The following is a 69,199-nucleotide window of genomic DNA, read 5'->3' as shown; positions in this document are numbered from 1 at the left end:
GGTGGTGCTGTAAGTTGGGGTCCGGCTGCAGAAGAATACCGTAGACAGCGCAGCCCAGGGGGTTCTCCGCTGCGCTTGGCGGGATCGAGTGTTCTGCCAAGGTGGGGGGAGGCTCGGCATGGTGCTGCTGCTGCTGCTGCTGCTGCTGCGGGGGAGGTGGAGGCTGCTGTGGGGGGGCCGGTGGGGGAGGCTGTTGCTGCCAGCTTTCTGACATGCTTGGGAAGAAGAAACAGGGTTTGGACAGTAACGGCTTCAGCTTCCCGCTTGACGTGACTCAACACACAGAAAGAGTTGCCCACGTGTAGTCAGGGGCAGAAGCCTCGGTCCAGAGCTAACTCTCTACGACATCAGAGGCACAGGAGAATGTTCCTTCTTAAGCTAATTCTCAAGTCACTGACCAAATGGTCCAGTGTCCTGTAGTTGACCAGCAAAGACTGCCTAATCTGTGGTGTGCCAGACAGGGTGAGCGAGGAGAGCTTGGCTCCTACGATGAAGAGTTCTGCAGGGAAGAGAGAAAACACAGTCAAATGACAGGAACTTAGAAAAATCTGAATATCACAGGGCAGTCAGCTGCCTATCACTCTACCTCCATCCACCTGATTAAATAAAAAGAAAGTTTACCTAAAGATCACAGCCAGTAGCCGGTACTAGGACAAAACTCATGTCAGGGAGTAGGGACAGGCTTAGGAGGCCATGAGATCCACTCTCCTCAGCGGTTACCAAAGGAGTTCACTCTAAGCTTGAGAGTGGCTGCCTTGACATATGCCCTCATTTCACCATCCTCTAGCCAGAGCACGCTGGCCTTGCCTCCCAGCAGCTTCCTCTGCAGCCCACACAGATTCCCTTTACACTTCTCTCCTGCCTGATTAAATCAGCTGTTTTACAAATGAAGGTCTGGGCTGATTTGGTGACAATCAGAAGTCCTTGCCTCTTTCCTCTTCTCATTCTCTATTAGGGGAGATGGAAAGACTCTGGAGAATATTGGGGCCTTTTAGCTCCATCTCCTAAAGATCTGGGATCCAAATTGCCTTTGCTAGAATAATAGAATTTAAGCTATGGGGCAAAGAAACACCTTCAAAGCCGGCATGCCACCCCAATTTCGGCTCTGCCAAACAAGAGCCTGGATCTTGACTTCACAGACCGTCTCTCCACAGTGAGGGACTTTGGCTGAACTGAGTTGAAAATCCACAGGACCTGAGCCAAGGTGATGCCCCGATTTAAATGAACACGTCTGAAATGCTAATCAGTAAAGCTTGCTCCACTTACTAGGTGAGGCTGCCTGGCCTCCTACAGTATAGACTTGTCCACTGCAAAAGCAGGAGGACAGACTCGATGATCTTCACAATCCCATTCTGCTCTAGACTCTGTGATCCTATGGCCAAGGCTCAAGGTATATCCAATGCCACAATCCTGTTCTCTCTAGAAAATGTCCTAGCCTTTCTAATTAAACCAAGACTGATACCAAACTAGAGTGGCTTCTGGCTTGGTGTGCCTCACTTTGATGTAATAAAGAGGCCAACAGTCTATTAATTTGCCTCTTTGGCATAGGAAGAAAAATGCGACCCAGAGCAAAGGAGGATAACCTTCTCCAGAAACCGGCTCCCTATCCTAACATTAAATTTATACAACTTGATGGAGTCCCCCAAAAGGGACAGGAAATGTCAAGTGAAGACTAATGGTTAACTCATCACTTTGTGGCAGTTTTAAAGTAACAACTGTATGGGAAGAGATTTCAAATGGGGAGACCACCACAATTACAATAAGATGTAAACATTCTCCAATTTCAGGTTTTCTATGGCTTCACATACTACCCATTTTATAGTTCTGGCGTTTTTCCTTCAAAGCCAGTTTGACCTCCTGATGGGGTTATGGGACCTGAACCCCTAAAAGCCCCAGACTTTCCCACACTAGAGTTTCACCTGAGGCATCTGGTCCATCCCAGTCTGCCTAGATACCCAATAATCCTTTTAACTGCCCTTTCACAGTGGCTCTCTGACCACTAAACTCCTCTCACTGTGGCACCTGAGCCCTCCAGGCTATTTGCCACCCCTTAAACCCATCCAGATATTCTCATAGTCTTTTCTTGCAAATAAGTACTACTTACCCCCATTAAGTTCCAAACTCACTAACGGCTTTACCCACTCCTATGGGTGACATAATACTGCAGGTTTACTAGGAACCTTGCTTGCCAAACTGGTGTTAAAATAAATCTCGCTACTTGAAAGAAAACCTGAGTGGTCAAATTCTTTCAAGGCAGATGCCCTGTACCCTTTCATATGGGGGTTCCCAAGACCCCTAACTGCAATACTCTCATTCAGTTCTGAAGGAAAAACACAAATCCCTGACTTCATTCTCATCTCCCTAATATCTGTGGGTGGTGGTGGGGACGGGATTGCAAAAAGAAATCGGCAACTGAACACAACCTTGCCTAGTTTTGGTGCCAGAAGGCAGCAGCAAGTAGGAGGCTGGGGAGTGGGGAGGGAGGAAAAGAATTAAAGTCCAGACGACCACCCACTCAAAATTCCAAACTTCCCAGGAAAGAGAATTAAAGGAAGTACCTAGCACAGGAAAGCCTGAGTTCTGAGAGATCTGCTCCAACACAAACATTCTCCTCTATTCAACATCTTGGCTTTTCAGTCTGTCATAACCTTGAGGTTACACATACCTTTTCTCCCCTATTTAATAAACACACCAGTTCAGAATTTAACCCTGGGAAAGCCTATGGCTAACAGGGGATGCCTCTAAGCGGCTGGACAAGCTTCTATTTGAAGCATTCTGAAAAGGTACAACCCAGCCTCACACACCCACCCCTCCAGAATCCTTTTCTCTTTCCCTTTGAATCCCAGTGAAAGCTGATACTCAGCTCCCCAGCCCCCACGCCCTGCCCTGCCCAGCTGAGCTGCCATTCGGACAGAATCAAAAACAGGGGACAAGGAATTCAATAAACACAGACAACAACCCCTCCACAGAAAGCCTGGGAGAAAGGGGTAGGGTTTTTTGTTTTTTTAAAGGAGGGAGCAAAGCTTTACCACTACCCCATTCACACCACCCCCAAATTATCTGTCACAATTAACAGTACAAAACGGGGGCCTCCACTCCCCCTGGATACAAGCCTGGGGTTTTTCCTGGCTAACTCCTTGGAGGGGGAACCAGATAACAAACCACAGTAGAACCTCCTGCCAGTTTACTCCAGGGAAATGTGGGCTCGGTTTCTCTGCCTTTCCTAAGGACAGTTTCCTTTCTGGCCTTGGGCAGGCAGGAAGTTCCAAAGAGGCAGGAACTGGGCTTGGGAAGGGGCGTAGGCAAGGGATTATTGGGGGGGGGGGGAGTCAAAGGACTCTGGAAAAATGAGGAGGGGGAAAGAAGGAATTAGGTTTGGAGTGATATTAGGAAAGGGGATGTTTGTAGACTGGGTCAAGAGATAAAAAGGATTACAGGAAATGTGAGACAGATGAGTGAGAAAGGGGATGGGGAGAGATGGAACTGGGGAGGGGGAGACATGGGTGAAGGTTATGGGGAGGGAGATGAGTGAAGAAGGCGTTGGGGAGAGAGGATGGGGATATGGAGGAAGGGGCTGGAGAGTAAGGGACAGTAGGTGGGAAGATAGAGGGCTGAAAGATGTTTCTCCAAGAATGGGATCTCCCTGGGGACTGGAGTCTCACTAGAGGCTGGGGTTTCTCTGGGGGATGAGGTCTCTCTGGAGACCAGGATGCTTCCTAGGCTGGGTCTCCATTGAGGCCAGGGTCTCTTCGGAGGCTAGAGTCTCCCTGGGCCTCTCCCCGGAGTCCTGGGTCTCTTCTAGGGCTGGTATCTCTCTCTCTCGAGGGGCCAAGTCTCTCTCAGCGCTAAGGTCTCCGAGCGCTTCTCCCCGGGGTCCGGGGTCTCTCCTGAGGCTGGGGTCTCTCTCAGGGCTAGAGTCTCCCAGGGCCTCTCCCCGGGATCCCGGGTCTCTCCTAGGGCTGGGGTCTCTGTCTGGGGGCAGGGCCTCTCTCCGGGGTCCCGGGTCTCTCCTGGGGCTGGGATCTGTCCGGGGGGCAGGGCCTCTCCCCGTGGTCCCGGGTCTCTCTCTCTCTCTGGGGGGCTGGGACCTCCCCAGGGCGGGGGGCTGCGGCGCAGAGGAGGGGAGGGGGCGCTGGGCCCCGGGGTCCCCTCTTGGGCTCACCTGGGGCCTGCCGGGGGTCCGGGGATCGCTTCCCCCTTCTGCTCCCTCCCTCGCCGCCCTTTACTCCGGCTCCTCCCCCTCCTCGTCCTCCTCCTCCTCCTCCGCGGCCCGGGTCGGAGCCGGGGCTGGGCCGGGCCAGGCCGGGGTCGGGGGCGCGGCCTGCGGGTCCCTCCCGATCCCCGGCCTCGCGTAGTTGTGGAGGCGGCTGCTGCGGCGGCGGGTCCCGGGTGGGGCCTGGGGGTCCGGCCGGCTCCGGACCGGGGGGCGGTGTCGGCGGGAGCGGGGGCGGGGGCGGAGGGCGAGGGCGAGCGTGCGAGGCGAGCGTGAGTGTGAGTGAGTGTGCAAGCCCGGGTGAGTGACGGGCGCGGGGCCGGCCGGGGCCCGGAGGCGGGGCCGCGGAAGGGGAAGGAGGAGGAGCGGGAGGCGAGGAGCGCGGCGAGGGGCCCAGGAGGCGAGGCCGCCCCCTGCCGGGCACCCGGCGGTGACGCAGGCCGCGAGGAGGGGGCGGGGAAACAGCGAGGGCCGCCCTCGGTCCCGCCCAGGTCCCGCCTACTTCGCAGTGCCGACTCCTGGAGAGGGAGGGAGGGAGGGCTTCTCCCCGCCCCCTCCGCGTGCACGTGGCTCGGTCTTGTACGATCTTGGCAGGGGCTTCCCAGCCACTCACTCACCCAAGTAAAACACGTTTTCGTGGCTGCCTCTGCTCTGGACGGGTCAGTTACTGACTTACCCACAGCCTCAAGGTACTTTCCCATAAAAAGGCTCCGCAAAAGCACCTAAATCTCGTTGTCGTCGTCCCGATCGCTGGGAACTCTCCACTTTAGGTGCTACTTTCTATTTTTGTTCTTTGCTGTTTGTGAACAGAAAGTACATGGGTTTGACCTCAGGTCATTCGGAGACAGCATTGTCTTTGCATTTTTCGGATCGCAGATGTAGGGTAGAGAGGGTCCCCAGCAGCCCCTCGTTTAGAGGAGAGGGAGCTGACTCAGAATCATAGGATCCAAAGCCTCGGGCTGGAAGGGACTGAGACCATCTGATCAGCCCCTTCCTCATTTACAGCTAAGCAAACTGAAATCAAGGGAGTCTCGGGAGTGACAGAGCTCGGCGGAATTGGAACGCCAGGCTTTGGACTCCAAATCAAGCTGGGTTTCTGCCATGACACTTTGTTGCCTCTCCTACGGCTTTTTGAGTTTGGCTTTCTTTGGTCTATATCAATTAAACATGTATTAGAGGCAGTTAGGTAGCACAGTAGATAGTCTTTTAACTTGCCTGCCTTAGTTTACCCCACCTATAAAATGAGAATGGTAATTATAGAAACTAAGTCCCAGGGTTGTTGTGAGGATAGAATGAGATGGTACAAATACCGCTCTACAAATAGGGTGCTTTCCAAACTATGAAGCGCTATATAAATGCTAGCTCTTATTCCCGTAATTTTCTGAATTATTTATATCATCATGTTTTAAAGAACAATAATATTCCATTTACCACAACCTTGTTGCCCTATCCCACATGTTGAGGACATAATTTCTTTCTAGCTTTTTGCTAATGATGGGGTGCTTCCAGAGGCACGGTGTTCTGGTTCTACAGGACCCCCGTTATTGAGGATAAATTCGACAGAGACATCACTGGATCGCTTTCACAGAAGGGTTCTACGAAGTCATCACAGCAAAGAAATGATCATGGGATGGTAGGTGGAGAGCTACAGGGAACCAGAGAGGTCATGTGATCCAACCCCCTAATTTCATAATTCAGGAAACTCAATTACTGTACCTGTTTCCCTATACCAATGTTGACTTTTGTCAGTGACCCCCCACTTAGGAACTGCACACCAAGTGAGTAACAAGAAATCAGTCCTGCTAGCTAGGTTACCAGTCCTGACCATTGTATTCCCAGGTTCTAGGGATTCTAACATCACCACCACCCCCAAAAAAAGCTATCACCAAAATTCCTTTAGTTTCTCTTTTAGCCCAGGAGAATGTCTATCTTGATGCTTGCCTCAGTTAAAAACTCTGGAGATACTTTATAGTCAAAAGAAAATTTTTAAAATTAAATTTAGCAAATATTTAATATGTTCGTGCCCTGTGCTAGGCACTGGGGACATAAATACAAAGTAAAACCAGGCAAATACAACACAACACACAAAGAGAAGGAAAATAACCAGGGTTTTAGAATTTAAATTCTAAATTTCTATCCTCTTATCCTGGTATATCTCTGACTTACCCTTCTATTTCCCTAAGCCTCTGATAAGGGTCTGATATCAAGAAGTACAGAAAACTAACAGAAATGCGTAAGACCAAAAGCAACTCCGGACTAGACAAGTGGTCAAATGTTATGTACACAGTTCTCAAAAAAAAAGGAATGCAAATTATAAACAACCATATAAAAGAATGCTCCAAATCACTAATAAAAGGGAAAATGAAAATCAAAACCCTGAGGTTCCATTTCATTCCCAGTAAATTAGTCAAAAATAGATAGAGTCAATATTGGAGAAATAGTGGAGAGATGGAAATATTAATGAATAGTTGGTGAAGCTGTGAATAATTGGTACAACCACTCTGGAATATGTAAAGAAAGCAAGTAGAATATTTATGCCCTTTAATTCAGATATCCCATTGCTACGCATGTATTCTAAGGAAGTCTGACAAAAAGAAAGGCCCTATAAAAACTCAAAAATATCTATAGCAACACTTTTGTGTGTTAGCAAAGAACTGGAAACTGGGGAATAGCTGAACAAGTTTTGGTACATAAATGTAATGGAATATTCCTGTGCCATGGGAAACAGGGAAAGACTCCTATAGGCTGATACAAAATAAAGTAGAAACAAGGCTAATAAGGTCAAAGGATATGAACAGGCAATTTTCAGATGAAATTAAAGCTACCTACAGTCATGAAAAAAATGCTCTAACTCACTACTGATTAGAGAAATGCACATTAAAACAATTCTGAGGAACCACCTGACACCTATCAGATTGGCTAATATGACAGAAAAGGAAAATAATAAATATTGGAGAAGATGTGGGAAAACTGGAACACTAATGCACTGTTGGTGGAGTTGTGAACTGATCCAACCATTCTGGAGAGCAATTTGGAACTATGCCCAAAGGGCTATAAAACTGTGCTAAAAACTTTGATCCAGCAATACCACTGCTAGGTCTGTATCCCAAAGAGATCATAAAAAAATGGAAAAGAACAAGGCTAGGTAACTTACACAAGGACTGTGCAAGATATATGAAAAGAGTAACAAAACAATAGAAACTGCACAGTGCAAAATTATAATGGCCACGGTTGGTCCCATGAAGAGACATTAGAAGATATTTTCCCATTTCTTTGCATAGAGGTGTAATGTTATGCACAACATCAGACTTTTTTGACATATTGATTAGTTTCATGGACATTTTTCCCCTTTCTTCCTCTTTTTTTCTAACACTAGAAGACCAGGTGTGTCAACTGATGCAAAAATTAGTATCATTTTAGTTTGATATAAAAATTTTTATCCTGCAATGTTTATTTTCTTTGCTTTGTAGATAAAAAAAAATGTACTGCATCAACTGATGAAACTTGGTCTTACAAGGTATTCTTAAATTTCTGTACTACCAGTGGTAAATTCTTCATTATAAGAGATATCTCTCTGGAATCAGAAGGTACAATGGGAAATGTGGTTGACATGAAAACAAAAGCTATTAATAATAGCTTTATCTTGGATAAAGCTTTACCAATTTATCTTTGAAAGCCATCTCCTGGCTTGTCTCTTACCTATGAGATGTTCTCAAAACTCACATGCTTATATATTCCAGGCAAAAGTTATAATCCAAGGCATATTACTTGCCATCTTTGGGTCTCCATTTCAGTATGTGTAAAATGAGAGTCTCTCAGGTCCCTTCCGGCTCTAAGACCTAGCATCCTACAAATTAATTCAAAGGCAAAATCTAAATGTCATATCTTCCCTCATGGAGCTCAGGAGAAAGGTTAGGGCTGGATACATCTGAGTATACTCTGTATAGAGATGATCTTTGAATGATGAGATTGCCAGATGGAGTAAATTGGGAGAAGTGGAGAGGACAGAGCTCTGGGGGACATTCATAGTTAGTGGGCACACCCTGGATGAAATTCCAGCAAAAGAGACTGAGAAGGATCAATCAGACAAGTAGAAGAAGCAGGAGAACTATGTCATGAAAACCTAGAGAGTAAGAGAATAACAAAAGGAAGAGGGTGATGTCTAAGACAGAAGGATGAGGATCGAGAAAAGGCCGTCAGATTTGGCAGTTGAGAGATCATGTGTTACTTTGGAGAGAGCAGTTTCAGGTGAATAATGATATCAAAAACTGGATTGTGGAGAGTTAAGAGAGTGGGAGGAAAGAAGTTGGAAGCAACAATTGTCTGAGGCTTGCTCAAGCTAGAAGAATCACAGCACCTTTGCTATTGGGGCTCAACTAACAGAATCATGGGAATTTGAAAAGGACTAAATTCAAGCTTGATATAAAGAAGAACGTCCTAACAATTAGTGCTCCCCAGAAGTGGAACGTGTTGCTGCAGTGCAGACTCACTGGAGTCTTTGGAGGGAAGCTGGATGGACACTTGTCTGGTACATTGCGGAGAGAACTCTTTTGAGGTATGTGTTGGAGATAAAAATTCTGTGATTCTGACCTCATAGATTATTCCACAGATGAGAAAACTGAGATTCAAAACAATTCGTCTGTGGTCACACAGGTGGTCAATTTTGCAGCCAAGATGTGAACCCATGTCCAAGTCTCAAGCTCTTTCTGATTGGACACTAGAGGAAAACGTGAGGGAAGAGAGAAAGATAAACCTAAAACAGGGTGATATGGACAGAAATAGTCAAGTCAGAAAGAGGAGCCAGTCCAAATCAATCAACAGGCATTTACCAGGCACCTATTATGGTGTCAAGCGCTATACTCAGTGCTGGAGGCACAAAGACAAAAACTGAAACATTTCCTGCCCTCCCTGCCCAAAAAAACAGGAACTTACATTCTATTGGGGGAGGAATACGCATATAAGTTGATATATATATATATATATATATATATATATATATATAATATATATATACATATATATATATAATATATATATACATATATATGTATAAATACATATACTTTTTACCAGACCATCTGTATAGGAAACTTCCTCTGCCAATGCAGATTGTTACCTGCTCTGCGACTAATAAAAACTCTGAGTTCTTGAAGAATCGATACCTGAGTTTTTCCAAGCTCCGGTGCCCTCTTTGCCTAACGATTGTATAATTTGGTGTTTATTCGCCAGCTATCTCTGATGTTTGTCTATTTCTATGTCTACTTGTCTGCCTCCATTAGAAAGCAAACTCCTTGAGATTAGGGATTGTTTCGTTCTTTGTGCTTGTATTTCAGTGTCTAGTGGGGAGGAAAATTAGTATTTATTAAAAGCTTGCTCTACACTAGGCACTGTGCTAAGCACTTTACACTCATAACAATCCTGCAAGGTAGTTGTTATTATTCTCATTTTTATAACTGAGAAAACTGAGGCAGGCAGAGTTGAGTGACTTGCCCAGGGTCACTTAAATGTCTGAGGCAGGATTTGAACTCATTCTTCCTGATCCTGGCTCAGTGCTATCACTCCACTCAGCCACCTAGCTGTCTCTAAGCACTTACAATGTAACAGGTTTAAAATGCTTTTTGACTGATTGGGTATTTGTCTGAGGTACTGGGAGGTTGAGACTTGACCGTGGTTACAGAGCTAGTATGGGCCAGGTGCAGGCTTGAACTCAGTACTTCCTGATTCAAAAGCTGCCTCTCACCTGCTGTACCTGTGGATGTCCCACAAGCCTCCGATAAAGGAGAGAGGGACAGAGATGGGGGGGAAGAGAAAGGAGGAGGGAGGAAGAGAGGAAGAAGAGTAAAAGTAAGGAAAAGAGATATGGGCTGGAGAGGGCAGAGGGGGAAGGAAGGAAAGGAGGGGAGAAGAGAGTTGGTGGGAGAGGGGAGGAAAGATGAGGCAGGAAAGAGGGAGTAGGGAAGAAGAGGGAGAGAAGGAAGAGGGGAGAAGGGAGGAGAAAAAAGGAGGAAGAGGAAGGGGGAATAGAAGGAGAGAAGAGAGGAGAGAAGGAAGCGGGAAGAGAGGGAGAGGAAAAGGAGGGGGAGGGGAGAAGACGGGAAAAAGGAAGAGGGGTGAAGAGGAAACGGAGGAAAAGAAGGGGGAAGGGAGAAGGAAGACGGGAGAAGGGGGAGAAGAGGAAAGGGAGGAAAAAAATGGGAAAGGGAGGAGGAAGGGGGGGATGGAGAGGGAAGAGATGGAAGGGGGAGGAGACAAGGAAGAGCGGGAGAGGAGGAGAAGCAGAGGAGCGAAGGAAGGAGGAGGGCAGAGGAGGTGAGAATAGCGAGACTCATAACGGTTTGATCTCCCCCGATAAGTAAGGGAGCGAAGGGGGCGGGGGGGGGGGGCCAAGCGGGCTCTTGGAGGCGGAACTTCCGGGGGGCGGGCCCAGGTTTCCAGGGGGAAGGGAATGAGCGGGGCACTCGTCGTGCCCGGGAGCAAGAAGATCCCATGAGCGCAGCACTCCTGGTGGGCTACAGCAGCAGCAGCAGTAGCAACAACAGCGGCTCAGAAGGCGAGGATGAGGATGGGCCTGGGCCCAGGGCCAGTGCAGAGCCCGAGGAGGGCGGCAGCCGTGGGTGAGGAGCCGCCTGAGTAGGCGCTGAAAGGAAGCCGTTTTTCCGGCCGGGAAGGGAGAAACAAACGGGGGCCCCACCCCCGGAACCGGAAGTAATTTTCTGGCGGGGGGCGGGGGAGCAGGGAGTTGGCGCAGGCGCGCTGTGGAAAGGACGGCCTCTGCGCCCCCCCCCCCTCCCCCCTTGCCGCCGCACCTTGGCGGTTCGCAGCTTCCGAGCTCCTTGGGGAAGGGGGCGCCGAGGCTGGACCCTGAATCCGCTGCGGAGGCGGGAAGGCCGAGCCCAGCTTCGCCCCTATGCCGAGTTCCTCCCCGTCCTTTAAAGACCAACTCAAATGTCGCCTTCTCCATGATGCCCTCCCCTATTCCCCACCCCCACCCCAGACCAGAAGCCCTCTTTTGCCCCCTCTGCTAACACAGATCTTTTAATTTTATGCATTAAAATGACGTGCATTTGAGCCTCATTCCCCAACTAGAGAGTGAGTTCCATGAGGGCAGGGACCTCTTGTCTTGTTCTCTGGCACAGAGGGATGAATGAATGCATGCATACATGCATGCCCCAGCGCTGATGAAGAACTAGAAGAGGCCCGGGGCCACGAGCCCAACCCCCTGGCGATGAGGGGTTACAGCCTTTGGAGCTATTCCGTGTCTGGGGTGAGATTGGAATCCAGGTCTTCCTCACCCTAGGAAGAGTCAGCGTTCTGTTGGCTATGACTCAGTGCCTGTGGAAGAGAGACGGGGAATGGGACCTGTTAGGGTTGGTTTAATCAGGAGTCCATCCTAGGAAGGCAGTTCTCTTTGAAGCCACCCCGACAAGCCCCGCAGCAGAAAGAGGGTCCTTAGGTCCCCTTAAAGGGTCAGTTGGGCCCGATGAGGCTTATGTGCCTCTTTGTACCAGAGATGGTCAGCTCTGCAGAGGAAGGGGCCCAGCACCCCAGGAGTGACCCAGGCTCATAGACTGAATACAGATTATTCAAACCAGATCCTCCACACCTCTTGGATTCCAAGCTTGGATAACAAAATGGAGTAGGAGTGTCTTAAACAGAATATTTGCATCCCCGGGATTGCCTTGGAAACCTTGCCCTTTGCCCAGCCTCAGACATTCTGGATGTTTAAAGCACAGCATTCCCCCATCCCTCAGTACCTTCCCTTTCTCTGGCCTGGCTCCTCATCCCCAACATTGACGGTTGAGCACATGCCCAGGAAGGAAAGTACTTTTTTCTTGTTGACAGAGATATAGGGGATCAATCATGGGTAAAGATCAATGTGTATACTCCATGTTTTTACTTCTGCAGACATCACCGTCCTTCTCCCCCTCCCCCTCCCCGTCGGCTGCCCATTCCAGACAGCGTCTTGAACATGTTTCCAGATCCAGAAGATGGGATTGTGGATGACGTTGAAAAACATGGTGGCAGAATCCGAACCTTCCCCCACGAAAGGGGTATTTGGGCTACCCATGTCTGGGTCCCCTGTAAGTGACAGCAGATCTCCCCAGCCTGGGAGGGGGCAGAGGTCCTGGGAGGAGCCTTTTCAGTATTTGCTGAGTGAGGCAAGCCAGGGCAGTGGATCCTTATAAGGTTGTCATTTTTTGAGCAAATAACTCTGAGATTTCTCCAACATCTGGCCTGGACTCAGACTTGATGCCCTGAAGTCATCTTTGCAGGCCTCCCTGAGTATGCAGCATTTTCCAGCGTCACAGGCAGGCCACCCAATGGGACCTCAGGCTGTCTGGGAGCTGGTTTGGGATAGCATGACAGGGCCACCTCACATAGGTCACTTCCTTTTTTGAGAGGCTGTCTTTTCATCAGTCTTCAGTGACATGCTGTACTTGACACCCTTTGAGTTAAATAAACATGGTTTGCCTTCTAAGTGACTTCTTTGTGAAAAGGGAGAAGAAAAGTAATCTTTCTGGCCTAGGATTGTGTTCATTTGTTCACTGAGGGTCCCACGCTGAGAAAACGGCTCCCTCTGTTTCCTTCCTTTCCAGATGAAGCGAAGGAAGATTTTTTTGACCTGCTTGACCTTCTCATGACCCAGGCCCAGAGGGTCCTGCCCAGACTAGTAAAGATGGAGGAGTTCCACATCAGTCTGTCACAGAGTGTGATCCTGCGGTACCATTGGATCACTCCGTTTGTGCAGTCCCTGAAGAGCCGCATGGCCTCTTTCCACAGGTGCGTTTCTTTCCCCTCGCACCTTCATCTTCTCTCTCTCCTCTCTGTCTTTTCTGTTTGATCCTGGGTCTGGAGTCTTGGGAGTATCCTAGGAATCAGCAAAAAAAAACAAGGACTTTCAGCCCCCTTGGATACTTCCCAGGCCTCTTATTCCCCAGAGCCAAAGGATGTAGACAGAACTTAACATTTTATGGGAACCCACAGGGCTTGATGGAATTACGTTGGCAGGTAGCAGAAAGATGGACAGAAATTGCCTTTGTCACCTCGGCCCCCACCCACCCCCAACACACACCCACACACACACTCACACTCTCACACATGCACTCACACTCACACACTCTCACCCCCTCACCCCACAGATATGTTGGCCAAATCGCAGTGTTTATGTTCTAAATGGGACCTAAAGGTTCCCAAAGCCTAAGGAATGAATCTCTAACAAGCATGTGGGAGCATTGTGTTTCGTTAGACAAAGAAAAGACAGTGAAGCTGAGGCGAGTCAGAAGTCAGAGATCAGAATGCAAGGGATTGTCCCAAAGGTAGTGAGAACCGCTTCATTTGTGAGTTATGCAAAAACCAGTGTGAGAACTTTAGGTTCTGTGTCAGGTCGAGGTCAGTAGATTTGGGGGGGATTGAGGAGTGTTCCTGGCATACCCCAAAATTGTTGCATCTAGGCTTCTCCCTACTTATAAGCAGAGCCCTGTCTGTTGACAAGAGTGGAGGAAGAAGAGGCCTAGAAAAGAATTCTTTATCTACCTGCCGTCCCCTCATATCAGTGTCCCAGTGTGCAGTTGGAGCCCTGGACAAGGATCCCAAGATCTCACTGGACTCAATGAATGACATTGGTTGGGTTCTAGAAACAGCGAATGGTTATCAAGTCAGTGAGAACATCACGTGTCCTACCCCTCCTCCCAATGCGGCTTGCATTCCCCCCCCCACTCGGCCTGGTAATGTCACCACTGACGATGGGGCTTCCCAAGACTCAGAGCCTGGTTTATCACCGAGGGCAAGACTCCGGCCTGTCTCTCTCAGGCTTGTTGCTTTGTACAAGTAGAACAAACAAAGCCTTAAGATGGAATGCCCTACTTTATTTGGCTCTTTCCTGTTTCTGTGTGACTATTGGAGGAGCTGGTAATCCCTGTGGGGTAATCCCCTGTTTTCTGATCTCCAATGCTCACTCCTCCTGACCCTGAGATTCCTTTACTTACTCTGCCTTTTCTTGGTTTATATTGATAATATGTTTTCATGCATAGAAACACATACGTGTGCTTGCGTATGTGTGTGTGTGAAGATGCAAACATGTAATTTCATATAACTTTTGTTACAAGTTAAGACAGATTTGTCCTTATCTCCCTGATAATCCTTTATCCAAATGAAATCTTTAATATCTATTTCTGTTAATCTCCAAGGAACAAATTATTCTTTTATACATTATTATTTGCTAATCGTAGATGAGACATCTTCTGCTTCCATGGATCCACTCATAAAATCCAGCCTTTCACTGTTTATTGAAATCTGATGAGAGAGTTAAGAGGCGGTTCTCCCACAATCCTATTTCTAGGGGTCAGAACAGATATAAATGATACCAGCAGGATTGAGTCCTTCCTGCCTACAGATAAGCTTCCCCATGAATTGCCTTTCTAGGCTTTATTTGACTGTGCATAGAGCAGGACTGGGGATCCTGAGCCGAGCACAGAGGTAGGAAGTCAGGTGCCCGGCTTCCGAGTGACTCCAGAATCCGGTATTATTATGTAATACTAGATTCATTTTCCTGCTTGCTTTTTCCTATTCTAAGAAAATGATTTTTTTTTCTCTTAAATTTCAGGTTCTTGTTCACAGCTAACCAGGTGAAGGTTTACACAAATCAAGAGAAGACAAGGTGTGTGTGGCTGTGGCTATGGGTGTGGCTGTGGGTGTAGGTATTCTGATGCAAGCACCACACCAGGACTGCTCTGGAGATGTAGAATGGGCATTCTGTGTCAGGCCCCTCTTTCTGAATGTTTAGATCAGTTGTTGACCCTGAAGCTTTAAAAAAAAGAGTCACCTGCTTAGTTGAGAGTGCCTTGAACCAGCATGGGACAATAGGGATGTCCCGAGACTAGAAGGGGGAGGAAGTGGCCCCTGGCCTCCTTCTCCCAGTAACTGGGCATTCTTGGGGAGGTTCATCAGCCTCTTGATGCTGTCCAGTGGGGTGTGGGATGACATCCACCTTGCTTATTTCACAAGGTAGTTGTGTTTCTGACACTTGGGAAAAGTTGAAGGTGCTAAACAAATGTGATAGATTAGTATTATCCAAGCTTTAAACCAAGCTGCCCACGCCACTGGGTGCCAACAAGCAGAAACAGTCAGTTTTGTCAAAGCAGAGACTAGATTTTTGTGTGTTGGGGGTAAGGGGTTCTTTCTTTGTATCTCCAGCACTTAGTATATTGCCTGGTATTAGTAGGCACTTTACAAATGCTAGTTGACTGACTGAGTCATTCGTGCACCAGTTGAGGTCCAGCCCTCCCTCCTGTCTGGCTCTCTGGAGTCTCAGGGTCTCACTTGGGACCCAGCAGTCTCCCTGTCCAGGTCTAGCTGACCTCATGCTCTCCACCCCTTTTCTCTGCCCAGGACCTTCATTGGGTTAGAGGTCACTGCGGGGCACACCCAGTTTCTAGACTTGGTCTCAGAAGTGGACAGAGTAATGGAGGAATTTGACCTGGCAACTTTCTACAAGGTGAGATGCTTCTATGTCCCTGTAAACTAGGTGTGGTTTAAACAAAAGAAGTGAATAGTTCATTTGGACTTCCAACCCACACATTCTGTGAAAAAGGCATAAAAAAAACCCTCTGAGGTCACTTGGGATGAATCTGGCTGGGTGATCTGCACCCTGTGGACATTGTGGGGTGATGGTGCAGTTCCTTTCCTCCCCTCCCCACCGCCTACCCCCATCAGAGTATAGACACTGGGCTACATGGGAAGCGAAGCTCCTGGCACCTGACCCTCACCCAGAGCAGGGATAAGCTCTGAACCCTGAACAGACCCTGAACAGAGGCTGGAATTGGGGCCATGAGGGACTGCCCACTAGGGACTCTGAGTCTTCATTGTTGAAAAACAAAAGGCCAGCTGTGCTTCTCTTGTGGTCTCCCCTAGCACACACAAGCATGGGAGTCCTGAAGGGGTTCAAGTTCTGCAGCCCAACTCTCTTCTCACTTGTTCTAGGGCCGTTGAGCCTTGCCCCGGCCCTTCTCGGTCATGGTTGATGGCAGAGGGAGTAGCAAGGGCCATATAGCCCGCCCTGGGGTCCCGAGCCCCCTCAGACTTGGACGTGCCATGCTTGGAAGCCACGCGTGGGGTGTGGGGCGCTTTACCTGCCTCAGTGAGGCTTCCTTGTCCCAGGAAGTGCAGTGAATCCTATTGTAGCGGGAGTCGGGAAGACTCGGATTCAAATTCTCCAAGGCATTGGCCCTCTCAAACACAGTTCCCACATCTGTAGAATGGGAGGGTTGTGGTGAAGATATTTAAGATGTGTAAAGCGCTTTGCAAACTTTAAAGCGCCATGTATAGTCCGTCATTGTAACCCCTGGAGTGTGGAATGCAACTGTCTTTGTCACAACATGTGCAGGTTGAGTAGTGGAGAGTAGAATTTTCTGTTGGGAAGAAATGTCCATTAAAAACACGGAACCATTTGAAAGGTCCTGGTTGTGTTCCTGTGCCCTTGCTGGTCTGGTGGCAGTGACAGCTCACCTGCTTAGTCCTAGCTCTGTCCACACCCTACCATTAACAAGCCAAACAGGAAGAACAAAGGACCATCCTCTCTCTGGGGCTGAGTGATTAAACTTACAGCATTATTCCTGCATTAGGAATCCCAGGCTGCCAGGCCCTCCTTCATAGTGGAGGCGGCTACCCTATGTGGACGCAGAGATGGGCTGTCACTGACCACTGTGCAATCTGTGTGTCCTTGTCGCTCTCTCCTAGGAGCCTTCCTTCCACATCAGCCTGGCCTGGTGTGTTGGAGATGTGCGATCCACACTAAAGGAGTCGATCATCCAGGAGCTGCAGGTGGGAACCTTGGCTGGGGAGGCAATGTGGTGGTGGGGGCAGTCCTTCCTGGGGGAGATGGGAGTGGGCAGGTTTTCCTGGCCTAAGTGAAAGAACCAACCCCAAAGGGGTAGGTAGCCAGGAAGCACCCTGGCCTGAAGGGTTGGGTGTTCAGAGCCTCCAGGTATCATTGGTGGCCGAGGCTGGAAGGGGACGTCCTCACTTCTGGGGCTCTTGGCCCCAGGCTTCACCTCTGGGTGGGCTGTGGGTCAGGGACCTCTTTGTATGCTGTGATGTGTTGTAGGAAATCGTGGACGGCTTTGAAGACTCTGCTCCACTGCTGCGCGTGCAGGCTGAACAGGTCCGCTGCAAATCTGGGAATAAATTCTTCTCTTTCCCGTTAAAATGAGAGGGAGCCAGCAAGGGACGGGCCTTTGGTCCATGACCCTCCTTCCTGCAGCCAGCCAGAGGATGAGCCTTCTGCCTTTGGAGGAGGAGGGAATTCTTGGAATGTCATGACCCTGGCTTTATGGTTCCAGCCCATTCTAATGGGGAAGCAAGGTGCACCTGTCCAGCGCCCGCCACGCCTGCCCAACCAGAGAGCCAGTAATGCCCTTCGGAGGCACTGTGCCCACATCCTGGGGGCCTCTGCAACCCCCTCCCTCCTAAGAGGTTTTTGGGTGCAAGGTGGCCATTTCCACGAGATAACCAGTAGAGGGCAGAGCAGACTGTGATTCCTGCCATGGGCCTCCAGTCCCAGGGCAGAATTCTTTGGGGTCACTGTGAGACCTTCAGGTTCAGCTGTTTCATTCCCTTCAGCTGTTTGCATTTTTGTGCCCTTGACCTCAGACCCAAATCTTAGGAATTATTGTTTCCACATCTCCCTCCGATCCTGCCCTGGCTGACCAGGTGCCTTCAGGAGGCCATGCCCCTGCCCTTTTCTTCTTAGGAACTTCTCACCCTAAGTCCCACCCAGGCCCAGCTCTGTACCAGGGTCCTCTAGCACAGCCCCCTCACACCCTCCCATGAGCCCCCCCCAGGTGCCAGGGGAAAACTTGACCAGATGCTTCTTATGGGCTTGGCTGTCTGGGAAGAGCTGTCTAGATTTCCAAACTCCCTGGCCTCTGGCTTCCCACATTAATTTTCCAAAAAAATAGGAAACAAAGCTTTCCCGTGGAGGCCCTCCTCCTGGATGCTCCATATCTATCTCTGGCTCTGTCTCCACTTGCCCCTTTCTGCCTGATGAGCAACAAGAGACCTTTTACAGGAAAACATTTAGGCCAGTTGGGAGAAGAAATTCTTTTTTTTTTTTCTTCAGGCCTTCACTGCAATTAAAAAAAAAAGTGGGTTGTCCTGAGCAAATCCAGCTGCCACCTGGATTTCTGGTACTGGATGATGGGACTATATATGGATATTTAAATTATGTTAAATGAAATAAAAGTTTCTATTTCTGCTTCTTGGGTTCCAGTGGCAGTATTTATCATCAAAAAGGTAAAAGAAGGAATTTTTTTCCTTTCCCTCTCACTGCCGCCACCCCTACTGCACCCAGGTCAATATTACGTTACAGGTGTCAGAAGTCTGGATGTCCAGCTTCCTCAAGTTGCTTTCATGCTCCACCTTTCACAATAACATGGGGCCTGGGTTTTTTAGGGCCTTATGGTCTTGATGTACTCTGTTTAGCAATCCAACAACAAACATTTCTAATAACACCTTGCATTCGTATGGAGATTTCCTGATACAACGTAAAGAGCTCTCTCCTTAGAGACAGGGGACCTTGGCTGATGGAGTGCATGGCTTTCTTTGTTTCATGAATCATCCTTCATTGGGTCTCCTCCTGTCATCTTTTCAGAATCTGGCACTGCTCCGTGTGCTGATGATAGCTCAAGATTAGCTGGTTAGTAGCCCTCCTCCTCGGGCTTATGCCTGCTCATCTTTTCTAGGCTTTGAGGGGAGCCAAGCCTGATCTCCATGGCAAAAGTTACAGCTGCAGAAAGCCCCAAACGAAGGGGGACAGATCTAGTCCCAATTCATTGTTTTGTTGGATCCAAACCCGTCCGGTTGCCCTGTTGCTCTTTCACCATCTGGATGCAACCAATGTCTGACAATTCATTGATGCTGGTGTTTTTCCACAGTCACTTGTGGGCAGTTACTGGGAACACGCCGTCTGCAGAAGACAAGTGCTCTTAGAGTGTTCTAGGAAACCAGTCCCTTTGGAGAGCCCTGCCCGATGTTATTAGGCATTTCCATTAACAACCCCGAGGATGAATTTTACTAATCAAATTTGGGAAGGATGTGGAACTGGAAGCCCAGCTGTGCTGAATAGGGAATTAGAATGCAGCATGACTTTGAGAAATGGGCCAAAATCAATACGATGAAATTCAATGGGAGAATGGAAAGGAGCTGATAGAGGAAGGAAATGGGAAATTCACTGAGAGCTGGGGAGGCTGGCTGGGCAGAAGAATGACAGAGAAGCAGTGGGGGAGCTTGGCTTGTGCCCAGCCCAGGGGACCTCTGGAAGAGACAGGATTCAGGGCTCTTCAGCTTACATTTGAGAAAAATAAAAAGATTTCACAAGAGAATCAGGGCTGGGTTGAAACCCATTGGGTTGCCATCAGGATCACCGAATGCCTCTGGAAAATGAAGAAAAAGAAAAAAAGGGGAACATCTTAACCTGCTGAGGTTTCACGAAAGGAGAAAAATAAAATCTTCAATTGTGTAATAGCCATTTTACAGTCCTCAGAACCTCTTTGCCATTTGTATTAAAAAACCTGAAGGCCAAAAAGAAACTACAAAATATCTTGACTCTGTGCCTTCAAGATATTCCCTGCAGGGTAGGAAAATCATCCTTGAGGGTTTTTTTGATTTGTTTTTTGGGGACAGCTGATTGGCCCTTATACACCTGACAAATACCGTTCTCACACCCAGGCTCTGCAGACCACCCCCAGCCCAGTATCCAAGAGAGGAAAATTAGCACAACTTGTTTATTCCTTCTCTTGGAACCAGAAGCCCTAAGCAGGGCTCCTTTGGGTACTGGCCGTGAAAACCCAGCAGGGGTGCTTTGTAGGCAGAGCACAAAGATGAGGTTTAGGTCAGGCCCCAAAGCAGGAATATTGCTTTTTAAGTGGTGGCTCTCAAAATGAAAACTATGGCAAATAGCTTTAGAAAGGAAATCCTAGAAGTAATAAAGCATAGGGTTCTGTGAGACCCAGAGAGGATACCTTGCTCTCCAGATTATATATAGGACTATTGGTAATGCTACTGTTTCATACGAAAGAGGGATTAGATTTTGGTCTGTTTGGCCTGAGTTGTTAGAAGGGTGAGCAATGGGGTGGAATTTGCCAAAGAATCAAATGTAAGCTTGATATCTAGGGGGAAAAACCCACTTTCTAACTAAGAGAGTTATCCAAATGTGGAATGAGCTGCCTCTGGAGGCAGTGAAGGCCCCCCCCACTTTGGAGATCTTTGGGCAAAGGCTAGGTGAGTACTTGGGTATACTGTAGAAGGCATTTTTGTTCAGTTATGGGTTGGATTAGGTGCCTCAGGTGCCCTTTCAGCTCTAAAATTCAGTGATTGTCCCAAGGTATTTATTCATTCCAGGGGCTCCCTCTCAGGAAAAGTACTTTTTCTATTACTGTCCCAAGCTTGGGGAAGAGTCTTATAAGTGGCAGCTCAGCTTCAGCCAACCCCAGGCAGCTACATCACTGACCCTCTCATCTGCCCTGAGTACTTCCATTCCTCAAGGGCTGCCCCAAGAATTTGTTCATCAGCCCCTGCCCCTTTGGTCTAAGTAGCCAGGAAGCACGATGAAAATCCCACAGATGTATGAAACCATTTGAGCAAATACCGTTAGAGGAAGGGACAGTGATGTGTAGCATGACTAGCTTTTTCCCTGCACTGGGTTCCATCCATGGATCACAGAATTTTAAACCAGAGGGGCCACTTTATATAGGCATGTGTTCCTTTATAGGACACCTGGGAAACACTGGGTGGATTCAGTGCCTTCCCTGATGACTGCCCTCAGAACACTCCCTTTGTTATTGACTGCCCAACGCTGTTTGCTAAATGTTTATGCTACACAAGTGTTTTGTTCTGTTTCCCTTGAAAAACAATATCTTAGATTTGGAGAGGACCTCAGAGGGCAACTAGTCCAACCCTCTCATTTTACTGTTGAGTGAAACTGAGGCCCACAGAGGCCAAGTGATTGGGTCAAGATCACAGAAGGAATAAGTGTCAGTGCTGGGATCTGAACTCAGGTCTCCTGTTTCCAAGAATAAGCAGGCTTTCTCCTGTACTTTGGGGACAGAGATAAGTTGCTTATACTTTGTAGGATCTTCTGCCTAGACAAGTCCAGGAAGGCAACAGAAACTCTGCTCCTCAGCATTTCCCTGCTCGTTGTCAAACATTTGAGAAATATTTGTTTAATTTGAAACTGATCTCAGAAAATCTGCCTAGATGTGCCCAATCCCGGGGCCTCTATCAACGGGCCAGAGTGGCGATCTGGGCATTTTGCAATGGTTATCCTGTTGAGAGAAGTGCTGTCCTAGAAACATAAAAGTCAACCGGAGGAGAGTTAACTCTAAGAGGGAGAATTCCACCATAAAAAGGGACTTTGCAAACTTTTTTGAGCAAAGGCCCTGAAGTACACTGTTTATGATATTCAGGGCCCCTCTTCAGCAGTATAAATGAACACCTTCCATCAAGCCAAATATTTTTCTCAATGTAGTAGATTTTGAATAAATGTTATTGTTAAAGATTAAAACAAATTTCCGTCAAACCTGGAAACGTGAGTGGTCCATTTCTGATGGCCTCTGTGCAAATTCCAAAGCAAATTGCAAAGGAAGGGACTGGATTTGGAAAGTTTGCTGATTCCAAAGAAATCAGAGACTAACATCTCCATCATTTCTTACTCTTCTTCATTAGAAGGCCCCAGGGGAGTAAAATTAGTCTACTTCAGTTATCTTGGGAGGAGCCCTAGCTAAACATGCATGCAGGATATCTTCAGTTGTCTGTGGTCTTTTTCTTCTCTTGACAGGTTAGTTTTAAACATACTCTAGGGGTAACCGACACAATTTCCCAAACTCCAGCCAGCTCCAATTTTAGGGAAGTAGGGACTGCCACATAAAAGGGGAATGTAGCTCAGAGGGCAGCAAAGAGTCCCTTCTGGAAGCTGACACCTGATAAAAAGGTCACACTCTTATGCCAAAAGTTAGTAGCTGAGAAGATAGAGGAAGACAGTAAAAGTCTCTGTACATTGTCAAACCATTCTGGAGAAAAAGAATAGGAGGGGTAGGTGGAGTTCTTTCCCATTTATCTGCCCAGGGCTGGTTCCCTAATTGGCTACGATTGTTTGAGTCTTAGCAAAGCAGACTAGTTGCCTTTGTGGTCACCTCCAATATGATGTGGGGAGGCAGCCCCTGGGGAGGGCATTCTTAGCTCTTCCCAGAGAAAAGTGGGTGGATGGGGAAATTTGTGGATGTGTGGGATATTTGACCCTCACCAAATAATACTAATAAGGAGCCATCTCAAGGTGGGAACAGAAATTGAATTTTATTCAGTTATCACGAGAATAGGGCACCCTCTGCCAGCACAGAACACAACCAGCAAAGGAGGCAGAGTACAAGGGGCAAAGCACCAATAATTATACCTAAGGCAAGAGAATTCCCACCCATCTCTGACCCTTCTCACCATTGGCTGGGAGGCAGGCTTACAATCTGAGCATGAAAGCTACACAAAGAACTGGGAGATTGAGGCACAGAAACTCCAATTCCCATTCCCTTAGTTAATGATTACAGCTGAGATGACATCTATAAATCTGAAGAAGGAGAATAAGCTAAGGGGAAGGGAAGACCCTCTCCATTCTTCTACAGTACTTTTATAGTAAAGGTAAACAGGTCACAGTGACCCTATTCTTACTGAGCAAATCTTTAAACCAGAACCAGAAGAAAGAACAAAAAGTTTCAGGATAAACTTTCCCAGAGGCTGAGCCATCAGACTCTCATGGCCTCAGAATCTTTCCACTTCCCTATTTCCCTATTTCTTGATTTTTAAACATTTCTTAGTAGATATATACATATCTTCCTTGTGAAGTCCTCACATTTTATTTACCTCACACAATCCTCCCTCTTCGTGACACTATTTTGAAGACTTCACACACCATTTTTTTATATGAATTATCCACCCACCTATCTTCTTCATTCATCACACTTTTATACCACATTTTCTTTCCCATCATATTGGTATCCCCATTATCCTTTTTAATAAATATGGGAAGGATTGATCAACATACTGACAAATCAAAGGGGGCAGTCCCCTTTATAAGTACAAATACAGAGACCCAAAAGAAAACTGTAATACAATTGTCCCTTTAACTTTCAAAAGTCTCTTCCCATACAGCTGTCTGGCAGGGAGCATCAATGAAGTCTTCTGGTCCTTGGTTGTTTCAGCCACTTCCACAGCTTCTTCTTCTTGTAGGAACCAGCTTTCTGTCCATCCTCCTACAAAAGTTACCTTAGCATAATTTTAAGTTACCATTTCTAATAACTATACCCTGATCATTTTTACAAATTCAAAATTGAAACCTCGACCAATTGCCATGTTTAAGAAATTCACATCAGAACCCAAATTCTCATGCTTTACATTGACTCATTATTAATTTCCCCACCAAGAGGATGGGACTCCAGTACATACATAAATACATTAAATAACCAATTATTTAACACAGTATATATAAATCTTAACCTTTTAGTCATGCCATATTTCTTTGATGGCATTACAAACTAAGCCACAAGCCATTGTTCTTTTAATATTATTATTTGTAACAAAACCTTAGAGAAGCTTGATATTAACCAAATAACAAGATATTCTCACAAGCCCTTGACCTAATAATTGTGTCCATACCACTACCAAAAATATAAACTAGCCTCACTTATACAGGGCCACACACAGGAACACTAGTCCCAGGCCTATGGTATTAAAAAAAAAAAAAAACACTGCTCTTAAAATACTTTAAACAAAAGGAAACATCTTAGCGTGAATCTTAAGCAGTTTGCATAAATTTCTACACATGTTCTACTTCTAGATAAATATAATATTAGTCTGCCCAATAAGATAACATAAAAGAGCTCATATCTTTTACTGACTACTTGCTCTGATCACAGAGACTTGCTATAGAAGGAAAGAAAGCAGGGACATATGACATGCCAAATATGACATGATAAAACATCCTTAGCTTTTATTCAAATTCAGATATGGATTCTTCTATTATGCAGTATCTGTTTCCGTAGTTGAACTCAGGAATAGTCAGGTGGGAAAATATTCTTTCCCCAAGGAACACAAGTGGGGGGGAGGGGAGAACTGAGCCAAGAGGATCCTATCCTAGACTGAATCTAAGATTGTCCCCTCAGTTTTTCCCCAAAAGCAGACCTCCACCTCTTAACAATACAGGATCCCGGACGAGCCCCCAAAACTGTGTGGGATATTTGACCCTCACCAAATAATACTAATAAGGAGCCATCTCAAGGTGGGAACAGAAATTGAATTTTATTCAGTTATCACGAGAATAGGGCACCCTCTGCCAGCACAGAACACAACCAGCAAAGGAGGCAGAGTACAAGGGGCAAAGCACCAATAATTATACCTAAGGCAAGAGAATTCCCACCCATCTCTGACCCTCCTCACCATTGGCTGGGAGGCAGGCTTACAATCTGAGCATGAAAGCTACACAAAGAACTGGGAGATTGAGGCACAGAAACTCCAATTCCCATTCCCTTAGTTAATGATTACAGCTGAGATGACATCTATAAATCTGAAGAAGGAGAATAAGGTAAGGGGAGGGGGAGACCCTCTCCATTCTTCTACAGTACTTTTACAGTAAAGCTAAAACATTTCTTAGTGTATATGTATGTATATACATTCCCTTAGTTAATGATTACAGCTGAGGTGACATCTATAAATCTGAAGAAGGAGAATAAGGTAAGGGGAGGGGGAGACGCTCTCCATTCTTCTACAGTACTTTTACAGTAAAGCTAAAACATTTCTTAATGTATATGTATACACATACATACACACACAAACATATCTTCCCTGTGAAGTCCTCACATTTTATTTACCTCACACGGTGGATCGATCTAATTTTTTCTTTCTTTCTTTCCTTCCTTCCTTCCTCCCTCTTTTCAATCCTTCCTATGCTAGGTGGCGCAGTGGAGAAAGCGAGGCACTTGAATTCACAGCCCTCAGTTGGAAGACAATCTCTCATGCTTACTACCTGTGTGGTGGTCCTACCCAAGTCATGTAACCTCTCTCTGCCTCCGTTTCCTTATATCTAAAGGCTAACTATGGTTATTATTGGTCAAGTTTAAAGGGCAGGATAGGCAGCAAAGGTCAAGGTTTTTCTTTTTTAAGTTGTCTCCTCCTGCCCAGAACCATATTGAAAGTACCTGGGGGCTGTGGGGAGATGGGGGGGGCGGGGCGTGTTTTGTTAGTTTCAGGTTGTGGCCCCGCCTCTCTCCCTTGGCTCACTGGGGATCAGGGTCAAAATACATCCCAGGCGCATATCCCTTCCCCTTGGGGAAACTTGGAGTAGAGTTTTAAAGCAGAAGCGGTAGAAGAGCGCAGGCTCCCACGCGCACAACCTGCCTTTGGGGAGGCCCTGGGCCCGGGGCCGAGAGGCTGCGGAGGCTCCCGGCCGGGCTGGCCGCCCCCTCCCTGCGGCCTGGCTAGCCGGCCGGCCCGCGAGCGCACGGTCCCTTTAAGAGCCGTGGAGGAGAGGAGGAGAGGGAGGGGCGGGGAGGGGGACCCAAGCGCAGGAGCTGGCTCAGACCTGCGCCGATCCGGCCCCAAGGTTTTTAGCTCGCTCGGGCTCTGGCTCCCCCTGCCCTCCCCGCCCCGGCCCTCCGGACGCCGTGGGGGGCCCCCGCTGCCCATCCCCCTCTCGCAGACCCCGCCGCGGGGGGCGAGGTGCCCCGGACACGGGGAGGGGGCGTGCGCGCCGCCTCCCCCTCGCCGGCCCGGGCATGGATAGCAGCTGCAGGCGCGCTGCTAGGAGCCCTGAGGAGCGCAGCGGCCCCGGGTAGCCCCGAGGCTGAGTCCGAGACAAAGGCGGCATCCTGCGGGGAAGGAGACGGGAGCGCCGCCTGCACCTGGCTAGCCCCCCTCGCCGTGCCCGCCGCTGGGCTCTCCACGCCGAGCCTGGGGAACTTGCCTTGAGGCGCCTACGAGCTCCCCCGGGGACCAGAGGGGTGGTCCCGGCCCCAGCGCGTCTAGCTCCAAGTTTCCGACCCCCCAGCGAGGAAGCCTCAAGCCCGTGCCCAGCCGGGGCATCGGGGCTCTCCGATCGCCCTCCGCAGCCCAGCCCAGCCAGCGCCGCCAGCATGAGCGGCGGCGGGGCCGGGCGGGGCGAGCCCCGGAGGCCGGGCTGGGCCGGGACCCTCCTGGGCAGCGGGGAGCTGCTGCTGCTGCTGTTCGTGTGGCTGGGCCCCCTGACCTGCAGCGGGGTGGCCGGGGATAACGAAGTCAACGCCGAGGTCAGTAAGCGCGCTCCCCCTTGTGGGGCTCGTCCCTCCAACCTCGCTGTCCGTTTCCTCCTTCCGTCCTTCGCTTTGATTGTCTTCTCAGCTAAACTTTGCATCCTGCCCACCCCCAGCCATTCTTTCCTTACTTAATAAATGTTTGGATTGGGTTGATTCGCCTGGCTTTGGGGGAGGGGAGAGTACCCCCCTCCCTCCCTAGAGGTAGAAGCTTTCTCTGGGTGGTGTGGCTGGACCCCTGCGGCTGTGCCCGCTTAGCCCAGCCCAGCCAGCAAGGTCTATGCAACAGAATGGGCTGAGGGAAATCCCATCCCTTCCCCTCCCTTATGTGGACCATTCTTCCTTGGGTATTAACACTTAAGCGCTGGGCATCTAGCTAACCCTCTCTGTGCCCAGGTTCTTGTAGCCACCAGCCAGTCAGATACTGCCTTGCCTGGTGTCCAGGACACCGGAGTCTCTTCCCTAGGCTCTAAACGCCGAGGTGGAGAGAGCCAGGCTCAGCCCCAGTGACTTAGGAGCAGGCCAGGGGGGCTACCGGTCTCAGGCAAGGACAACAGTGATGGGCGTCGGAGATAGGGCTGGGCCAACCCATGAACAAGGGTGTCTTGCTCAGCGTCTGTTGTAGTGAGTCTGCAAAGTCGCCTCCCTCCTTAGCACAGTGCTAGGTACTCAAGAGTACTCAGTAAAGAGCCAAAGTGAGGGTCAACCACCTTATTAAGTAATCAGATTGGAGGAGGAGGAGAGGGGGTAGGTAACCTCCCAAGGAGAGCCCTAAATGAAGCCGGGCTCTGACCACAGGCTGGAGGAACCCAGGGCTGGCCATTGAAAGCTGGGAGCTTCAGGTTCTTTGAGTAACATCGATACCCAAGGACTTCCTGCAGGCTTCTGGGCACTGAGTGCCATACTGAAGGTCCCAAACCCTGCCTCTGGGACCAAGGAAGGAGCTCAGGAGGTCATAACCCTTCTGCACATGCCATCTACCAGTATGAGCACTGGTTATTGAAGTAGGCACGCTTCCTGCCTCGGAAGGGCTCATTCCCCAGGGCTGGAAAATAGTACCATTCCATGACCAAATGAAATGTAGGCAAAACTTGGTACAAAACTGCAAAGCAATGTTTAAAAATGTGAGCTATTGTGCAGTTGGGATAATTGAATAGATTGTGCCTAATAAAGGATAAATGATGCTGTTCCTAGTCTAATAAGGGGATGAGAGGGATACATAAAAAAAAAGACAAGTTTCAATGAGAAGTTAGAGAGAAGAAACAGGGAAGATCCATAGTAAGTAGGATCCATCCCTGCTAACTAGGGAGCCTGAGCTGGGCCTTGAAGGAAGAGAAAGGTTTCACCAAGCAAAAATGTGGAGGGAAGGTGTGAGGGATGCAGTATATGCAAAAGCTTGGAGGTGGGAGGTGAGACCAAAATGACCCAGTTTGGCCAGAAACCCAGAGTGCCATAAAAGGAATACTGAACCAAGTGTGGCCAGATGTGCTCATTCTTATCTTTGTCCCCTTCCCACATGCTACATTCTAGCCCCACTGGCCAGTTTAACAGCTGTTTCTGCTACTTGGAGATGTGATTTCCCAACTCCACACCTTTGCACACAGACTTTCCCGGGTGTTTGGAATTCACTCTCTCTTTTTTTAAACCATTGCCTGCCTACTTTCAAGGCTTACCCCAGGTCCCAGTCCTTGATTTCCCCCTAGCCTTTGTGCTCCCTCTTTCCTCAAGCTACAGATTTAGGGACTCATTTCCATGTTGTCTCTCTTCCTATTCTGCTCCCCTGCCCTGCAAATGTAAACCCTTTAAAGACAGGGGCTGTCTTTTATTTTATTGTATCCCCTATTTCTAGCCTAGTTCCTTGCCTGTAGTAAGCACATAAATGTTTGGATTAGATTGGAGGCCCCTGAATGTCAGGAGGCAAAGCAGGGTATTAAGCGGAGAGAAGACAAGATCATACCTGTGCTTTAGACGGTTTTGGCAGCAGACATACAGATAGGTGTGTTCTCTCTGCATGTTCCCTGGAGAGCCTGGGATGGGCCAGGGCTGGGGCGAGGCATAGCACGAGGGGCTTCCAGGCAGAAACAGGCCTTCACCTCCTTTTGGCCCTGGCCATGGGAAGCCTGGCCAGAACTCCATGTAGGGCTCCAGTTAGGAGCAGGGAGGCCCGAGCCAACGCCTGCTACTCCCCAAGGACCTGCCTGAAATCCTCCTCTCACTCAGGGCCTGATCTCTGACCATTTATATAACCCTCTGTCCTGCCCTCTGAAGCCTCATCCTTTCATTCTGCCTGAAATAAGAACAGAGTTCTCGGTGGAAAGCTCCATAGCTCTCTGTGCAGATGACCACCACCTCCTGACCAGTTCAGCAAGCCTGGGGCGGGCAAGAGAGAACAAGAGACCAAAAAGGGAGGAGTCTGGAAGGTATTCAGTGACTGCCCAGACCAGCCAGCTTCTTAGAAGGGCTCCCAGGTTTCTTTCAGTCTTTCTTGTTCCTGGTGGAGAAACTGAAGCCAGCTTGAAGGGAGCAAATGCAGGAGGGCAGTGTAGACCCACCTCTGAGGCCATGCGTCTGGGGGACCAGGAGGTCAGATGTGGAGAGGACTTTCCTGTGCTTCTCCCTTGCCCATTGATACCCTCAAGCTAGGTCTCTGGAGAACAGCCCAGTTTGGGGTTTTGGATCTAGAGCCTGGGAACTGTTTCTATTTTGAGCCTCACACAGGGCGCTCCCTTCATTCTCTGCCCTCCCTGACTTCCCGTAGTTCCCCTTAGCCCGATTCTCTGCCGCCCCAGAGATTTTTCCGATCGAAGCCAGCTGGTTCCTGACCTATTTTAATAAACTCCTCTGGGGAAGGGCAGGGAATTCCTCCTAAGCTCCAGTTACACCAGAGAGCCAGCTGAGGCTCGTGGGGGGTGGGGAGAGGACGCAGCCCCCCCAGTGTGTGTGTGTGTGTGTGTGTGTGTGTGTGTGTGTGTAGTAACAAAGGCCAAGCTCTGCATAAGGCCCTACAGGGAGGCCCAGCTCATGCCTAAGAGTCTGTCTGACCTCCAAAGCATTGGCCTTGGGATACCCTTAGGAGTCATTACATTCTCTACCCATATCCTATTATCTAAGTGCTGATAAGGCACACAAGTTATAATGAACTGTAACCTCTACTGTGTGTCATGACCTAATGGAAAGAGGGCTGGGTTTGGAGACAGGAAGCCCTGGGTTAAGCTTCACCTCTGCCTCTTACCCTTGAGCTCACTGGGCCTCATTGTCCTAATTTGGAGAGACTGAGGGGTTTGGATTCAGCTCCCTCCCGCTCAACATTTTGGATGGGTTGGGATGGTCGTAGCGCCCTGAGGGGCACTGTGGAGGTGAAGCTGAAGAGATAGAATCTGCCCACCTGGAGGTTATAATCCAGTTGGAGAAATAAGACACAAAGCGACTCACTGGAAAATAAGATGGTATCATATATGGGCAGGTCAGTGGCACAGTGGACAGAGTACTGAGCCTGGAGTCAGAGAAGACCTGAGTTCAAAACTGGCTTTAGACACTGGCCTTATGACCCTGGGCAGGTCACTTAACCTCTATATGCCTCAATTTCCCCATGGACAGCAAAAGCACCCACCTCCTACGGTTGTTAGAGGCCAAAATGAGATAGTAATTGTAAAGTGCTTAGCACGGTGCCTGGCACATAGTAAGCACTATTCTCATTATAATTATTATCATTATGATCAAAGACTCCTTTTGACCAACCCCACAGTCCCAGCTCTAGCTCCAGTCCTCCATCACACCTCGCCTAGATTATCACAAGGCTTCTGACTGATCTCCCCGCTCTAATTCATCTTCCACCCAGTGACCCGAAGAGATGTTTTTCCCCCAAGCACTGATCTGACCACGGAGCTCCCATGGCCCCCAGTGACCTCCAGGAGCAGATAGCAAGCCCTCTGTTTGACGCTGAAAGCTCTTCATCCGCTGGACCCTCCATCTCCTGCCACTTGCACATGGAGGCTGCCCTCCGTGCCTCCCATGCCCTTCTCCCTCACCCCTCCCCACCTTCCTTTTCCTTCCTCTCAACCCTAACCCTCTAATGCCACCTACAGCTACTAATGCCGTCCCTCCCTTCTGAGATTACTCTGTATATATACCTAGTTATTTACATGCTGTCTCCTCCGTTAGAATGGAGGGTAGGGAAGGGAAGAAACAAGCATTTACTAAGTGCCTACTATGTGCCAAGTGCTTTACCAAAATATTATTTCCTTTGATTCTCACAGTAACCCTGGGAAGAAGGTGCTATTATAGTCTCCATTTTTAGTTGAGGAAATTGAAGTATACAAAGTAAACAAAAAGACTTGCCCAGGGTCACACAGCTAGGAAGTGTCTGAGGCTGGATTTGAACTTGGGTCTTCCTGACTTCAAATGTAGCATTATCTCCACTTTGCCACCCTGGCTGCCACGGGCCCATGTTTTTGCCTTTTTTTGTGTCCTCAGCCCTTGGCACAATGCCTGACACATAGTATGCACTTCATAAATGCTTGCTTGCTGACTCATTGGCATCAGCATTCTATTTTACAGCCTGTTACCTACGTACTTTCCTGAGAGAGGAGGCATAATTGGCTGGGTTTTTCCTCTTCTGATCTCTAAATGACAGTCTCCGGTATTCCCTGCCTTTCCCTTCTCAATGTCCCCTGAATCATCATGAAAAGACTGGGCAGCTAACCGGTCCCTCATCTGAGAGGAGAAAGGCTAGGTTCAGGAGCTTGAACATCAGCTGGGTTTCTAAGTTGCATGCCCTGGGCGCAGGCTCTAAGATGCCCTAATGTGGCGAGATAGACATAGTGCCGTAGCAACCACATTGCACCTGTAGTCAGTCAACAAACATGTATTAAGTATTTCCAATGCGCCAGGGCTCTGTCCTATGTGCTGGGAAAGCAGTTACAGAGAATGAGACGTTTGCTGCTCTCAATGGGCTTACAGTCTATTGTGGGGAGATGAGACCAAGGGGAGTCAAGTATTGACCCTGTCATTTCATATCAGCCTGTCCAGTAAGCAACACATTTCCCTTTCCTGGGCTTCATCCACAAAATGAAGAGATTGGACTGGGGGTCCCTGGCTGCTCTAGAATCCTGGCATCTAGAGCATTGAATCCAGTCAAAGAGGCAAATGTGGGCCTCACCAACCAACCAAAGAGCGTACAAAGATGGGGAGGAAGGACACTAGTTGTGTCCTCCCATGCATATACCTTCCTTGGTGCCTCTGTCAAGGGCAGGATCTTGGGGTGGGCAGCCATTCATTCTAGGTATTGGACCTGCCAGCAGGAAAGCTTAACCCATGGGATTTCCATGATCTACGATAGAGAAGATTCACTTTCCTAGAGCCAGAGAACTTTCTGGAACAAGACTCCCTTCTTCCTTCACTTGCTCTGTGTGTGGTGGGTCAATCCTTTCATTCACTCCCTGGAGTACAATCTTTTCTGTCTATCCTCCTGGCCCCCTCAAGGGGGAGGCTCTAGGGGGAGGGGTCACCCCAAAGGACCCCTGAAGATCTGATGGTGCAGCATAGCTAGCTGAAGGGTCAGATGTTGAACCCCTACTAAGGCCTAGGGAAAGGACAGCTGGTCTGTCGATTTTGGCCTTCCTTGTTCAGGGCTTTGGTCCAGGTAGTTCACTTTCCTTTTTGGCTAAGGAATCCTAGAGTGATTTAAGCCTCTCATGAGTTTTGGTTTGTTTTTTTTTTTGTTGTTGTGTGTTTGTTTGTTTGTTTGTTTTGCCAAACCAAATATTTCCTTCTGCCCCCAGAGGGAGAGAGAGGACCACTCCTTTTGGCTCTCCCCAGCCCCGCCACCCCCCCATCCTAAAGCCAGCTTCAGACCAACACCCTCAACCAGGTGTCACCGGCTTGGGTTGCCCTTCCATGTGTCTCTGGGTGGAGAGCCAAGATATCAGAAACATGAACACCCTCACCCACCTTTAGATTACTCACCCAAGGGAGCCTTGGGAGAGTAAGCGACCTTTGAAACTGGATAATACCACAAAGCACCGGGCAGGATCTGTTTGCTTTACTTCTGTTTTTGGCTGCAAATTGCAACCGTGCCTCCAAGCACATGCCTGGCTTCTTAAAAGGCACAAGACAAAACTGACTTGAAATAGGTGAAGAACAGTCCCCAGAAAGCAACGGGCTGAATGCCACAGCAAGCCACAGTTGTTGACCCAAGGGGATGGATACTTGATCTTATCTCATCTAATGAAGGTCAGCCAATCTAGGCCCTGACCCACCTACTTAGAAGCTGCTCATGGCCCTTCCTGCTTCTCATTCCCCTCCCTACCAAGGTCAAATTAGGGCCATTGGCAAGAGATCTCCCCTGCCAAGAGGGTACTCTAACGAGGGAGGTGAGCTTTGGAGAAGAAAGTCAACACCTGCATTTCCCCCCCCAAGTCTGTATGTAAACAGTGACGATGATTTGGAAGCTTGTGAGTGGGGCAGGACTCATTCCTGAACACCAGTGGGAAATACAACAAGGAGGAGAGCTGCTGTTCTGACAATGAACCTCCCCTACCTCTCTGGCCTCATAGCACAGTGCCTGGCACTTAATAAATGTTTATCTCCAATGTGGAGCCCAGAGCCCCTGGCATTCTTTACCAATCACTGTATGACTGCATGGAATAGTGGGGGTGGGGGGGACGCACCAGCCTTGGAGTCAAACAGTCTGGTTTTAAATCGAGGCTCTGATACTTCCTGTGTTGCTTTAGGCAAGTCCCTCAAACTCCCCATCTTCCCCTGTAAAATGAGGAGACTGGCTCGGATGATCTCTCAGGACCCTTCCTTGCTGTAAATCCTGTGATCTTATTCCTCGGGCATCTTGCTGTCCATCGTCCATCTGCCTTGAGTGCACAGCTGAGCTAAGTCACGTGCTGTCGGTTGGGGCCCCTGGGTCAGTGGCTGCTGGCACAAAGAATGCACAAGTACAAACCACTAACAGATGGTCATTCATCAGTCTGGCGTGGGGTCTTCACTTTTAGGGGGTGTTTGGCATCATCATCCTGCTCAGGCAGGGGAAGCTGTCTATACCAGGGCAGAAATGGATTAAAATAATGGTCTGGTTGAGACCTGGCAATTGATCTGTCTGCCTTTCTATTCAGATTTCCACCTAGGATTCCAAAAGGAGGTCTAGGACAGAGCCCCCGAGTCACCTGAGAATGGCCTGTGGGCACTGATGACCAAGAGAAAATCCACTATCGATAAACCTGTTCCTTGAGGAGAATATAAACCTCTTGAGGGCAGGAGCTGGAGCACTTTTTATTTGGGGTCACAGTGCCTCAGATGGTATCTGGGACATAGTAGGAATGTAATGCTTATTAACATCCATTAAAAAATGTGAAACCTGTTGGACCAAAGAGCAAACCATGAGTACTCTGCAGAAGACCAAGGTTCAGCCCCCAAGCTTATTTAGAGCTCCCAATGCATAATACCCATGGGTATTTCATCCTAGCCCTGTACCTCAAGGTAGAGATATTTTAAAATTCTCCAACAGATAGCCATCCTGGGACTTATATTTATGCTTCAGATACTGTTCTAATCTAAAGCTGGGCTAAGAACATACTAGCGGGTCCATCCAGGCTTCAGAAATAAAGAAAGGAATCAGGCCATCGGTGACCTTACTTGTCCTTGCTTGGAAGGGCATCAGGTGCAGGGAAGGATCTCATTCAGCAGATAGGCATCAGAGCGGGAACAAGGAACACCTGCTCTAAAAGAGGAGTCCGACAAAGGGAGGTTGGGAAGGTAGGGGCGGAGCCAGAGTAAATGCCAGGCCAAGGAGAGTTGGGACAATGGGAAACCATGGAAGGTTTCAGAGCAAAAGAGTGACAGCTTCTGGGTCAGGCCAAGGTCTTCAGAGTATTTCTTTGAGAAATATGTGGAGTTTGAATGGAAGCAGGAAGAAGCTAAAGACAGAAACCAATTAGGAGGCTATTGCAATAGGTCAGGCAAGAGGTGATCCAGAGCAGCGTCTGCTTCATTAGTGGAGAGAAGGGGCAAGTAAAGGTTGGTATAGAAGGAAGATGGATGGAACCATTGGATATGATGAGTGAGTGAGAGAAGCATCAAGAACCAAGGTCATGAAATGTGAGTGACTGGGAAGAAAGTGGTGCCCTCAGTAGAACGTCTAGTGGGAAGATAGATAATGAGTCCCAACAGGGACATCTGAGAATATCGACTAGTTCTTTTGGCATACGCCCCATCCAGATTGCTCAGACTGTGACACGTGCTTGGCTTAGTAGTACTTTTATTCAGTCAGCAAGCATTTTAAGTACCTACTACGTGCCAGACACTGGGCTAGGTGCCAGGGATACAAATGCAAAGAATGAAACCATCCTTTTTTAATAGCATTTACATTCTGAAGAGATTTCTATGCACATATATATTTATATGTGTGTGTATATATTATGTATGTATATGCGTATGTATATGTATGTTGTGTATGTATATATGTATATAGACATATATTCACATAATATATGTAAAACTATATACATAGATGCCTGTGTGTATATATGTATGTGTGTGTATATATGTGTATAGATACATGTTTTATATATACACCTCTGTACATGTGTGTGTGAGTGAGCACACACGTGTGTTTATAGGTACACAGAATAAATATAAGATAGTTTGAGAAGAAGGGCATTAGCAGTCAAGGACATAGAGAAAGGCTTCATGGAGAAGGTGATAGCTAAGGTGCCTTTTGGAGACAAGCCTGTTCCAGCCTGGGGAGATGGCCCATGCCAAGGCAGGGAGGTGGGCGATGGAGTGGCGAGTATGAGGAATGAAGAGAGAAATCCAGGTTGACCCTCTCAGCACTTGGGAAGGGGAATAAGATGAATGTGGCTAGAAAGATTGGTTGGGACCAGATTGTGAAGAGTGTTTTTTAGAAACCACACAAAAGATAACATGATCCTAGAAGGGACCAAAGGAGGTCAAGTAGGGCAGGGACACAGTCAGATCTGCGCTTAAGAAAAGCCACTTTAGGGCAGCTAGGTGGCACAGGGTGTAGAGCACCAGCCCTGGAGTCAGGAGTATTTGAGTTCAAATCCGGCCTCAGACACTTGACACATTTACTAGCTGTGTGACCATGGGCAAGTCACTTAACCCCAATTGCCCTGCTTTCCCCAATGCAAAAAAAAAAGCCACTTTGGTACCTGTGGGCAGGATGGCTTGGAGTGGTGAGAACTGAGGCACTGGGGAGGTCATTGCAGCACTCCAGGAGAGAGGTGACAAAGGCATGAACCGAGATGGGAGCTGTGTGAGAGAAAAGGAGGGGAAGTACGTGGGAAAGATGATGGAGGTAGAAACAGCAAGATTTGGCAGCTCATTGTGGGGTGGAGGGCTGGAGGGATTGCTGAGATTTCAGACCTGGGCTACTAGAAGAATTGTGTCTTGACAAAAATAGTGATGTTTGGGAGAGTGGAGAGAGTCTGCAGGGAATGCTAATGAGCTCTGTTTTGAAAGTGTCCATTTTCTTTGGGCCCTTGAGTTTGGAACTTGGCCATGAGTGAAGGGGAGCTGGAGCTCAGGGGAGCCTGGGGCTGGATGTGAAGATCCGTGAGTCATCGACTGCATCAAAGTGACAATTAAGACAATGGGCACTGCCCAGGGCTGAGCCCTGGGATTATGGCCACGAGTGGGGGGAGGGGGATGGGCATAAATGATGACCCAGCAAAGGAGACTGAGAAGGAGCAGTTAGCCTGGTAGGGGAAGCAGGAGGGAATAGTGTCCCAAAAGCCCAGAGAAGACAGTGTTTGCAGCAGACGTCAGATGCAACAGAGAGGTCAAGAAGGGTGAGAACTGAGCAAAGATCACTGAGAGGTCACTGGTCTCTTTGGAAGAGGCTGTTTCAGTTCAGGGATGAGATAGGAAACCAGACTGAAAAGGGTTAAAGAGTGAGAGGTGAGGAAGTACAGTCAAAGACTGCAGTGTAAGCGACTTTTTTTAGGTGTTTGAGAGAGGGAGAAGAGGGAGAGTGTGAGGGCTTGAAGAAAGGCTAGAGTCTAGTGAAAGGCTTTGGAGGGGACATCGTTTGTTTGTAGGAAGGGAAAGAGACCCGTGGGAAGTCAGTAAGAAAAGGAAGCATTAGATTGGAAGAGATCAGAGTGGAGAATGAAGAGCAGTCTGCTGGAAAGGTCGGGAGGGGATGGGACTGAAGGTTAATGTCCGGCTCATCCGAAGAAGGGAGGAAGGAAGGAGGCAAGGAAGGAAGGGAGGGAGGGAGAGAGGAGAGGAGGGGAAGGAAGGAAACAAGCTTATTTGCACCTACCATATGCTAGGCACCATGCTAAGTGCTTTACCAATATTGTCTCACAGAGAGTGGGGGATGGTGTTGAGAGGTTTAGAAATGGAAAGGGAGCTCACAGAGAATGGTTTAAATTTTTTCAGCAAACTGAGTCTAGGTGCTCGTTAGGAAGGTTGGAGGGAGGAGGGGAAGGTGTGAGAGATAAAGAGTGAATTAGGGAGCAACTTTTTAAAATCGCCTTGCTGCAGCGAGAGCCCAGTTGAAGTTAGACAGCATAAATTTCTGATGTACCTTCAGCTCAGGTTCATGATTTTCTCCAGGCGTCTGCCATGATTGGATCCCCTTGGCAGTTCTAAACCTCTTCTTTGTTCCTTGAGTCCCCAACACTTCTCCTGCCCTCATCCCTTTTCAGTCATTTCCATTGTGTCCCACTCTTTGGGAGTGTTTCTTGGCAGAGACACTGGAGTGGTTTGCCATTTTCTTCTCCAGCTCATTTTACAGATGAGGAAACTGAGGCAAACTGAGGGTGAAGTGACCTGCCCAGAGTCACACAGCTAATAAGTATCTAGGGCTAGATTTGAACTCAGGAAGATGCATCTTCCTGACCCCAGGCTTTATGCAAGATGGTACCATGTAGCTGCTCCCCATTACCTGTTGGCTAAAGTAAGCCCTTCCCCAAATTAGCTCTCACCAATCTCTCTATCTTTACTTCATACCACTCTCCTTCCTGTTCCTCAACCTCAGCTCTCTACCCCTTACCTCTCTCTACATTCACCCAAGCCTCCTGCTTGCCCAAAATGCACACTCTCTCTTCCTCCCTGCTTCCCAGAATCCTTGTCTTCCTCCAAAGTGCAGCTCAGGGGACGTCTCCAGGAGAATGTAAAATCCTTGAAGTAGGGACTATTCATTTTTATCTTTCCATACCCAATCCCAAGCAGCGCCTTGCCCATAATAGGCACTCAAAAGCTTTAGTTTAATTGATGAGTCAAACGACCATAAAAGATATCCCAGAGGTAAGGTAGTCAGTGCTAACAGCCAAGTGAAGTGGGGGCAGGAGCTGGGTGGAAGCCAGGGTGGTAGACGGGATAGAGGGCCGAATGTTCTCTAATAGCGAGGGATTGGACGTCACAGATTCACAATGAGTCAACAGTGTGATGTGGCTGCCAAAAACGCTGCTGGAGGTTTAGGCAGTGTTCAGAGAACCATGAGTGATGACCAAAAGCATGGCATGCTGGGGTCAGTTCAGAGCACCACAGTTCAAGGCCATTGATACACCCCAGAGTAGGATTTTGTTTTGAATTGTGGCTTCAGCCCCTGCCTCTCTTAGACCCCTTTTTTGTCATTCCATCTCTGGTCCTTGGCAAAATGGGTGGGGGGAAGCAGATTAGATCATCTCCAAGGTCCTTTCTGGTTCTCAGTCCTGCGACCCAGGACTGATTTGTCGGTCTATACCTGGAATCACTCCTTTAGATCAGCAGTGGCTTTCAAATCAGCAGCTTCCCCTGGGTGGGGCCAAGCAATGGATGAAAAGTAAACACCAGCTTGGGTATGTTTCAGAAGAGGCTGGTCTTCGGAGATGGGCCCCTCATCCCTGTGCTGGCAACCTGTGGCAGGCCAGAGAGCCCTCATGATCTCTGGCTAATGGCCAGCGCAGGAACTGTGGGCAAACAGACCTGGTGACTCAGCCCCACCCAGGCCCTCGCCCACAGGCCAGAGGGCCTCTTTTGGGTTTTTCCCCATGGAGTCCACTGTTGGATGCTGGAAAGCCCTCCCCTCCCATTCTAGGGCTCTAGTTGCCCGGAGTTGGCCATCTGGGCCTTGGCTTGAGGGGTAGCCAGTCTAAAAATGTCAGAAGGCAAAGCCTTAGGCTCCTCTTGTCTGCCTACGGTCCTGTTTCCCCATCCCATCAGCACTTCTCCCCCAAACCCAAGTTCCTTCCCTTCCTCCCCTTCATTCTTTTCCTTCCTCCTCCCCCTCAGATCTCAGCTGGACTGAGACCTCCTTTGTTCCTCTGGTCCCGCTACCTCTGGTTCCTTGGGACCTCTGCTGGGATGGTACCACAGTGGACAGAGACCACCTGGCTGGGAATTTGGATGAGTACCCTCCCTATTCCTCCCCCCCCCCACCATTCCTGCTCCCAGAGAGGGTCTTCGTAACTCAGGAGAGGGACAGAAATGCAGATAAGGACCTCTTTGTGTCTAGCTAGGCAATTCCCAGCCAGGCCACCCCCTACCTCAGCCTCCAGTATGTCAGGCTAGATCAGCTGAGCTGGAACAGACCCAGGCAGAGAATGTCCTTATCAGGCAGGCCTAGATAAAGCTCCCAGGGAAGGTCTGGAGGCTGGGCAGAGGGGGTTTTGCCTGGAGCTCTCATTGTCTCAAAGGAACAATGAAAACCCCAGGATCTGGCTAAGATGTAGAGCCACTCTGTGCTCAGCCAGCTCTGGAAGGGGAGGGAAGCTGGCCTCCTAGATGTGGATTATCGATCTGGGTGTCTGTCTTCCCAGACATTCCCTCCCAAAGCACCGCAGAGATCATCTCCATCCTCACAGAAGGCAGCCTTCCTACTCCTCCTCCCCACCCCCAGAGATGCAGCCCCAGGCAAGGATATCATGCCACCTCCCAGGCAGGCAGCCAGGACAGTTTCCATGATACTGGGTCACTCCACAAAGTTCCCAAGATAGCCCACCACCAGCAAGATCCCAGCCCTACCCCTCTTTGGGAGGCCAGGGAAGCCTTGGGGTGCTCCCCACCCTCAGGGGCCTTGGTACAGTCCTAGAGCCAAATGAAGACCCTTCAGAGGAGGGGGGCCATGCCAGGCAGAAGAGCTGGGGATCAATTGGAATCTGGTCTCATTCATTCTCGGGACCTTCTTCCTTGGAGCTTTTGGGCTCTGCTCAAGCCCCCATCTTATGGATGCTTCCCTATCCTCCCAGCACACAGTACCCTCCTTTTCCTAAACTCATCATCTGGCAGGCTCACCTAGCTCTTAATTAGTCACTGCATAGTACTGAATGGTTCATAGATTAGGTTTGTTTTAGCCATCTCCCAGGGCAGGAGAGTAGGGCCCTTGCCTTTCCCGTAGCACTTATATTCACATTGCGGAAGTCCTCCAAGGTTCAGAAAAGGCTTTCTTTGCAACAGCCCCATTAGGTGGGATCAGAGGACCTGGATTCAAATCATGTTTCTGCCCCCTTAATACCTGTGTGACTTTAGGCCAATTCCTCCAGCTGATCAGATATTAAGCATTTATGAGACACATATGTGTCAGGCAGTCTGCAAAGCATTTGGGATAAAATAAAAAGTAAAACCAGTCTCTGCCCTCAAGGCATCTGTCAGATGAGGAAATCGGACTAGTGGCCTCTGAAGTCTGTGCCTAAACTTCAGAACATTTCCATCTTCCAAATGAAGAAACTGAGTCTCAGCTGAAGGAGATGCCCAATGAACAGCAAATGGTTCTGACTGGGTCTCAAACCAAGGCCCGCTGCCACCCAGACTGGTTCTTTTTCCGGTACTCGATACTGCTAGGTCCATAAGTGCCTAGTGCATCCTTGTCAAATGGACCATCAGCCCACCAGTGAAACTGCAAGCACTTATTAAGCCCCTACTGTGTACCAGATTCTGTGCTCAGCATGCACATACAAATACAAAAAATTAAATGATTCCTATTGTCATGTTTATGCCCCACCAATCTGGACTCTGCCATATTTGATTCAGAGGGAGGAGGGAAAGAAGCTTTCTACTGTAGGTAGAACAGGTATTATTAGGTGGTCCTGTGTTGTTCCCCCAACCCTCCCTGGAGGGAGGATTCTCCCCCTGACCTCCACCGGGAGTAGGGCCCATAGCCCTTCCAGCCTCAGTCCATTGGGAGCCGCCATCTTGGTTTTTCCAACTGCTTTCCTGGGGAGTAGGGGGATGATTCGGTGGAGGAAGGGCTAAGCCCTTTCCTCCCTCCTGCTCATGTGGTAGACAGATCCTCCGACATCAGCAGGCAGCCAGGCTCTGTCAATGAGATGAGTCTATTTTAAGCAGAGACTGCCAGCCATCCTGATCTTGGAAGCAACCATTTACCCCAAGCCTGAATGGCAGGCCCCAACCCCTCCTCTCCCTCCTTCAGAATTCTGATTACCACTGAAGCCTATTTGCATGATCTCAGGAAACTTCATTACGGATACTCCTGAAAAGGCACTCCGAGGGAGGAAGAAGAAGCCTTTCCAGAGGCGCCATGCTGTAAGCCGGTGTCTGCGGCTGATTTATAAGCCCTGGCATCCGGCCACCCTGAGTGAGTGCCGGTTTGATACAGGAAAGTCAGAGCCAAGCGAAATTGATCAGCTTTCTTCTCATTGTCTCTGGCCTCCATCCCACCATCTTCATCTCCCCATCCACCCCTGCCCCACTCTTTCATGCATCCCCACTTCTTCCACTCTCCCGAAAAAGATGGGGTTCAGGAAAAGGTCGTTCTTCTGGTACTTTAATGCTATGGTCTCCTCTGGGGGTAATTGCTGGGGAGGGGGAGACGACCCCATTTCCTCTAGCTCAGGAAGGGATGTTTTATCATTTGACCTCCTCTTTGATCCTGCCCCTCCTCCTCGCCTTTCTGAGACCATTAACCCCATCAGTTCCCTAGCTAGGAGACAGCTGCCCACCCTATCACGTAGGGAGAGAGGATGCCCTGGAACTGGAAAGCCTGGAGTCTGGCCCCTAGCTCTGCCACTGAAGGAGCTCTATAACCTTGGACCTGCTCTTTTGCCTTATATAAAACAAAAGGGTTAGACTAGAAGGGACCAATTCTGGAGTCTCTGAAAGCTTCCCCACTATGTGCCAACCCCCAGAATGGTTCCTGACAGGTCACGTCCAGACCCAAGGGATTCAAGCATCAGTTCTTAATGCGGGGTCCATGAATTTGATATTTTAAAAAAATATTCTGATAACTGTGTTTCAATATAATTCGTTTCCTTTGAAGTTCTATGTATTTTATGCGTTTAAAAACATATTTTTGAGATGGTGTCCATAGGCTTCACCAAAAGAGCAGTCCGTGACCACAACAACAACAAAATAAAATTAAGAATGTCTCAACTAGAACCCAAGCTGCTGCCCCTTCCCGGCCCACCCTAGTATCTGACTTGCCTGGGGCAGGTGGGGTTCTTCCAGGGCCTCTCCTATTCTCTCTGACACCAGCCTCTGAAACACCTTGAATGCCTGCCTGCCTACCTCCTTACCTCCTTCCAACAGCTGAATGAATAGTCTCTTCTTTGGCTCCCAGAGCACCTCCTTATGCTGGGGGCACAGGGTGCACACACTCCTAGCCCCGGAGGAGCCCAGGTGGTGCACAGCCCAGGCCCCAAACTACTGGGATTATATCCAGATCCCCTCCTCACTATCTGGCAGCTGCAAACAGCTGCAGGCACACCTCATTTTATTGCATTTCAGATGAATCTTTTTTTTCTTTTTACAAATTGAAGGTTTGACCCAACTCTGCCTCGACCAATCTGTAGGCACCATTTTCCCCACAGCAGGTGCTCACATCGTGTTCCCATCTTGGCCATTCTTGCAATATTTCATACTTTTTCATTCATATGCTGTTATGGCAACTGGTGATGAGTGATCTTTGGTGTTATCATTGTAATTGTCTGGGGTACCAGAAACTGCTCATATAAGCTGGTGAATTTAATTGATAAATGTTGGGTGTGTTCCAACTTGCCGCTGACCAACACGACTCTTCCCCATCTCTCTCCCTTTCCTTGGGCTTCCCTATTCTCTGAGAAACAACAGTATTGAAATTAGGCCAATTAATAACTCTACAATGGCCTCTGAGTGTTCAAGGGATAGGATGTGGCAAGCTTCATTGCTGGTTTACTTTAAGAAATTGATACAGCCACCCCAGCCCTCAGCAACTACCACCCTGATCAGTCAACAGCCGTCAACATTGAGGCAAGACCCTCCACCAGCTAAAAGATTACACCTCACAAAGATTCATGATGGCTAGCAATTTTTAGCAATACAGCATTAAGGCATGCAGTTTTTTGAGACATAATAACACACATTTTGGACAACAATACACACATATCGCACACTTAATAGACTTACAATTTAGTGTAGACATAACTTTTATATGCACTGGGAAACCAAAAAAATTTGTATGACTCACTTTATTACAGTATTCGCTCTATTATGGTCTGGAACCAAAACCATTGTGTCTTTGAGGTACGCCTGTATGTACAAACAAGAGATTTACCTGGTAAATTGGAGTCCATTGTAGAGGACAGAAGGCATTATAACCCAACGGGACCGGAGCTGTTGGAGGGGAATCCAGAGCAGAGCCACCCTCTGCCTCCCTTACTGGCAGGTCCATCATCTGTCCTCAGCCTAAGCAGCCAGGTTTGCCCCTCCCCATACGCGACACTCCTCTGGGCTGAGGGTTCTTTCTGATGGAGCCTGGACGTTTTTCTGTCCCCTCTGAGGGCCCTTTACCCCCAGTCCCTGCAGCTGGTGTATGGTCTGGTCTGAATGGAAGTAGTGGGGCTTCTCTTTTTGTGAATGATGGGTCTGGAGTCAGGAAGACCTGAGTTCACATGTGATCTCAGACACTAGCTGCATGACCCTGGGCAGGTCACTTAACCTCCGTTTGCCTCAGTTTGCTCAAATGGTGACACTAATAGCACCTACCTCCCAGGGTTGTCAAGGGGATCCAATGAGGTGATTTTTGTAAAGCCCTTCACACAGCACCTGGCAAATAGTAGGCACCTAATAAATGCTTATTTCCCTCCCAGCCCCTTCCTTTTATACATGAGCAAACTGAGACCCTCATTGGGGAAGTAACCTCCCAAAGGGCCCAGGTGGCAGAGCTGAGATTCAAACCCAGGGCCTTGGGCTCCCAGTCAAGTGTGTTTTCCACTCCTAGATAACCGTCCCCTAAAAGTCTCTAGTCTCCTTCTGAGCTGGGAAGGAACTGGCCTTAATTGGTTTAATCATCCACCACCCCCTCCCTCCCTCATTCTGAGAACATTTCCAATCAAGCCCTCCAGGTGATCAAATAGCAAGGAGATGATTTTTGCTCATGCAAATGAGCACCCCAGGGAGCTGCTCCTGGCCTGTCAATAACACCCCCTCCCCCTCGGATCTGCTCTGTCTCTCCCAGAGATTCCTAATGAGCCATTGTCCCCCTGGAGTTCTTCCCCGAGTTCCTCCTCAAGCCTCCTTTTGTAAATCACTTCCTGTGATTTTTCTTGGGCATGGGTTAAAAATGCAGGCTCTCCGTGGTAGTGGCTAGGAGGCTGGACCCGGGTTCAAATTCTGCCTCAGACATTAGTGGGGTGTGTGTGTGTGAAAGAGAGAGAGAGAGGACATGGAGAGGGAAGTAGTTATCTTCCCTGAGACCCAATTTCTTTATCTGCAAGATGGTCACAGTGTCAGTAGTACCTGCCTCAGATGCTTTTTTTGCATCCCTGCTGAAGTCTTTGAACTGCTATAAGCCTCCCTTTATTTGTCTATAAAATGGGAATGTTACTGTGACCTGCCTCTCAGGCTTGTGGTGGGGATCAGACAGGTGCTTTGCTTATTATCATTATCATCATCATCGAATAAGGCTCAAATGAAATAAGATATTTTAAGGGCTTTGCCAAAAACAACCCTTTAAATTGCTATACAAAGGTCAGCTGCTTCTATTTCATTATTTTTTTTTCTGTAGGACTAGGTGGGAGAGCCAGAGTGCTGTGGGGTTCATGGTGGTCTGGAAGCCTCAGCCTCCCACAGGCTTGGTTAGCAGGGCCCAGGAATACCAGCCAGTCCCTTCCTTGTTATCTTGGTCTTCAGGCTGCTGCTGCAGCTGCTCTGTGGGGGTCTCCGTCCAGCCAGAGTCTAACTTCTTCCCTTAATCTTGTTAACCCCCAGCTACTAAGAGGTACGGTATATGGAGTACTGGACTTGTAGGAATGACCTGAGTTTGAATCCTGCCTCAGACGCTAACTGTGTCTAAGTCACTTAACCTCCATGTCTGCCTCTATTTCCGCATCTGTGTAAAACAGCACCTTTCTCCCAGGATTGTTGGGAAGATCAAGTTAAATGAGATAACCTGTGTTATCTTAGAGCTTTAGACAGGCCGCGGTCCACATTGCTCATGGCTGCTTGTTCCCTGGCTAGGCTGCTTGCTCCAGGCCCAGCTTCCACATATCCCTCCGTTAGCGCTCTCCCAGCTCCCTGTTAGCAGCTGCCCCGGCCGTCATCCACCCCTGGCCCAGGCCCGGCTCAGTGGAGCTGCCTCATGACGGGTGTCCCTTCCATGCTGGTGGCCTGGCTGCCAGCCAGGGCCCCAGCGTTGGCAAGCCCGGCCTTGCCTCCTTTGATCCAGCCAGCGGGTAATGCTGAGGAAGGTGTTTGGGGAGCCGGATGTGACGTCCCTGGCAGGGCCGAATCTCACAGCCGGAGGAAAACTTGGCAGAGACCCCTGCCCTGCAGACTTCTAAGTGCAGTTGGAGCTGGCTGCCGTGCAGGAGCCGTGTTGAGGTCTTTGGGCCCTCTGGCCCTGTTCAGCCGGAGGTCCTGGTTCTTGGACTCTTTGATTCCATAGTTTCCCATTGGAAAACCTTCCCCAAAAGCCCCCAGGCCCCAAGGCTGTTGAGATGCAGACGGAGAGGCTTCTGCACAAACCAAGGACCTAAGGATTAGAGCTGTGCACAGGTGGGATGGACTGCCCTGGGTGGTAGTGAGCTTCCCGTCGCTGGAACTCTCCAGGCTGAGGCTGCATTACCACTTGCTGTGGGTTTTGTTTAAAAACAAAAAAGTCAGATGAGATAAATGGAGTTTCTGTGATACGGATGCTTATCCCTGTCCAGAATTCTCAGTTTCTTCACCTATAAAATAGGGATCATTCTGCCTTGGCAATACGCCCCCCCCCAAAAAAAAACCCTTATTCTGCCGTATTAATGACACCTTTAGCCTTGTTCCAACATTCAGCCTGTATTTCTCATTGCTCCCATTCAGGTGGGAGTAGGTAGGTGGTGCAGAACACCAAGCCTGGAGTTAGGAAGACTTGAGTTCAAATCTAGCCTCAGACACTTTCTAGCTGTGGGACCCTGGGCAAGTCACTTCATTTTTGTCTGTCTTAGTTTCCTCAACTGTAAAATGGGGGGAAATAATATTACCGGACTCTCCAGGTTGTTGAAAAAATCAAATGAGATGATATTTATAAAATGCTTAGCACAATGCCCAGCATACAGTAGGTGCCTAATAAATGCTTCCCTTCCTTCCTTCCTTCGTGTACTCTACGTTTTAACCAAACTGGCCTGTTAGCCATTCCCAGATCTCACGCGCTCTGTTTAACAAGCTTTTATTAAGGACCTGCTATGTTACTGTGCTGCCCTGTGGGGTTACAAAGATAAAGTCAAAGCAGTCTCAGGCCTGGACAAGCTTAACTTTTACAACCAGCATGCGGTGGCAGCAACACCATCCGTATATATAGATAAGAAAACGTAACACGTATAGGAATTAATTTTGCAGTAGTAGGCACTCTCAGCTGGGGAGCCGGCGGTACCAGGAGGAAGGGGGGGGGGAGTGTTTTAGGCATGAAGGGTCAGCCCATGTAAAAATATGGGGACGATGACTGAATATTTTGTGCCAAGTGGCTGCCATGTGAGTACATATATCATGGACCAGGAAATACGGGGTGGGGTCAGATTGTGAATGGCTTTAAATACCAAGCTGCAGGTATGCGTTTCATTCTTGAGGCCATAGGAAGCCCCAGAAGCTTCTTGAGGGGCGATGTGACCTGGTCAGAGATGGTGCTTCAGGAAGTCAGTTCGGCCTCTCTGTGTATGTGCATGCGTGTGTGTTGGGGAGGGGTGCGGTTTACTCCCTACCCTTCTACGAATCCTGACTGCTGTGCCAGTCACCAGAGCCCAGACCCGTCTTCTGCTCCTTTTTCCTCCTGTCTGTATCTGCTCAGTAAATCACAGAATGTCAGCATTGGAAGGGACCTAAGAGCCGAGCCATTTCGTCTTACAGATGGGAGGACGAAGCCCAGGAGAGGGCAGATAGCTTGGCTCCCACTTTGTATCAGGGATCCCCACGATGGAGTGTGCCTACCCGCCCAGGAGTCCCTGGGAATCTCAGAAACCATGAGGGTTGGGAGACTGCTGCCCATCGTCCCCCATTGCCCTGCCTCCTCCTCTTTGCCTCTGTCCTTCACACACCCAAGAAGCTTGTAGAGAAGTTCAAGGTTGAGATTGGGGGCTGGGAGGGCACTTGGACCCCAGGCTACTGCCCTTCTGTGGTCTGATGGACCCTGGCACCCTGGCTTTCCCCACAGAACTGGCTGCGTTTCTACGGCTACCTCCCCCAACCCAGCCGCCAGATGTCCACCATGAGGTCGGCTCAGATCCTGGCGTCTGCCATCTCCGAGATGCAGCGTTTCTATGGGATCACTGTCACAGGCGTGCTGGATGAGGAGACAAAAGCGTAAGTCTGTCTCTGCCAGGGACCCTTCACCTCTCTCTTCCCTTCCTTTCCCTCTCCTCAGGATGGGGAAGTCCCATACAGAGACAGGGAGAATCAGCTCTTCATGCCCAAAGACTGGCAGCCTTCCACCCAGCCCCATCCACTCTCTCCTACCTGTCTCCCTTCACTGTGATTAGCAGCCTTCCTGGTAAACCCATAACAGAACCAGCAGTGGCCAGCACCTCCCTAGGATGTGAGGATTCTCGAGGCCTATCTCCTCTGGAACCCTCCAGTTGTTGGTATCCGGCATATCTCCACCATAGCCTTTATCAGGCGGGCATTGAACAGATCTGAATGAGCTGCTGGCAAATGCATGACTCAGGATTAACTACTTGAGGGAAGAATAAAGAGAGGATTCAAGCCCTGCCCTCGGCCAGCTTAGAGTCTAGGGAAATAGAACTGGGAGGGTAGGGAACCTCATGATCCACAGAAACAACCCAAATAATAATTATTGAGGGGACGGGGTGGGTGAGGAATGATTCTGAAGGCAGATGGGATCTGCCGAATAAAGAGGAGGTGAAGCTAGAGGGGGCTGCATCTTGGTAAACCAGAAGCCACATGTTCTAGGTTTTCTGGGCAACCTGGGAAGCAAAGGCACAAAATTGGTGGGGAAGGGCAGAGAGGACCTAAAGTGTGTGTTGGGGGTGGGGGATAATAAGAAAAGCAACCTGGCTAGAATAGAGGGAGGGGTCAGGGGTGTACTGGGGAAGGGAAGAGGGCCAGTAGGGAGAGCTGGGCAAAATCGGGGCAGAATTCCTATGGGAGCCTGGGCCCCCCACTCCCTCCCTTCCCAGAGACCCTGCCAGTGTGCTGTGCTCTCTGCAGGTGGATGAAGCGGCCTCGCTGTGGGGTGCCAGACCAATTTGGGGTACGGGTGAAAGCCAACATGCGGCGGAAACGCTACGCTCTCACCGGGAGGAAATGGAACAGCCATCACCTGACCTTCAGGTAGTTTGCTGGCCCTGTCCTGCTGCTTGTGAAGGAAGATAGCCCTCTCATTCAAGCTTCTCCTCCTTATCCCCTGGGACCCCTGGGGGCCTGAGTCTTGCCCCTAGTGTCTCCTGTCTGGGGGATTTCCTTTCCCACACTTCCCCTGGCTGTTCCCACCACAGTCCCTCCGTGAGAGTTCCGCCTGGCCCCGGTCCTCCATCCCACACTGATGGGAAGGGGCCTCAGCATCTCTGCAGGAGGCCCACCTCTGTGTATTCTCCCAGCCTAGGGCAGTCTCAGGCCTGCCTGGGCTCTCCCAAATGAGCCAAAAGCCCCATCATCACCTTCCCAGCTGTTCATCCCTACTCTTCCCAAGAAGCTCTGAGCCAGACTTGACCAGGACCTTGGAATTCTAGGACAGGCAGGGATTGAAAGGAGGGGCAGGACTGATTGGAAGCATCTTCCAGTGCTCCCAAGGCCTAGGGGATGAAGATGCAACCCTGGAAATAGAGAATTGCATGTGGGAATAGCTAGGCCAGACCCTGACTCATCTGCTCCCTCCCCAGCGTAGCATGGTGGTAGGTTCAGGAGTCGAGCACCTGAGGTTGATTGTAGCTGTGGTAGATTGGCAAAAGTCCTGGGTTCAAATACCAGCTCTGCCTATCACACTACCTGCGGGCAATTCATTAAACCTTTCTTCCCTCGATTTCCTCAAATTTAAAATGAGAGGATTAGTCTAGACCATCTTTGAGACCCCTCCAGCTTTAACTGCTCTGACTTTAGTGCTCCCCTCAGCCCTGGAAGATTAGCACCTTATAGGTGAGTCCCCCAAAAGAAACCAAGGTTCCAGAAAAGGAGCAGAGCCCAAGATGAGGGAGAGTTGAGTCTATACCCCTGCCTGAGGGGTTGGCAGAGTTTCCCATCCCTTTCCCCCAGCCAGCTTGGATCCCCCCTCCAGTAGGAGAAAGGGAACATTGCTTTTAGTAGGAATGGTTGCCCAGGGGGGCTATGGGAAGGAGGATCCCAATATGGCGGGTCCCTCCTCCCCACCATTTCCATCATCCCTAGCATTCAGAACTACACAGAGAAGCTGGGTTGGTACAACTCCTTGGAGGCGGTGCGGCTGGCCTTCCGAGTGTGGGAGCAGGCCACGCCCCTGGTCTTCCAGGAGATCCCCTATGAGGATATCCGGCAACGGCGGCAGAAGGAAGCGGACATCATGGTGCTCTTTGCCTCTGGTTTCCATGGCGACAGCTCCCCCTTTGATGGTGTGGGAGGCTTTCTGGCCCACGCTTACTTCCCTGGCCCAGGCATGGGCGGAGATACCCATTTTGATGCCGATGAACCCTGGACCTTCTCCAACACTGACCTACATGGTGAGGCCCACTGGCAGAGGGAAGGAGGAGAGGTTGGGAGCTAGGGTGTCCCCCATCTCACTAGTGGGGAGGCACCGATGTCCTGGGGTCTGGAATCACTTCAGAGCAGCAGGTACTGGGAAGCAAAGGTCATCTCCAAAAGGACCCAGTCTATTTGACCATTAATTTCTTCTCATGTTCATTCTGACAAATCATATTTTATGCTCCAGCCATCCCCCAAAAGGGACAGTGAGACAAGGACCCTTCTTCCCTTTGAACAGAGGGGAAACTGAGACCCGATTGGTGAAATAGCTTCCCCAAGGTTCCAAGTAGAGTCTGGATAGTAGGGATAATAGCAGTAATCTGTCATTTCATCAGGACGGGTGTTCTCTCTATCTGTGCCTGGCCATGAATTGTAGATGGTCCTTCACAGGTTCTGTCACCCTCAGATTCCATACTTCAGGACCAGCTTGATGCTGAGCCTCCCCAGACTTGGCTAGGCTGATCCCAGGATGATGTAGATGGCCCACCACTCATCTGTGCATCTCTCTCCCCTTCCCTTCCAGCTTGGTGGTACCTGACAGAGCTCGTACCCCACTGGCTCAGCCTGGAGAGACCCCCCCTGACTCCCTTCCCAGGAGACTTCAGAAGACCTTTAGTAGAGAGCTCCCATACATAAGACTTTGAGGTTCAGAAGGCACTTAACCTCACAACCACTCTGTGAACTAAGAGGGTAATTATCCTCTTCTGACACATGAGGAAACTGTCTCAGAAAAAGAGAATGGCTTGAAGGGTTTGGCCACAAACCCAAGTCTTCTGAATCCTTCTCCAGCAATGTCCTTCTGGCCTCTAGCTTAGCTCTTTGAATCTAAGGGACAGGCCAGAGACCCTGGTACATCCTCTTAAGCCCTGTTGATTGCTGGCAAGGCTCTGGGAAAGAGCACGATCTCCCTCTTTTTACCAGGAAACAACCTCTTTCTGGTGGCTGTGCATGAGCTGGGCCACGCCCTGGGGCTGGAGCACTCCAACAACCCCAGTGCCATCATGGCGCCCTTCTACCAATGGATGGACACAGACAACTTCCAGCTGCCTGAAGATGACCTCCGGGGCATCCAGCAGCTCTATGGTGAGCTCGCTTTACCTGGAGGGGTAGGCTTCTATATAGAGTGGTACCCCAGGCTGTCCGGTCAGCCCTTCCTTTCTGATCCATTGATTTATATTTCTCTATTTCTAATATGAAGTTAATTCGTTTTTCCTGAGCCTGGCCATGTCCTGCTTCCCCATTAGACTATGAGCTGCCGTAAAGTAGAAAACATCTCTGTCTTCCTTTACCTCTCCCCCCAGTGTTTGTCATCAGGTCCCAAGCAGCCCAAGTTAATTCCCTGACCGTGTAGACCATAGGGTCATTAAAGAACCATAGGACGTAGAGGTGTAAGTGACCTTAAAGATCATCTAATCCAACTCCCTCATTTTACAAATGAGGAAACTGAGGCCCAGAGGAAGTGTACTGGGGTCTCTACCCTGGGGAAAGTCAGTAGCACCAAGGATTAAAAATCTACTGTGTGTAGAGAGCCAGGCTGTCCATCATCAAGGCTTCTCATTCGTATTCATTTCAAGGCTCGTAGAGACTGTTCCTTAGAGATCTAGTTCCCTTATTTTTCTCATGAGGAAACAGATTCATGGAGGTTAAATGATTTACCAAATTCAAATGGCTGGTAAATATAGAGCTGGGTCTTCAAGTCCAAATCCTGTGCTCTTCCCAGCTCACTGTCTTGTCTCTTTTTTACCTATTTATAATGGCTGGCACTCCCTCAGTTTGGCTTGAGGGTGGTACTTCTTTCACATCCTTCCTTTGATTCCTCCCCCCATTTCTTAGGTACCCCAGATGGCCAGCCTCAGCCCACCCGGCCCCTTCCCACAGTGCCACCCCGACGCCCAGGCCGGCCTGATCACCGACCACCCCGACCGCAACCACCACCACCTCCAGGGGGGAAGCCAGATCGACCCCCCAAACCAGGGCCTCCTAGCCAGCCACGAGCCACAGAGAGACCAGACCAATATGGCCCCAACATCTGTGACGGGGACTTTGACACCGTGGCCATGTTACGAGGGGAGATGTTCGTGTTCAAGGTGAAGCGCCCCCTTTTCTTGGTCCTTTCTTTAGCACCCCCCCCATGTATATGGGTACCCTCTAGAAGAGATCAGTGGTGTCACATTGATACAGGAGTGTCTGAAATAAGCCCTTTGTTAGTGGGGCCCAGGCCCCCTCTGAGGGCAGGGCTGGACACTCAGCAAGGGAGGAGACCCCAGCCTTCAAAGACCAATGGATGGGGAAAGGATAGGAGATGTCCAGACACAGAGGGAGATTGCGATAGTGGAGGGTCCTTAAAAATCACTATTTATTTCTATTAGAAAGTCCTTTTTCCTGAGTGTAGGTATGTCCCACCTCCTCACTGGAAGGTGAGCTGCCTTAAAGTATAAACTGTATCTCTGTCTTCCTTTACCTCTCTGCGGTATTTATCATCAGGTGCCAAGCGACCTAATTCCCTGACCATATAGTGTCAATTATAGGACCATAGGATATATATATGGATCTTTACTCCAGCCCTCTCAATTTTGGGATGGAACCAAGTGGGGAAGTAAATTCACCTTCAGTCTCTGAAGGTTTAAAAAAACAAGGGTAGATTTGTTTAGGAAAGTTATTTACATACAGAAAGTGCTTAATAAATGGTTTTCATTCATTATTTAGACATCTGGCAAATCTCCTTTCCCCATTTTTTCTTTACTCCAGACCATCATCCTTCTCTTCAGGACTCCCTCTCCTCATGTCTTTTAAGCCTGACCTCTGTCCTACCCTCACCCTTTCTTCCTTCTCACTGACTTCTCCCTCTGCCCTACCCTCACCCTTTCTTCCTTCTCTCTGTCTGACTTCTCCCTCTGCCCTACCCTCACTCTTTCCTCCCTCACTGTCTGACTTCTCCCTCTGCCCTACCCTCACCCTTTCTTCCCCCTCACTGTCTCACTTCTCCCTCTCCCCTACCCTCACCCTTTCTTCCCCCTCACTGTCTCACTTCTCCCTCTGCCCTACCCTCACCCTCTCTTCCCCCTCACTGTCTGACTTCTCCCTCTCCCCTACCCTCACCCTTTCTTCCTTCTCACTGTCTCACTTCTCCCTCTGCCCTACCCTCACCCTCTCTTCCCCCTCACTGTCTGACTTCTCCCTCTCCCCTACCCTCACCCTTTCTTCCTTCTCACTGTCTCACTTCTCCCTCTGCCCTACCCTCACCCTTTCTTCCCTCTCACTTTCCTCCTCTATTCTCACTTTCCTGTCACTTTCTCCCCTCCAGACAGAAAGTCTCCCATTTCTCCTTCCATGTGGTTCATACACCCTGTGGGTTCAGACCATCCTGGTGTGTCCCCAAAGCCTTTTCCTTGTTTCACACTCCCATATTCTCTGTCTCCTTTGGGAAACCAGCCCAAGGGGACACTAAGGCAGAGCCAGCTCTGATGACACACAGAGATATTCCTGCCATTTCCACATGTATGGTGTGTATATTTCCCCCTCCTCCTCCTCCTCAACCCAATACAGAGTCCCTAACCCCCTGGAGGTCCAGGGGCTGGGCTGCATTGGTCACGGTCCACTCTCCCTACTAGGGCCGCTGGTTCTGGAGGGTGCGGCACAACCGGGTATTGGACAACTACCCTATGCCCATCGGGCACTTCTGGCGGGGGCTACCCAGCGACATCAGTGCTGCCTATGAGCGTCAGGATGGACGTTTTGTCTTCTTCAAAGGTGAGCCATATGGCCCCAGGCTGGGGAGGAGGGGGCCAGGCTGGTGGCTAGGGAAGGGGCCTCTTCACCCGTATAAGGTCTCTGTGTCTGTCCTCAGGCAGGAAGAGGAGGGGAGGGGGCCTGATCTGGCTGCCGGCTGAGTATCAGCCTGGCTCCTGAGAGTCCCTACTCATGTTTTCCCCATTATGGGCTAGATGAGGTCATCTCCATCTGTAAATGTAAAGAGAGACAAAGAGAGAGACGAGCCAGGCTTGGAGGGAAGGGAGGACGGGAAAGCAAGCTGGGGCTTCTGACCTGCAGCACAGAGTGGGACCAGAGCAGGAGAAAGGGGGGATCTCTGGGGCATGGTTCAGGTTTCTCTTCTTCCCTGCTCCATCCCTGTAGGAGCTGGTATCGAGATTCCCAGAAGGAATTCCAACCTCTATAGCTTGCCAGAGTAGACGGAGTGTAGCGTGGCCCTCCTACTTGGGGGGAGCCGAATTCAAGGCCTTTCTCATTGAAAGCAGAGAGTGTACAGTGTGGTTCAGAGTCTTGAGACTGGAGGGCAGGGCCAGACAGAGCCCTCTTACCTGAAGACCCTGAATCTCCTTCCATCCCCTCCAACTTCTCGTCCCTTTCCCTGCATTGTCCCGCTGACCAGTCAGTCAATCAACAAACATTTATTAAGCACTTTACGTTGTGCCAGACACGGTATGAAACATGAGGGATATTAAAAAGTACCCTCAAGGAGCTTACATTCTAACGAAGGAAATAGCATTTACATAAATCAGTACATCCCAGATGCATACGTGGTAGACTGAAGGAAATCTCAGTGGGGAAGGCATTAGTAGCTGGGGGGAGGGGGTTGTCTGGAAAGTCTGCCACAAGAAGTAATACTTAAGCTGTCTTAAAGGAAGCCAGGATTCTCCAACATGAAAGTTAGGTGGGAGCGTTCCAAGCATGGGGACATCCAGTGCAAAGGCAAGAGGGAGAAAGTGCTGTGTGTGAGGAATAGCGAGTTGGTCAACATGATGAGATTGTGGAGGGAAGTTGTGTTAGAAGACTGGAAAGCTGGGATGGGTCCAAGTTGTGAAGAGGTTTCTGTTGGCTCCTAGAAGTCATAGGGAGTTACTGGAAGTTACTGAGTAGCAAACCTATGCTGTAGAAAATTCATTTTGGCACTTGTGAGGAGGATGGATTGGAGAGGGTACGAGAGGGAGGCAGGGAGACCTTAGAAGGCTATTGTAGTAGTCCAGGCGACTGGTGACAATGTGGCGATGATGGAGTGTTGAGAAAGGGTGATACGCCAGAGATGATGGAGAGGGATAACAGGACTCAGATATGTGGGCGATTGGATACGTGGGATGGGCAAGGGAGAGAAACTGAGGATGATGCTGTGATTGCTGATCTGGGAGACTGGGGGGATCGTGGCACCCTTGATGGGTAATGGGACTCTCTTGGTTCTGTTGTTGAGTTTGAGCTTCCTACAGGATATCCAGTTTGAAATAGCCAAGAGATAATTGGTAATGTGGGAATGGAGCTCGGGAAAGAGGCCAGGGGTGGATAAATTTATCATAAAGATGATCATTGGATCATGGAGAAACTTAGGAGATCACCATTCTCTATGGAGAAAAGAGACAAGGTCTCCGCTTCACCCTCCCTGCCCCTATGGCTTCTCTGCCCCTACAAACCACCGTGTTCTTCCTTTGGGCCAAAACGACCTCATCTTCTCTTTCAAATACGTGCACACGAAGGCTCTCCTGAACCCCTCCATGTATGTGTGCCTCCACCTAGACTGTAAATTTAGGAAAGATTTGAGGCAACCCTGACTCTTCCCTCTCCCCTCATCCCTCATATCCCAGAAGTTGATAAGTATATTCTGTTCTCAGAAGAAATAGAAGGTGATGGGTCTAGAGCTGGAAGGAACCTCAGAAACCATGTCATCCAGACCCCTCATTTTACGGTTGAGGAAACTGAGGCCCAAAGTGACTTGGCTAAGGTTCTGTAGGTAGTATATATCAGAGATGGCATTTGGACCCAGGTTCCCAGACTAGAGAGCTAGTACCCATCCCCGTGGACCACACTGTTGTTATACTCTTTCTTCATCCTTCTTTCCACTCGTGGGTCCACCATCCTACATCAGGACCTTGTCCCCTTTTCCCTGGACTGGCAACAGTCTATTTGGACTTAGCAGTTTTTCTCCTCTGTGGCCCGTCCTCCATGTACCTGCCCACATCATCTTTCTGCAGGACCAGCCTGCCTGTGTCACTCCAGAATCTTCAGTGGCTCCTTATTGTCTTAAGGATAAGATACAGACTTCTCCGCTAGGGTTTCCACTGACCTTCCCAGGCTGATTTCACATTACCTTACTAAACATGCTCTGTAAACCAGCTCCTTTGCCATTACGGAAAAAAGTCAGCTTCCCATCTCCAGACTCCATGTTTTTGCACATGCCTAGAACTCAGTTCTTTCCTGATCCCCTGAGTTGCTAACTTTCTCCTCCTCTTCAGATGACCACCAGTAACCTTCACCATTTACACGTCATGCCCATCCTGGAGCGTGTACATAAGCTTCTTGAGAGAAGGGCCAGTTTTCCATTTTGTCTTTGTGTCTCCCAGTACCTCGTGCCCAGTAGATGTTTAATAAATGCTTGTTTTATTGGATTGGCTCAGACTGAGGACAGGGAATGTATTTTTTATTTCTACAGAATCCTTTGCGGCTGGCACAGAATACTGTGTGTGTGTGTGTGCGCGTGCGTGCGCGCGTGAGAGTGTGTGTATGTATACACACATGTGTGTGTGCACATGTGTGTGTATGTGTTCATGCGTGCAATAGCTGCTCAGTAAACGTTTGCCACCTGGAGGTGATGCTTCTGGGGCCTTAGGATGTCTTTTAGCCAGGCACATAAACACCAAAGGCAGAAGCTGCAGGCATCTCCACCTCCCTCTTTTCCTTTGAGAGAGAGGCTCTGACGGATGGGAGGTGAGAAGGGTACAATCTTCTGCAAGCTCAGGCCTGAGCATAAGTCCTAAATAATTTGGATCTCTGCCTTCTCTGTCTCCCCCCACCCCCACAAAGCACCACTCCCTTCTGATCTCATGTGCCCTCTGTCTGCAGGGGATCGGTACTGGCTCTTCCGTGAGGCCAACCTGGAGTCTGGTTACCCCCAGCCTCTAACAAGCTATGGACTGGGCATACCCTATGACCACATCGACACAGCCATCTGGTGGGAGCCCACAGGACACACGTTTTTCTTCCAGGAGGACAGGTGAGCTGAGCAGCCGCCCAGAGGCTGGTCTGTATTCAGAGGGGAAGAGGCTCCAGTCTCCAGCCAGAGGTCAGAGCCGGGGAAAAGGGGGATCAAGGCTCTGAGCCCTCCAATATCTGCCTCTTCCCCTTGGTGAGGCTTTGAAGGTTGGGCTTTAATCTTCTCAAATCTGGCCTTTGCCCCCCTACAACCCAGATGGTGCCTTAAGGCCCTAATGGAGGTGGGGGGGTGGGGGAGAGGCAGCTGAGTTTAAACAGAATTACAGAAGTGTTCACTTATCTTGAGGTGTCTGCTCAGAAAGTGGGTGCAGACAGGGGCTCTTCTTCCTTTACGAGAGGGCACGTTATGACCAAACTTAACCATAACCATAAGCCTCCCTGCCTTGACCATATATACCAACTCATCTATCACATGGCGGGCTGGATGGGGTGGGAGCCTGTAAAGGAGAAGAGAGAGAAGATCTGGGAGAGGGGGATGGGAGTACAAGAGCGCTATAAAGGGCCAGAGCATGGGGGTCTTCCCACCCTAAGCACTTGATGTCCAGTGGCAGTAAGGCCATGTGAGGGGGCTGCTTGTGCTCCGCCATCACAAGGGCCTGGCCTTGGAGTCTTTTTTTCTGGCCATGGGGAGCATTTTGCTACTGAGCTATCCACATGGTCTCTCCCAGCTCCTTCTGCATTTGAAAGGAGTTGAGTTGGGGTTAAAAGTGCAGTCTGTGTGGGGTCAGTCTTAAGTGGCCCCCAGAAGAGTCTAGCCCACAACCTTGGCCTCATAACTCTGGGTTGCAAACAATTGAACAGACCACAGACCAAACCCAGCCCTGGTGGTTTTGAAGAACAACCCAAGTATCTGGCCTCCTTCCCTGAGACTCTGGAAGGGAGAGGAACACACAGCTTTATATCGCCTGGCCTAAGAAGGAACTGAAACAATGCCCAGTCGGTAGACAGCGAGCTTTATCCCTGTCATAGGGAACCTTGTCTGTCTTGGACATGCACCCCTCTGCCCAGAGGGCTGGCATCTCAGAAATGGATTGAACCTACTGATAGGAGACGCAAGTTCTGGTCCAGGCTGTAACCCTGGGTAGCCAGCTTGGTGATGGAGGGTTACAAAATTAGGCATGCTGGCATACAACCTTGGTATCAAGAAAGGGGTGATGGGAGCAGTCTAGTAGCGTTCTGGGAACCCATCTTCTTGGCTCTGTCGAATACAGGTACTGGCGTTTTAATGAGGATACTCAGCGAGGAGACCCGGGCTACCCTAAGCCCATCAGCGTCTGGAAGGGAGTTCCGTCTTCACCCAAGGGGGCCTTCCTAAGTAATGATGCAGGTATGAGAAACCCAGACCCCTGTGCAGCTTCATTCCTTCCCCATCACCATGTGGGGACCAAATGAGATATCATTTGTAAAAAGCCCGTAGCGTAGTGCCTGGCTCATAGTAGCCCCTGCCCCCACCACCACCACCCAGGGCCCCAGAAGTACTGAGGTTTTGGCAGCATAGCCAATGTGGACGAGTGAATGGAGTGGTGTACTTGGAGTTAGGTGAACCTGGGTTTGTCTAATCCCACCTCTGACATTTAAGAGCACTGTGCAAAAATCACTTCATCTCTCTGAGCCTTGATTCCTGACCAGATTAGAGTCCTCAGGCCTTTGAAGTCGCTTGAATCAGGGGATTCTGAGTGTGCTGCATAAATTCACCAGCTTTCAGTCCAGAAGAATAAGTACATCAAGACAGTCGCTGGGGAAAACCAAAGTACTTAAGATTATAGGATTGAGAGCTATCTGAGAGATTGTCTAGGCCAAGGCCTCTCTCTGAGGCTGGGGGGGGCGGTGCGGGGAGTGGCAGAGGGGGAGAAGGAAGGATGAGGCAGGGACAGAAAGGAGAGAGGGAATGAGAGAGATAGAGAGATTGAGAAGTCCTGGACCCCTTGGGCACTGTCATAGGGAACCTTGTCTGTCTTGGAAGTGCACCCTTCTGCCCAGAGGGTTGGCATCTCAGAAATGGATTGAACCTACTGATAGGAGACCCGAGTTCTGGTCCAGGCTGTAACTCTGGGTAGCCAGCTTGGTGATGGAGGGTTACAAGATTAGGCATGCCGGCGGGAGAAGCCTACGGATCCCTGTTCAGAATAAAATACATGGGACCGCAGAGGAAACCATTGTATTGAATAAATGAGGGGGGAGGAAGGATAAGCATTTATAAACACCTACTTTGTACTAGGCACTTTTTACAAATATTTTCAGCCTCAAACAACCCTGTGAGGTCGACTGTTTTTATCTACATTTTACAGTTGAAGAAACTGAGGCAGACAGGTTAAGTGGCTCGTCCAGGGTCACACAGCTAGGAAGGCTGAGATTTGAACTAGGGTCTTCCTGACTTCAGTCCCCATGCTCCATCCACTGCACTATCAGGTGCCTCTTTATAATAAAGACATATATTTTTTTCCCATCCAGATTCATCGACCCCTTGAAATCTATCCATAGACCCAAGATTAAAACCCTTTCATTTTATATAGAAAGACACAGAAGCCCAGAGAGAAGTGATCTGGCAATTTCATTGAGTTTCAGAGTTGGCAGGGACACATAATTGAGAAAGAATGCCCCCCTGGAATGTATCTGACAAGTTCAGCTTTTGGTTAAAGATCTCTGGTGGGAAGGAACCCCTGACCTCCCAACCTGACCAAAGTCCTCTAGGGAGTGAGTGGTGGGGCCCAGGTCCTGTTCAAATCCAGGGCTACACCTTCTCTAGTCCCTGTTCTGGACTAACAAATCTATGGACCCAAGGATGCCTCAGCAGCCATGCCCGATGCTGGGGGTCAGGCCTGGAATCCTGGACCTTTCTCTGCTCTTTAGCCTCATTAGTGCTTATGTGGAGCTCCACATTCACAGATTTGGGGACTGGGAGTCTGGGGGCCTCAGTGATGTCCCCCCGTGCTGTCATTTACTAGGGGGACAACTTTGGGCACATTTCCTCACCTGAAATGGGCATGATGATCCTTGACCCTCATGGGGTGGTTGTGAGGACACAGTGAGATCATGGGCATGGATGGTGGGGGTGTTATTTCTTAAAGAATGCTTTCAGTTAAGCAGCCAAGCTAGAGCAAAGGCAGGGGTTGGAGAGCCTGAGTTCGCAGCCTGTCTGTGCTGCTGACCCCTTGGATGACTGGCCTGTATGAATGACCATCTGTAAAATGAGAGGTCTCAACTTCTTCTGCCCTAAGAGCTCTTCTGACTTTAAGTCTATGATCCAACAAGCTACAAGTTTCAAAAGCTCTCTCTCCCCCTGTGACCCCCAGATAGCCTGTGGCCAGAACCCCCAACCCCATCTCACTCTGGTCCTCTTCCTCCTCCCACAGCCTACACCTACTTCTACAAGGGCACCAAGTACTGGAAGTTTGACAACGAGCGGCTACGGATGGAGCCTGGGTACCCCAAGTCCATCCTTCGGGACTTCATGGGCTGCCAAGAGGAGCCGGCCGATCCCGATGCCGGGCGCCGCTGGCCTGACCTGCACCGGCCACCCTTCAACCCTAACGGCGGAGGCAGGGAAGAGGAGGAGCATGAGGAGGATGGGGCCCAGCCTCGGCCCGGGGAGGAGGACCAGGATAATAACGAGGTGGTGGAGGATGACGAGGCAGACTATGGGGATGACGGCAAAGGCGGCGGCAACCGCGTGGTGGTGCAGATTGATGAGTACACACGGACCATGAACGTGGTCATGGTGCTGGTGCCACTGGTGCTGCTTCTCTGCATTTTGGGCCTCATCTACGTCATCATCCAGATGCAGCGAAAAGGTGCCCCGAGGATGCTGCTGTACTGCAAACGCTCCCTGCAGGAGTGGGTCTGACCTCAGCCCAGCCCCTGATGCCTGCCCCACCCCCACCCAGCCCCCTCCCCTGCCCCTCCCACACGGTGCTAACCCGTAGACATGTGTGTATATACTGTGTTTGTTGATGACTTCTGAGATGCTGACGTTGATCTCTTCTGTCCATGGATGTGGGTGTGGGCTCCCTGCTCATCACCAGGGATTCTGAGCATCCTTAAAATGAATGTTCCCTCTGACAGCTCCAGAGGCTGGCAGCAGCCTGGAGACCCCCTCCCCTGGTCCCCTTGTCTATTTATACTAAGATGCCTTTTCTTCCTTCGTTCCTTCCTTCCCTCTCCTCCTCCCTCCCTCCCTCCCTCCCTCCCTCCCTCTCTCTCTCTCTCTCTTTCTTTCTCTCTCTCTCTCTCTCTCTCTCTCTCTCTCTCTCTCTCTCTCTCTCTCTCTCTCTCTCTCTCTCCCTCCTTCCCCCTCTCTCCCCCTCTCTCCCTTTCCCCCTCTCTCCCATTCTCTCCCACTCTCTCTCCCCCTCATCCCACCTTAGTGGATGGAGATGGGAATGGGCCCAGCTCCCCCCAGTTCCTCACTTTCTTAGGGTAGACATTTACCATGTTGACGCAGCTCAGCTCCTGAGTGTGTTGTCCTATCATAGGGTTCAGAGCAGGAAGGTGCCATGGTGAACATCTAATCTATGACCTTCCATTACAGATGAGGACACCAAGGACCCATTGGAGAGTGAGGGGCATGCCCTGATTTGAACTCAGGTGTTCTGATTTGAAATCCTGCACTCCCTCTACTCTGCCTTGTGAGAATTAGGGTCCTGTCCAACTCCTCCTCCCTCCTTTCCCATCCTAGTGCTGACGTAGGAGCTGAGAGGCCTTCCGTGGTCTGCCACTGCACTGGTTGCTGGAGAGGACCTCCTTCCTTTGCTCATTCTGGGCTGATATGCAAGGAACCAAGAGGCCAGTACAGGTGTCTGTGTTTGCTTTGGAGACCAGCTGCTTAGCTAGGCAGAAAGCCCAAGGGAGTCTGCTGGAGGAAAAAGCTTTGGGTTGAGTAGAGCCCCCCCAGGCCTGGGAAGTCACCCAGCACTGGATTTATCCCACTTTGGTGGCTGAGGGCATGGCTGGCTGTGTGTTCCTGGTGGCCCCTCCTAGCTCAGTAGAACAAATAGATGGATGGAGTTATGAATCTGTATTCCTCCAGCCACCTCTGAGCTATGGAGGCTTACTCCATAGCATCAGAAATGCAGCTACAGTGGGGCCTGGCCATAGCTTTGTCCAAAGTGTCACCAGGTTTACTCTTCCCCCATCCCCTGGTAGGCACCAAGATGTCACCAACCTGCCTGGGTCAGGATCTTACCCACCAGCACCTAAAGAAGGGGGAGAGATGCATGAGGGAAGAAGGGTGACATCCCCCCTTGTAGATTGCCATCCCAGGCCCCCTGACACTGACTCTGCATGGCATCATTGGCACCTAGTTAGCAAAAATAATTATGTAAAGAGAAGAAACTACCTAGTCCTTCGGAGTGAGCTCATCCCTCATGGGGGGCATAGGGCAGGGGCATTCTTAACCTTTTGGGTGTCATGGACTTCTTTGGTGGTCTGGTGAAACAAACCTCCAGGCCCTTTCTCAGAGTCATGGTTCTGAATTCATAAAATAATTGCATATAGGATTACAGAGGAAACCCATTCTACTGAGTAGTTATCAGAATGTATAGCTTACAAAGTTCAAAGTCCCCAGGCTAAGGACCATGCTCTCTCTTCCCCCATGTCTAGGGGATCATTGTCTTTTTCCCCCATCCATCCCCAACACTGGAGGGAATTCCTCCCGTACAAGAATTCCAGATCCATGTAGAATTTAGTACTAGAAGGGACCCTGCAAACAATCTGCTTCAGTACCTTCACCTTACCAGAGAGTGGGGTAGGGGTGAGTCGTACAGTTACAGAGCTAGAAACAGAGAGGATTCAAATCCAGGCCCTCTGGCGCCAAGACCACCTTCTCTGCTGCCAGAGGTTCTCCACCTGGGGTCCCATGGGGGTCCTCGGATAGATTTCAGGGAGTCTGTGAACTCTGATGAGGAAAATATGACATCTTCCTTTTTACTAACTTTTCATTTCTTTCTAACACTAGTTTTATACCTTTTAAAAACATGATTCTGAGAAGAGGTCTGTCCGCAGGCTTCACCAGACTGCCACCCAAGGGGTCCAGGGCACAAAAGAAGCTGCAGGAGCTCTGTGAGTGACTGCTCCCAGGGATATGTTGTGCCTTGGGCTGGTCTCTCTTTCCGGGAGGACAATGACAACACCTTCGTCTGCCCAGCTCCAGCTGTGAGAGGAGAGAGCATGCTCGAACCCTCCTTCTCTGTTATTTGGAAGAAATGGTGCTCTGGACCCCTGGCTAAAGCAGAAATTTAAGGGTGGTGCTGGAATCTGGCGTTAGTGGGCTTGTCCCCCCTCCTGGCCTATTGGGATGGTGGCTTAGTCAACTGTGGTGAGAGTCCATTGAGGGAAGGGGGCTGGGGCTGAGACAGTATGGTTGCTTTGGGCACCAAGTCTCAGAGCAAAGGCTTTGGTTACCGGCCCTGGGGATGTTTTCCTTCATCACTTCTGTGTACCAGACCCACAGGAGGCGGTAGGGCAGGGTAATCAGGGATGAAGGAGAGGTGTTTGATTTGAGTTCGTAGGTCGGTCGCAGTGAGTACTACCATACGCATAGCAGGGGGTTTGATGGAGTTATTTAGGCAGACACTGCAGGCTATGGCAGCTAGAAGGAAGCTGTCTTGGGACCTGGAGATCCAATGCCATCTTCACCATCTTCAGGCCCAGGGGAATCAGAGGGGTGGCTGCTGGGTCATATCGCTGGGATGCTTCTGCTTCTGGGTTTGCATCTGAGAAATGGGTTACTGGGGAAAGAAGGGGAAGGCAACACAAGCAGTCTTGAGAAATAACCCTTCCTCCAGCCAACCAACGATGGGAAGAGCCAAATGGAAACCCCCAAAGTGCTGTATCCGCCTCCCTCCCTCCTGGAGCTCTGCCTGGTGGCTCCCACCCACCTGCAGCCGGGGCCATACTGGGGAGGGGCTGCAGTAATTGGGGCCAAGTCCCCAGGGGGTCCTCCCCTCCTGCCTTGACCTGCTTTACATCTGCTCTCCTCCCCCTCCCTACGTCCCCATTCCAAAATAAACAGGAGTCTCCGGCCACTGTGGGAAACGGTACTGGGAAGCAGGGTTCTCTGATCTCTCTGTCAGCCCTCTTCTCTCCAAGCTGCCCCCTCCCCATCCTCTCCCCTTTGTAGGCCTTGGCAGAAGCTGGCCAATAGCCTCCTAATTCCTGGGGCCATTAACTGAATAGGGGACGGCTCAGAGGAGATTTTATATTCGAAACACTAAATAAAAAATCCTTTCCTGGCAATCTTGACTTCCCGCCCCCCCCCCATTATTTTGGCCACTTTTTAACACTAGGCAGAGACAAAGCTTGTGAAGACAAGAGTCCCAGCCCCGTCTCTCCCCACCCACCCAAGGGTCTCCTTCTGGAGGGCACTGACCACATCTCTGACCCGCGCCCCAGCAGGCATCGGGATCCTTCAGGGCAAGGGTTAGAGACGACTCCGTGTACATTTCTGTAAATAATGTGCCGCTTATTAAATTGTACATACAGCTTCTGACAGGTGTGGCTTGCTTTGTGATGGGGGAAGCGTTGCATTGAATTCTGGTTGGAAGGGCCTGCTTTAGAGGTCAGGTAGCCACAGCAGAGTGCAGGCCCCTTTCCTTTCCCGTCCCCTTCCCACCCATTCCATGTGAGGTGGGCTTCAAGAAAAGAAAACAGCTTGAGACGTTTTAGCACTTTGCTTTAAAGTTTACAAAGTGTTTTCCTCATGACAACCCTGTGGTATAAATATCTGAGCATCATTATTATCCATTTTACAGATGGGGAAAAACTTGAGACTCAGAATGAAGTGATTTGCCAATGACGCGGGTGTCAGAGCAGGGTTTGAACCCGGGACTTCTGACTCCAAAGCCAATGTTTTTTCCCCTGCTTTAGCACCTCCTAGGTTTGTTTTGGAGTTTATTTTTTCCTGGCTCCTGCCTATGGGGGTGCATTTCTGTTAGAAGAAGGGAAGACTCAGGACTGAAGGTTGAATTTGGCCAGGAGGGGTATGCATGCCTGATGCAAAAGGGCCCAGATGTGCCAGGGACAGGTTGGACTTGAGGCCTGGGCCAGTGAGAGCTCGGAGCCCCTGCGGCTGCTCTCCGACCCTGGGGTGAGGAGGAGGAGGGGGAAGGAATGTGTGATTCCTAGCTATTTTCACCTTCCCCATGGGAAAGGGCAGCCTCTGGCTCCATTCCCCACCCAGAGTCTAGGAGTGGGAGGGAGCCTGGCTGTGGAAACAAGGCTCGAGCTGTCCCTGACCCCCTGCTTGCTTCATCTCATCACTCCAGGACCAGCTTAGCGCCTTCCCCAGTCTGTCTGAGAACCCAGCCTGGGTGGGAGCCAAGGATGGGGGAGAGATAGAGTCAGGACAGACGGAAAAACTGTTCTGTTTGGAATCTGCAGGTGCAGGCCTGTGGTGGGAGAAACTAGGGCTGGCAAGGGGCCCAGGCCCTCCTCTTTCCTCCCCAACCCTTTCATTGGCTTTCCCAGAAGGACCCTTCCTTCTCCCCCTCTCTCTTCCCCCCACCCCATCTCTGTCTGCCTCCCTTTGGACATAGGTCCCTTTCACTGTGAAACCAGAATGAGGAAATTTGATTGGAAAAGTCCTTCTCATCTTTTTTTTTCTCACCCTCTTCTCTACTTTTTAGCTCCTGCCTCCACATTTCTCTATTGTTCCCCCCTCTCTGCTTCAGGTAAAGGGCTCACTTAGGGAGGGACAACACAATGAAAAAAATTGCATTTATCTGGTTCCCGAGGCTCCAGAGATATGTGTGTGACATATCCCTCTCTCCTAGCTTCATCCCTGTCTGGATTGGGCAGCCATTCCTTAAGCAATTTCTCATGTGTATGTATGGTGGTTTTGTTTTCTGCAATCCATGCTGGTCATGATTCAAGGCTCCACAATAAACCTATGAACAGCTGTGGTTCGGGGCTGCTGTGTGTCAAGGGTGTCAAGGCCTGCGCCTACCACTGAATGAAATATGGCTAAGATGGAGGATTGGAGTCCAGTTGTGGGGAGGTGTGGACATCAGGCTGAGGAGTTCGCCTTTTATCTCACAGTGTGAAAACGTTTGAATTGATAGTCAGACCTGATGTGGGCCACACTCCCTAAGCTGGTGTTTATGCCCCTGCTTGGGAGATTCTCCAGAAACACAACTTCCCTCCCTGACTCTGGACAGTGTGGTAGGCATGACAGCAGGCTTTGCTTTGGGACCAGGATGGGGACTCAGGACAGAGACACTTCGCCATCTTAGTGCTAAATGAGTGTGATGACTGAGCTAGAAAAAACCCTAGAACAGGGATTCTTAACATGGGATTACAGAGCCCACAGACTTCACAGTCTGTGAACATGGGTCGGAAAACAATTCTATCTTTATTTCAAAAGAATTGGTTTTCTCGACAATCCTGTGTATTTTATTTTATGCATTTAAAAACTAACAGTGTTCTCAGAAGGGGTCCATGGGCTTCGCCTGACTGCCAAAGGGGTCCATGACCCACGAAAATTATTGAGTCCCTTTAATTGACTTTCAAATGTTGACTATTGGGAACATTGACTGTTAGAGCTGGAGGGACCCTGGAAAAGACCATCTTTGATTGTGTGACCCCACAGTCTAGTCAACTGGTTCCATTCTTAAGTGGGGAAACTGAGGCAAGACCCAGAGAAGGCCCCAAATCAAATGTTAAGATTCAAACCCAGGACTCTCGACTAGGCCACATTGCCACTTCCTCATTCATTCAGAGGCTAATATTTTAATACCAGTTGACATTTATATAGTGCTCTGAGATTTACAAAGCACTCTACTTACATGACTTCATCTTGTTGAGAAGCCTCTCTCTCCTTAAATCGTAAAAGCCAGTCTCTCTCCCCCAACTCCTTGCTGGCCATCCTAAGCCCTGGGCTTAATGGGGGTGATGACTGAGGCAGGAGAGAGACTCCCAGGGGTAGGGGTGACGAGCATCTGAAGGCCCCCCTTCCTTGCCTTGAAGCTTTTTCTCAGGAGTTCTGTGCCTTTGGGAGAGACTTTGCCAGGGCTGTGGCTTCTCAGGAAATCATGTCAGGAGCTTCCCCCTGGCCTGTAGGTCTAAAATTAGGCCACAAAGGAACAATAAAGTGGAGGGGAGGACCTGTGTGAGGACCAGCCCATTTCTCCCACTTTCAGGATCAAGCAAAGCCTTTGTCTGCCGGGGGGACTGGGGGTGGGGCGGGGAGTGGGGAGGGGTTGTCTCCGTGGTGGCCCAGGGAATGCTGAGATCCTCCTGGTGAGGAGCCTGTCACCCCACTGCAAGAGCTGCTGAACTAGCTGGGGGAGGAGGGGGCAATGTTTCACTCTCACCCATCTCAAGCCAGACATGTCAGAAGGCTGGCCTGCTAGAGTGGGGCGGGGGGGTGGGTAGGGGGGAGTCTCAGAGGGAGCTCGAGGGACTGCAAGGCAGGTTGGGGAGGGGGAGGGGAAGCTGGGCTGCCAGAGGGAGGGAACCTGGCAACTCCAGACCTAGAATAGAAGTAGGCACTGTCCCAGCCTCCTCCCCAGCTGGTTCCTTTGTCCAGTCCAATCACCCCACTTCTTCCTACTGCTGCCCCAAGCAAGCAGGACAAGAAGCATTTATTAAGTATCTCTATGAGCCAGAGCTAGATAGCTCAGTGGATAGGGCTATGGAACTGGAATCAGGAAGAGAAGACCTGAGTTCAAATGTGGCCTCAGACATTTACTAACTGTGTGATTTGCCTCAGTTTCCCTATCTGTAAAATGAGCTGGTGAAGAAAATGGCAAACCACTCCAGTATCTTTGCCAAGAAAACCCCATAGACAGTATTGGCTCGCTACAGTCTACCGCTACGCCATAGACTCTCTGGGGTCACAAAGAGTGGGACAAGATTGAACAACCACACAGAGCCAGAAATTGTGTCCCGGGAGACAAAACACAAGTAAAAAGACATCTCCGCCCTCAACAAGCTTACTTTTGAATGGGGGAAGATACACATAAATGAGAGCTTGGGAAGGGGGCGGAGAGGAGATGGTGGCTGAAGTCTGTAGAGTCAAAAGCACTGCCAAGAGGGGAATGAGACCCAACCATCCAGGGCCCATCTCTGAAAGGGAGAGCCTGGAAGAAGTTTTTCCATGGGAAGAGGGTCAACATGGGAGAGAGATATTCCAGGGTGAGAAGGCAGTTGAGTCCTGACGGCACCAACATCACCAGGGGTGGTGTGGAAATCTGACCATGTGGCTCAGTTATGATTTGGAAGTCCTGAAAGGCACCTGGGGTCTCCTTCTGCGAGATGAAGATGGGAGCTGTAGTCTCTGGCCACACCAAACTCTTCCAAAGCTTCTAACCCTAATCTAATCCCAACTCCTCATTTTCCCAAGGAAATGGAAATCCCCAGAGACTGAGTGACTTGCCCAGGGTCATGCAGATGTTAAGAGACCAGGGTCAGAACACAGGTGCCCAGGCCCTTCAGCCTCCCATCTTCTCTCCAACCACCTTCGGCCATCCCTAGCCCCCCAGCTGCTGGACCCTGGACTTAGCAGGGGTGCTGACAACCACAGGGGCATAAAAAGAGAACCAGCCCCAGCACCTCTATCGGGCCCTCCTCATCTTTCAAAGGCAGGGAGGGTGATTGCTTTGAGGCCTGTTGCCAAAACAAAAGTTTCTCCCATGTCTGGACAGCTCTGATTGGGGGGAGAGGGGAGGTGACTGCTGGACGGGAGGTGACTGCTGGACAGGCGTGGACCTGGATGTTGAAGCCACGGTTGAAGGTAGAGTATTGGCCACGGGCCTCAGCCAGACAGGGTCAGCCCTGTGTCCCGCACCACCCTCTGCCTCAGTGGGACCCTGCTAAATATAAGGCCCATTCCTGCCATTTATAGAGCCAGGCATTCTGTCCCAACTGATCCCCCTCCTCCCTTCCTCAGCTGATTCCTGAAGAGTAATGAGCCCTTCCCAGAGGAGCTGCCCCCTGGGCCCGCCTGCCTTGAGAAATGGATTTGGCAGCCCCAGAAGAGTCCCAGGAATGGCTAGAGCCTTGTGACCGCTACTACAAGGGACTATCCTCCAATTTAATTCATGGTGGCAGAGAGTCAGCTTGGTAGTTAAGCTACAGAGCTGGCCTCCAAGTCATGGGTTCAAATGCCCGTCTCTGAGACACACTGAGTATGTCACCTTCAGCAAGTCATCGGTGCTCTCAGCGACTTATCAAGTAAGAGTGCTACCTGCGTTAGTAGAAGGATTTCCTCACCTGGGAGTTCCCTGTACCAGTAAGATCACAGGGCCTGTCCTTAAGTGCCACATCGGGGCCGTATGCTGTTGTGCTCCATATATACCTGAAGGACTATCAGCTTCCTGCCTCATAAAGTAGAACAAGAAATTTCATTTCACTTCCATGTCACTGTCTCTTAGATACTTCAAGTTATATCAATTAACATTTATTAAGCACCTACTGTGTGCCAGGCACCATGCTACGCTCTAGGCAAAGACAGTCCCTGCCCTCAAGGAGCTCAGTCTAATGGGAGAGACAACAGGCAAATGAGCTATGGACAAGATAAACTGGAGATAACTAACAGAGGTAGGGCACTGGCATTAATGGGGAATCAGGAAAGGCTTCTTGTAAAACA

The 69,199-nt window shown here is 49.7% G+C and overlaps 4 protein-coding genes across 4 annotated transcripts in view; 2 read left to right on the top strand and 2 right to left on the bottom strand.

Annotated features, from left to right (window-relative positions):
* The window catches only part of ZNF319 (zinc finger protein 319), a 7,112-nt gene extending 2,857 nt beyond the window's left edge, over positions 1-4,255 (bottom strand). The window contains exons 1-2 of the mRNA XM_036751403.1: positions 4,163-4,255; positions 1-499 (exon numbers count right to left, since the gene is read on the bottom strand). The exon at positions 1-499 is cut by the window's left edge and continues 2,857 nt beyond it. Coding sequence (XP_036607298.1) covers positions 1-214 — 214 coding nt within the window. The 5' untranslated portion in view covers positions 215-499; positions 4,163-4,255. The remainder of the gene's footprint in view (positions 500-4,162) is intronic.
* LOC118842692 (basic proline-rich protein-like) lies at positions 3,662-10,701 on the bottom strand. The gene is made up of 3 exons (XM_036750082.1): positions 10,598-10,701; positions 4,163-4,731; positions 3,662-4,023 (listed from the first exon to the last, which is right to left on the bottom strand). The coding sequence occupies exons 1-3, from the start codon at positions 10,699-10,701 to the stop codon at positions 3,662-3,664; spliced, it is 1,035 nt and encodes a 344-aa protein (XP_036605977.1).
* On the top strand, positions 10,661-18,467 carry USB1 (U6 snRNA biogenesis phosphodiesterase 1). Its single transcript, XM_036751123.1, has 7 exons — positions 10,661-10,827; positions 12,119-12,294; positions 12,811-12,994; positions 14,817-14,870; positions 15,602-15,707; positions 16,949-17,032; positions 17,316-18,467. The coding sequence occupies exons 1-7, from the start codon at positions 10,700-10,702 to the stop codon at positions 17,418-17,420; spliced, it is 837 nt and encodes a 278-aa protein (XP_036607018.1). The 5' UTR covers positions 10,661-10,699; the 3' UTR covers positions 17,421-18,467.
* Positions 18,468-25,845: 7,378 nt separating this feature from the next.
* Positions 25,846-60,815, top strand: MMP15 (matrix metallopeptidase 15). Its single transcript, XM_036753106.1, has 10 exons — positions 25,846-26,532; positions 47,105-47,253; positions 48,118-48,240; positions 49,291-49,598; positions 50,542-50,703; positions 51,454-51,707; positions 53,232-53,370; positions 56,467-56,617; positions 57,828-57,943; positions 59,970-60,815. The coding sequence occupies exons 1-10, from the start codon at positions 26,380-26,382 to the stop codon at positions 60,458-60,460; spliced, it is 2,046 nt and encodes a 681-aa protein (XP_036609001.1). The 5' UTR covers positions 25,846-26,379; the 3' UTR covers positions 60,461-60,815.
* The last annotated feature ends 8,384 nt before the right edge of the window (positions 60,816-69,199 follow it).

This window comes from Trichosurus vulpecula, chromosome 3, assembly GCF_011100635.1.
Source record: "Trichosurus vulpecula isolate mTriVul1 chromosome 3, mTriVul1.pri, whole genome shotgun sequence".
Lineage (NCBI taxonomy): Eukaryota > Metazoa > Chordata > Mammalia > Diprotodontia > Phalangeridae > Trichosurus > Trichosurus vulpecula.
Note: the sequence above shows the minus strand (reverse complement) of the source record. Positions and strands in the feature narration are given on the sequence as shown.

Excerpts from the sequence above, each read along its gene's own strand:
- MMP15 (XM_036753106.1), top strand. The coding sequence starts at position 26,380 with ATGAGCGGCGGCGGGGCCGGGCGGGGCGAGCCCCGGAGGCCGGGCTGG. Across the intron at positions 26,533-47,104 it reads ATAACGAAGTCAACGCCGAG|AACTGGCTGCGTTTCTACGG; the intron begins GTCAGTAAGCGC and ends CTTTCCCCACAG. Across the intron at positions 56,618-57,827 it reads TTTTTCTTCCAGGAGGACAG|GTACTGGCGTTTTAATGAGG; the intron begins GTGAGCTGAGCA and ends TGTCGAATACAG.
- LOC118842692 (XM_036750082.1), bottom strand. The coding sequence starts at position 10,701 with ATGGGATCTTCTTGCTCCCGGGCACGACGAGTGCCCCGCTCATTCCCT. Across the intron at positions 4,732-10,597 it reads CGCCTCCAAGAGCCCGCTTG|GAGTCGGCACTGCGAAGTAG; the intron begins GCCCCCCCCCCC and ends CTCCCTCTCCAG. Across the intron at positions 4,024-4,162 it reads GGACCCCCGGCAGGCCCCAG|ATCCCAGCCCCAGGAGAGAC; the intron begins GTGAGCCCAAGA and ends CCCCCCGGACAG.
- USB1 (XM_036751123.1), top strand. The coding sequence starts at position 10,700 with ATGAGCGCAGCACTCCTGGTGGGCTACAGCAGCAGCAGCAGTAGCAAC. Across the intron at positions 12,295-12,810 it reads TACCCATGTCTGGGTCCCCT|ATGAAGCGAAGGAAGATTTT; the intron begins GTAAGTGACAGC and ends CTTCCTTTCCAG. Across the intron at positions 12,995-14,816 it reads CGCATGGCCTCTTTCCACAG|GTTCTTGTTCACAGCTAACC; the intron begins GTGCGTTTCTTT and ends CTTAAATTTCAG.